General features: G+C 30.1%; 1 protein-coding gene across 4 annotated transcripts; it reads left to right on the top strand.

Moving 5' to 3' along the window:
• The first annotated feature begins 11,616 nt into the window (after window positions 1–11,616).
• On the top strand, window positions 11,617–69,340 carry LOC111685049 (transcription factor hamlet). 4 transcript variants are annotated; one of them, XM_046956380.1, is made up of 9 exons: window positions 11,617–11,796; window positions 12,481–13,131; window positions 43,680–44,191; window positions 49,816–49,953; window positions 50,014–50,173; window positions 59,642–59,792; window positions 63,460–63,616; window positions 66,823–67,815; window positions 67,907–69,340. In XM_046956380.1, exons 2-9 carry the CDS (start codon window positions 13,083–13,085, stop codon window positions 69,056–69,058), a joined length of 3,312 nt encoding a protein of 1,103 aa, XP_046812336.1. In that variant the 5' UTR covers window positions 11,617–11,796; window positions 12,481–13,082; the 3' UTR covers window positions 69,059–69,340. The 4 variants fall into 4 exon arrangements, with proteins under 4 accessions (XP_046812336.1, XP_046812335.1, XP_023303051.2 ...); XM_046956379.1 differs by having other exon boundaries at window positions 11,617–12,116; XM_023447283.2 differs by having other exon boundaries at window positions 11,617–13,131.
• Window positions 69,341–72,089: the final 2,749 nt, after the last annotated feature.

Raw genomic sequence — 72,089 nt, 5'->3', positions numbered from 1 at the left:
AGGGCAACTGTCCACCACCTGGTAATCTTGTTTTTCCCGGGGACCCACAAATTGGAAATAAACAAATATGGTAAATTACAATGTTAATGTTCTCGTCCAAGTTCTAAACAGCCCAGAACTGGGGCAAGTGTTGATCTGCTCGCGGGTCTTGTAACGTCGTCATCTACGGTGCCTGGTACAGAAGGGGAAGTTAAAGAAGGGACTTTATGAAATCAGTGAACCCTATGACATTCCAAAGAAAACATAGGATTCTCTCTCAATATCATAGGCAAAGAGAGACAGATGTCTTAAGGAGTTGACAACTGAGCTCTCCGTCTTCTAACAAGTAGTCGAAGCCAAGTTATACATCACTTATAAAAACCTAAAATCAGAATCTTGGGAGTAAGGATGACAAAGCCAATGAAGACAAACACGTTGGAAAAACCAACAATCATGATAAGGGGGTGGGGAAGGTCTTAAAAGAAGTCCAGAAAGAGAGGAAAAATAAGCCGGAATGGAGCCTCCAAGTATGCTAAGAAAAGGCTTTGGGACAAACTCTGCTATGCAGTATATGACACCGGAAATCCACAAGGAAAAACTGAATAGATCTGCAGGTTGGACCATGTAATCGTTTCAACGAGCAATCAACCAATTGAGAGTTCGAAGCCAAGTCATACCTCCCTCATGGAAAACTCAAGTCAGAAATCTGGGAGTAAGAACGACAATGTCAACGAAAACAAACATTTTGGCAAAAACCACCTCGAAGGGGAGGGGTGACTCAAAAGAGATCCAGAAATCGAGGAAAGAAGAAGCTAGACATTAAAAAAAGAGCCGCCAAATATGCCAGAAGACATTAAGACGATCTCTGCTATGCACTATATGATGTCGGTAATCCGAAAGGAAAAACTGAAAAGACCTGCAAGTTGGTGCATGTCATTGTTTCAAAATACAAAAGACATCAATGTGCTGGCGTTCTTAAGAACTTGGTGGAGCAAAGGTGGGACTAAAAAAGAAGATGGTGCTTTTAAAGACCTTTGTTTGTACAAAAGGAGATGGCTAATGAGCGCATCTCATTCCTCTGCCAGCAAAATGCTAAGCTGGCAGTGAAAAACTGGAAAGGTAACTTACTCTACTTGTAATATGGTATTGACCACAACTCTTTGCCTATTTTGCCAAGAACAAATGTAGAACTTATTTCATCTCTAAAGCTTTCATGGGAAAATACCGATTGTAAGCCTCGACTAGGATTTTGGAATACTAAGTTTTATCTGATTTAATACTGATCGTCTTTTATAAGTTCCCAATTAGGGAGTTTTCGTTGAAACTTCCAAAACTTGTGTTTTCCATTTTATTTATTTTTTTTAGTGAGTATCATCAAGTTCTTGGTCAATTGCCAGCGTTATTGGATAGTATAGTTTAGACAGTGAACACTTTCTTTCTCGGAAGTAAGTCTGTATATCTTGTTAACGCCGTTTTTAAAGAAACACTATTACAACACTAATTGAAATATTCAAAGAAATTGTGTGATCTGATCGACTTATAGCATTCATTTTTCTGAATTAAACTTAAAACTTTCAAGATATATTTTCCATTTTATCTATTTATAGGAAAATGGCGATTAAAAGCCCCGACAAGGACTCTTGAATACCTAGTTTTATCTGATTTGTTTAATTAGGAAGCTTTTTGTTTTTCTGAATTACACTTGAAACTTTCGTTTTTTTTGAATACGTGTGAATGTGTGAACACTTTCCTTTGCGGGAGTAAGTCCGTATGTCTTGTTAGCCCTGGTATTATAGATATTATATCCCACAGAAACACTAATAGAAATATTTAAAGAATTTGTGTCCAGAAAACTGAATTTCTGAATATCGTTCGGTAATATTAGTTTTATTTGATCTGATCGGCTAATATTAGCTTTCAATTAGGGAACTTTCGTTTTTCTGAATTAAAATTAAAACTTTCAAGACTTATTTTTTTCGTTTTATCTATTTATTTATTGGATGCCCCGACAAGGTCTCTCGAATACGTACATTTATGTGATCTGATTTTATACCAATCGGCTAATATTAGCTTTCAATTAGGGAGATTTCGTTCTTCTAAATTACACTTGAAACTTTACTTTTTTTGAATATTTGATTGTATAGTTTAGACAGTTAATGTGTGAACTTTTTCTTTCTCGGAAGTAAGTCCGTATATCTTGTTAAATTTGTTATTATAGATATTATATCCCTTATTAACACTGATTGAAATAGTCAAAGAAATTGTGTCCAGAAAAGTGAGTTTCTGAACATCGTTTGGTAATATTTCCTTGTTCAAGTACCAAATGTCTTTTTCATCAACATTTTTACTTTAAAGCATAATATTCCCTATAGGGGCCTAGGTGTATATCTCCCGATCTGTTGTAATAGTAAACATGTCATGTTTAATTAAACTTTTATCTCAAATGTTTTATTTTGATTTTGATGTTTAGAGCATTTTAGAATTTAGATAATTATGGCAAAAATGTTAGATTTTTCCTTTATATAAAGAAGTTTTATTTCTGATTTAATTTATGGATCCCCATGTTCATTTGTATGTCTTTTTACTTTAAGGATAAGACCAACAAAGACCGCTTTGTATTGGTCAAAAAAAAAAAAACTTATAGAAATTCCAACTATTTGTTATTATCTGCTCAAATTGAACTCAAACATGGAGAAAACACTAAAGCAGACTTTGGCCCCCTTTTTACAGATGAACGTCAGACCGACCGACCACACACAGCAACAGCACAAATACAATTTTATAAAAACTTTATAAAAGATAATAAAAATGACCAAACCTGAAACTCTAGGTTGAGGTGAGCAGGGGAGGGGGGTTGCTTGAGTAGAAAAAGTTTAAAAGATGATATAGAATGCCACGCCCTATTAACAAACACACAGATATTGTGGAGACACAAATAGCGTACTACTCACACACACACACCTTTATAAACAAGATACAAATATCTATATATTTATTACTCATCCGCTTAGATTTGCAAAATAATTATATACGTTTTGCTTGCGTTTTGTTTTTGTTTTTTTGTTTCATTTAAATTCGAGATAAGAATCAAGGCGAAAAAGTTTTTATGATTTATGTGATTAGCGACAAATTATTGATTTTTAACCGTCGGTGTTTTTTTCTTCTTATTTTTTTATTTGTATTTTGTTGGAAATTTTAAATTTCTACACGCACTTGTGATAATACAACTTTGCTGGAAACTAATGCCATTATTTTGAGACTTTGAAACAAACAATTTAATAAAATTCAAGGACTTTTGGCAATGGCGACGGCCTTGTATTGGTACGTTTCTATGTGAGTATAGGTATATGTATTTGTTTATATGTAAATACAATATTTGCCTAGCTCTTCTAAGGCTTTAGACCTCAACACTTTTTTTTACCAAACTTCGTGGTTAATCGTTGCCGTCGTCAGACACTCGTCTTAAATAAGTTTTGTTTAGGTTTTTCTTTATTCTACTCTATGGTGGGTTAACATCGCTCGTATCGGTCGTTCTTCGTTTGCCCTCTTAACACACTTCATTAGTTTATTATTTCACACATTGAGGGAAAAATAAAAAATAAATAATAATAGAAAATTTAAGCGAACGAAGTTTGAAAATATAACATGAACAAGAAAAATCTTTTCTGAAACAACAAGGTTCCACATACGAACGAACTAACGAACGTATATAAATTTCGCCAACACTTGATTACGCGGCAAAATAAATCTGCAAACACAATAACAGCAGACAGACATTGTTGCCAGCGACCTTTGGGAAACAGCAAAAAAGTTTCAGCAAAAACATTTGTTATGAATTCGCTTTAAAGGCGAAAAAAATCTTTATTATAAAATGAGAAATTAAAAAGAGAGAACTAAAAATGTAACCATTTTTTGTATAACTCAAGCTCCGCCTATTGGGGAGTTCAGCGCGCATGCTTGAGTAACAAAGCAACAAATTGTACTACTCACTCACTCACTAACTAACTAACAAACTGACAATTTGGATACCCATACATACTATCTACAACCCCAATAACAAAGGTTTGCTAGTGTAAAACTGTATCTGTGTGTACAGTGTATTTGAGTAGATAATTGGGGAGAGATAAGAATATAAAGATTACAACATTACATGTGTATGTGTGTACACTAATGTAAGTATTGCCCGCCAGTCACGAAACACTCTGTTAAATGTTGTACATACGGTTTATATCTTTTTCTCGACTTCTTTCTCTTCTCCAAATCTATAGCGAAAAAAGTAACATTCATTAAGTATTCCTTTACAGTTTTCAAAAGAGAGCATCATATACATACAACAACATATCAGCAGCATACGTACATACATACATACATTCATTTATAAATTTCCACTTTATAGGGGTTGTGGGCGTCCCCCTTTTTTCTCTATTCTCTAGTATTGTAATACAATTCTGTTTTTATCATTTTATTTGATAATAACTGAAATCTGTAATCTTTATACAACATTTCGCGTTTCTATAGAATTATATATTTCATGCGTTTAAATACGAGATGTCTGTAGTATTGCAACAATATCCTTCAGATCAGGCAGGGGAAATTTAGTATATTAGCACTTTTTTAGTACTTTTTTAAAAATATTGTGGTACCTTTCAACTCTTTTGAAATTAAATTCTTTTAATAGCTCCTCCATAGTCAATAGCCATAGTCAACAGTCCATAGTCTAGTATATAGTCTAGTCTTTAGTCTAGTTTATTTTACAGTATCGTCTTTAGTCTAATCTATTGTCTAGTCTATAGTCTAGCCAGCAGTATAGTCTATATTCTATAGTCTAGTTTATAGCCTAGCCTATATTATAGTCCATGGTCTAGTTTATAGTCTAATGTATAGTCTAAAATCTATAATCTGATTTACAGTTATTCTATAGTCTAGAATATAGTGTAGTCTAGTTCATGGTTATTATTCCATTCAATAGTGTAGTCGATTGTGAAGTCTATAGTCTAATTTTTTCTATAGTCTAGTGTATAGTGTAGTCTATAGTTTAGCCTATAGAATAGTCTGTAGTCTAGTGTAGTGTATAGTGTAGTCTAGTGTATAGTGTAGTCTATAGTCTAGAATATAGTCTAGTGTATAGTGTAGTCTAAAGTTAAGCCTAGTGTCTAGTCTATAGTCTAGTCTACAGTCTTGTCTATAGTCTAGTCTATAGTCTAATCTATAGCCTGGTCTAGAGTATAGTCTATTTTTTTTTCTATAATCTAGTCTATAGTCAATGGTATAGTCTGGTTTCTATTCTAGTCTATAGTCTACATTCTAGTCAGTAGTCTTGTCTGTAGTCGATTCGATCGTCTAGACTATAGTCCGGTCTTTAGTATTGTCGATAATCTAGTCTATAGTCTAGTCTATAGTTTAGTCTATAGTCTAGTCTATAGTCTAGTCTATAGTTTAGTCCAGTCTTTATTCTAGTTTATAGTCTAGTCTATAGTCTAGTCTGTAGTTTAGTCTATAATCTAGTCTATTGTCTAGTCTGTAGTGTAGTCTATAGTGTAGTCTATAGTTAAGTCTATAGTTTAGTCTAGTCTGTAGTCTAGTCTATAGTCTAGTCTATACTCTAGCCTACATTCTAGTATATAGTATAGACTATAGTCTGTTCTTTAGTATAGTCTATTTTTTTCTATAATCTAGTCTATAGTCAAAGTTTGGTCTCTGTGCTAGTCTATAGTCTACATTGTAGTCAATAGTCTTGTCTATAGTCGACTCGATCGTCTAGTCTATAGTCTGGTCTTTAGTCTTGTCTATAATTTTGTCTATAGTACAGTCTATAGTCTAGTGTATTGTCTAGTTTATAGTTTAGTGTATTGTCTAGTTTATATTCTACTCTACAGTCTAGTCTGTAGTGTAGTCTATAGTCTAGTCTGTAGTGTAGTCTATAGTCTAGTCTGTAGTGTAGTCTATAGTCTAGTCTATAGGTAGTCTATAGTTTAGTCTATAATCTAGCCTATAGTATAACTATAGTCGAATGTTTAGTTTAGTCTTTACTCTAGTCTATAGTCTATTTAATGGTCTAGTATGTAATCTAGTCTTTAGTCTAGTCTAGTTTATAGTGTAGTCTGAAGTCCAGTGTATAGTGTGGACGTTAGTGAAGTATATAGTCTAGTTTATTTTATAGTCTACAGGCCTTTCTATAGTCTAGTCATTACTCAAGTATATAGTCAAGTCTGTAGTCTGTTCTATAGTCTAGACTTAAGTCTAGTCTATAGTCTAGTTTATAGTCAGGTCTATCTTCTTTTTTATAGTCTATTCTGTAGTCTAGTCTATAGTACTATTGTTGTTAAGTTAGTACTATTTTAAAATTTTAAGTTTGCCATGCCTGCTCCAGACCCCCATTAGCTTTTCATATCCCTCTCTGCCTCTCTCTCTCTCAATGTGTTAAGTTACTGTGTTTTGCTTTTAATGTATTACTTGTATTGCAATTTTTTTTATTTTTTTATAACTTTTTTTATTTTCAACGTTCCCCTTACCTATTAGAATCGTGTTTGTTTGCTAACGCACCTTTTTTGCCTCTGCCTTTATGTATCTTACTCGTCCTTTTGCAACTGTTTTTCTGTTCTAAAAAAGAAATCTCACTTTATTATGGATAAAAGTTAATTTTGGGGTTTTTACCAAAAAAAAAAAAAAAAAATGAAATAAATAAAATATAAACGAATCTCCAGATTATTTATTTATATTTTCTAAATGGCTTTATTTATGTTAACAATGGCTGTCGTTGATTGTAAATTGTATGTTTGTTAAATAGATATACGACAACAGAAGAAGTATGAAAAATAATCTTGTTTAAATGCAAGGATATTTGGAGATTTTAATAAAGAAAATTTATTTAAGATTTTACTAAAAGGGGTTATGAAGTTCATTTATTTCCAACCTTATCCTTGCTTCTTTATCTGATCGCAGGTGAGACTTTCCGAAACCACTGAGGAAGCTTAACCTCTAAAACTGAAACTGTATTCTGATTGACTTCAGTTCTGGTACAATAAAGATTCACACCGAATCCGACAAATGAATGTCGAGAGTTGTACGTGAGTACATGACATGATACCCTACCCCTCGGTGGTCTTTTAAATCCACTGGGTAGACTTAACAACGGTATACCATCGCCCCATTATCCCCTGTGGGGTATCTGTTGTTTCGGCAACAGCACCGAAATCATCCCGAAATATTGACTTTACCTTACATCAGTCTTTTAACCGCCACTTAATCTTCCCGCGAATTTGGGTTTAAACCACAGCCACTACGTGGATTCCGAGGGAACCTCAACCAACTGACGAGCCAGGACATAGTCCTGCGGGCAACTGGTCACCCGTAGTTCCAGATTTTACTGTGCTCTGGTCTGACCTCTTTCAATTTATGCAAGGACTAAGCCAGGCAGTAAACTGTAACAAATTTTTTTAGTCCCGGTCAGACTAGAGGTATTGGCCATCTCTTTATACCTCGGGATTGCAATAACACCAAGTTGGAGGCTTCACCAAGGTAACATGCCCCCGGGGGGAACTGAATCCGACAATGAAACCTTCAACTGCTATAGGAAACCTTCAATTGCGAACAAAGACTTAAGAAGCACACTTGATAACAACTCAATCCCTTCGCTTAGCCTCGCAGTAACTCCTCTGATGTGTATCTGTTGTCTTTTTCACCACCAGCACCAAACTTATCCAGGTGCATAAATTTCCCTATGTATTTGTCTTTGAACCAGTATGCTCTTACCGCGAATTTGAAATCTCTCCAATAACCGATACTAGACAAAGTCTTCAACTGTACACTGCGGGTTGCCAGTTCCCGGGATAGCAGATTTGTAAAGTTCTGTGGTACTACCCCAGGTCAAAACATGCCAAAGAAATATTGACAGGATCAGTTTATTGTTTTACTTTTTGCATTCTCTTCCCACGATTTTGATATCTCCCCAATAACCGAAACTAGTCTTTAACATTGCCCTATTTAATGCCGGTTTTCGGGGCACCAGATATGTAAAGTTGTGTGGTTCTACCCCAGATCGAATCATTCCAAAAATACATCGATGCGACCAGTTTATTGTTTCACTTTTTGCCCTGATTACAATCACACCAAGAGGGGGGAATTTAATCAAGTTCCAAAATTGAAGAAAGTTTGTTCTCTTTAATGATTTTTATATACTCGATCCATTTTATATAGATTTTATATTTTTTCGAAATATAAATGTACAAGTATGCGTGTGTATGTTAGTAAATATCGTATTTTTGCGTTTATGTTTTTTCTTTACACATAAATACGCACTTAAAATCCTATAAATTGCTTGTTATATTCCATTCATGTGGAACAATCTGTTGGTGGCGGCCATAATTATCCAATGCAGTCTGATAGACGCAGCAAATTAGCACAATATCTAAACTAAGTCACTAATGCTACAACAGCAACAACAACAACAAACAATCAAATAAAAACAATAATGTATATGGAAAAAATAGTACAAATGGACTTGAGACGATTACTGGTGACCCACTTACACTTAAATAGATATACTATATGAAATACATACACACACACTTACCCTTATAAAACTATGAAGATTATGATGATGAACTAAATATGAAAAATACATGAATATTAAAACAATAAAAAAATGATATTTAATGAAAAAAGCAAAAAAAAAAAAAAGCAAAACGTAAATTAAAAACGAAAACAACTAAAGAATATATGTAAATTACAAATAGAAATAGCATCGACGCGATATTAAAGGAAGTGCTCTATCTCTGAACTGTAATAGTAAAATAATGGAATATAAAATGCAATAAAATTGTAGAAGAAATTTGTAGTTTTTAAATTTTTTTCTTAGTGAGCGTAACGCCATTAATAATGATTCCAAAAATAAATTAATCTACATATATAATTATAAAATTTGTATTTCATTAATACTGATGAACATAATTACTTACATATTCCAAGCAAAAATATACACTGAAAAGTATGGTATTAAATTGTTACAATTTACAAAGACAATAACATTTTAAGTCATTAGTTTAACATGGTAATGACATTGGAAGCAAGTACATATTTACCACGATTGCTTAGAAGTAAGGAGTGTGAAAAGTACTTGCTACGCTCTTATAAGGAGTTAAGTTAAATTGGTTTTTGAAGAAAAAAAAAAATGAATTTTATATGATTGAAAATATAGGATTTCTTGTAAAAAAAAAACAGTTCAAAAGACCTCTGGCTACTTCAACATAATATACATGATATATATGATAATGAATTCTTATTATACTCGGATCCCCCATTCAGAAAAATAGTTATTTAAATTTTCTAGTTATTTAAATTTTTGTTAATTTTATCTCACTGTGTAATTGTATAAAATTTCGATTAATTGGATTGAATGTATTACCAATCAAAACTCAACTATGTGATCGTGCGATATATGTATGAGAGACTATGAATAATTGCATAGATAAAACTGATTCGACAAAGTTAGATAGTCCAGAGATTCTGGACTGTACATTGATATTATGGGTCAGTTCGCACACGTAGAACTGTGAAAATCTAAGAAGATATTTGCAGGAGTTCATATACAGCAGCTTTGAACGAGACGCCATCAATACCGTGGTTTTCATCAATGTCGTTCTTGGAGGGCATTAGGTCCATATAAGAAAGTTGTGCTCTGGCTCTGAGATCAGAATGAAGCAACGGGATCAACGCCCGTATTAGCCCGTTCCCACGACAATTGGATATCCGCTCCAGACCTACTTGAACGGCCAAAGATGGAAGAACATCCAGTTACAACCAACCTGTTACAACAACGCCTATTGGCCGCGCATAGACCGTGATGGCCCCAATATATGTTCAGCATGTTGACAGGGACCAGCCCACCCTACTAAACTTAACCCAATTGATTTATGAATTAAACCTATTGAAGTAGCTCAACTTCTTGGCTTGGACTTAAATACAGAACTCCCGGATTAAAAATTGTATAGTTTAAGCTGTTAGAACAACAACCCATATGAATGTCGAGAGTTTTACGTGAGTGGGTGGCATGAAGCCACACCCCACGGTGGGTAGACTTGAAAACGGTCTACCATCGCCCCTTTATCCTTCAATGATAAACGCAGGTGCCAATTTTTGTGCATTGGTTTTGACTGGTCCATGTACAAGTACTTTCCTGAAGTACTCGAACTATCTAATCTCTGACGGATTGGATGGCCTCTGTTGATTCGGAACAGCACCTAGAAACGTAACCGGTGGACCGAAGTACGAATCCATCAAAAAAGCCGACATTGTTCTTACTTACAAGGCCACACAGTGGTAATTCTGAGTATACTCTGAACATATCTAGACAAGGAAGGAAAATTCAATTGTATCATCTGTATATGATACCTTTCATCCGTCATTATACAATCCAGCACACATCTCATTCATACGACACATTCATAAGAGAAAAACATACGACACATTCATTATAGGTAGTCGAGTGGGGTGAGGCCCGTCGTACCTCACATTCATCCCATACTATATACAATTAATACCAACTCATTTCCAACGCTTAGTCTCACAGTCACTTCTCTGTGGGGTATCTGTTGTTTCGGCAACATCACCGAACTTATCCCGTAATATTGACTTTACCTTACATCAGTCTTTTTACCGTCACTTACTTTTCCCGCGAATTTGGGTTTAAACCACAACTACTACGTGGATCCCGTAGGAATATTAACCAACTGATTAGCCAGGACTTAGTCCTGCGGGAAACTGGCCACCCGTTGTACCAGATTATGCGGTGCTCTGGTCTGACCTCTTTTCAATCTATGCTAAGGACTAAGCCAAACAGTAGACTGTAACCAATTTTTTACTTCCGGCCAGACTAGAGGTATTGGCCACCTCTTTACACCCCGGGAGGCTTCACCAAGGTAACATGCCCCCGGGGGGTGGCACTCCCATATGAATTAAATAAGATAAATCGTTTATCTGAGAAACTCTTAGAGCTAAAAATTAAAAAAATTTTGCACAAATAAAGTTTGACATCCCAGCAAACATTTGACTAATGAAACTTTATACAAAAAAATTTATATATTTTGGAAAGTGTTAGAGCAAAAATTGTGAACTTCTTATTTATATATATTTTGGGGTATCGCTAGTAATTTATTCTAAAACTTGAAGCAAGTATTAAAACTTTGGGTGTTTCATTTAGCGTTTTTTCCCCAAGGCCCCCCTTTGTTGTGGTTGTGATATTAAGGAATTCTGATAAAACAAAAACACACAATTTGAAAGTTTAGTTTTGTGTTCTTTTTGAAAGATGATAAGACATTGTCGGTTGCTGTCTCAAAAAAAAATTAAAGAAATATGCACGATTTTGTTACAACTAATGTTTTTATACAATAAAACACACACATCATATTTAAATATATAAAAATGATTTTAAATTTAATAAAGATAAAAGAAAGAGAGGAACAAAAAAAAGAGCAAAAAATTTTCAAAACGGATGACGATTAAACTACAAATTGAAAAAAAATTTAAATGTAAAATAATATAAAAAAAACTTACTCAATCTAGAGAAACAATTGAAAATAATGAATATTCTGCTGTTTGTATATTAAAAGTTAAAAATGAAATAAAAACAAAAAAGAAAAATAGATCGTACACATTTGAAAAAGATTCAAATTAAAAGTAATATTTTTTTTAGAAAAAGATTATTAAACGCGAGCAGCAAACGGTTAAAAAAGAACGCTTGTATTCATATTTGAGTTCAAAATTTTGAAAGTCCTGTGACTTTTGCTTACACAACAAGAGGATAATTAAGCAACAGATAAAGTAAAGTGGTTTTTTATACAAAAAAAAGTGTGAGTGTTGTGCTGGTGTTGTATGTATGTTGTATGACCCTATCATAGTTATTTGCGTGACTTAATTTCCATAATATTAACATTTTATGCTGTAGCCAACAAGCGACAACTTGCTAAGGTGCTAGGTCAGCAAAATCTAACAACTACATACAACAATAAAGTGGTAAAAGAGAAAAACCAAAAAAAGAAAACAAAGAAAAGCAGCAAAAAACAAAAATGAACAAACTAAAAAAAAAACTATTAAAACTATCTAAATAACTAATAATAAAGAGTCAAGCGTTAGGTCAGTCAGTAAGTAAGTCAGTCCATAGCTAAACGTGTGCCACAGTAAATAAAAATCATTGTCCTTATTCCAAATTATCCTACAGTTCAGGCATCCAAAACAACAAAACCAAACAACCCCCACTAATAGTAATAATTGTGGTTAACTTCGTTTTAGAATCTAAGTGAAGTTTTTTTTTTTGCTGAGCCTAAGCACTAGTAGTTGCCCATGGTGTTGGTGTTGTTGTTGTAGTTGTTGCTGGTGGTTTCCACCTGCTTTTTTGTTGTTGTTGTTGTTGTTGCTGCATTAGAAAAATTACCAACAACAACAACAACAGTAACTAAAACTTTATAATACAACAAACAAATAAACAATACTTTGGTGCTTTTTCAGAAGAACAGACGACGACTGTGTTTTTGCTCTAGCCGCCAAGGAAATGTCTCGTCAGTCGCGTCTACAGAGTTTTAACGAAAACAGCTATTCATGATTGTCGTAAATACTATAAACAAATATACAAACAAATTCAGAAACGAAAAAAACGTCTTCTAGTCCAAAAAAACAGTATAAACGCGTCCTACGAAGAAACTTTTTTTACATAAAAAAACAGAAACTTACAACAAAAAAAATATTTTTAAAAATATAAAACAAAACAAGAACAACAACCCTAACTCTAAGAAAAACATTTCGTTTAAATTTAAATTTAATTTACAACAAAAAAATCATTTTTAATTTAAAGTAGAAAAAAGAAAATGCTAAACCAATAGTGCCTTTTAAAAAACCACAAAATAAATTTTCAAGGTGTTCCCAAGAAAAACTTATACAAAACATAAAAAAAATTAAACCTGTTGTTGGGTCTTATTATAAAAACATAAATAGCAAAAAAAGAGTTTTTTTTTTAAATTGACCCATATTCTTTTAACACAAAATTGCAGACAAAACTATAATTAATACATATGGATTCACAAAACTGATGTTTATCAACTTATTTGAATTAAATGCTGCAGATGATGAGGTCTAAACTTTTACCCAGAAAATTAAATCAATGTGAGTGAGTGTTTTTCTTTTCTTTTTATTATAATGAAAATATTTTCAATATTTTTTTTAATTACAAAAAGTTTTGTTATTGTTTTTTTTTCAAACAATAATTGAACTTAAACTGTGTAATAAGCGTGTAACAGTTGTTTAAACACATGATTAACTTTTAGAATATACATTTTGCTACTCTCCACCAATTTAGTTTAGCGGGGTTTCTAACGATGTATGTAACACATGATGTATGTAACTAATCGGCTTTAGACCGTCCGAAATCAATTAAGCGATGTGTGTTAATCTGTTCATCCATCTCTTTTCGCTCTTTTCTAGACTATAGACTAGATTATAGACTAGACTTTAGACTAGACTATAGACTAGACTGGACTATAGACTAGACTATAGACCAGACTATAGACTAGACTATAGACTAGACTATAGACTAGACTTTAGACTAGACTATAGACTAGACTATAGACTAGACTATAGACTAGACTATAGACTAGACTATAGACTAGACTATAGACTAGACTATAGACTAGACTATAGACTAGACTATAGACTAGACTATACTTTAGACTAGACTTTAGATTAGACTATAGATTAGACTATAAACTAGACTATAGACTAGACTATAGATTAGACTATAGACTATAGAGTGTAGCCTAGTCTATAGTCTAGACTATACACTAGAAGATACATTATATAATAGACAATATACTGGAATGTAGACTGTACCATAGACTATATTTGACTATAAATGATACTATAAATAAGAATACATACTAGTCTAGAGACTAGACTGTCCTAAACTCGTCTATAGAATATACTATGGACTAGACTACAGACTAAACTATATATTGAACTATAGAGTGTACTATAAATTCGACTATTGACTACACTATAAGCTAGGCTATGGATAAGACAATAGACAATACTATGGACGAGAATTTATACTAGACCATACTATAGACTAGACAACACTATAGACTTTAGATTATGCTATAGACTAGAGTATAGACAAGACGTTAAACTTGAATATATAGAAAACATTAGAAATAGAATATAAATATTAGATAGATTATAGTATAGAGTAGACTAAAATTAGTTACACAATATACTATATTATAGGCTAGACTAGACTATAAACAATACTATAGACTACATTACACTATGGGATAGACTTTAGATTAGACTATAGACTAGAGTATAGACAAGACGGTCAAACGCAAAGATGTAGATAATTTTTGTACAAATATTCTATTTTGTGTAGTGTCTTTCGTAGCCATACATACATATTCTTAATATCATCCAGATGTTTATAGGTTAGCATAACTTTTACAACATACGATTTGATGGTGGACTTGTAAGTTTCGGTATAGCGGAATATAACACGTTTACTTGTTCGACATAAAAAAGAACTAAAAAACTTAATTTTCCCTGCCTAATAATATAAACTTAACAACTTGTCTTTATTGCTATTTTCAGGTTCACACAGCTTTTAAACACATACATTACAAGGTAAGTTTAAGCCACCATTTCATATATTACTCTTTATAATTCTCATTCAGTTAATAATATTTCATTCATAAATTACATAATTGTATATTTAGGAGAATTTCGATTGATAATTGTTATATAATATATTTTAATATGATATATAAAAAAAAAGATTTTTAAAAAGTTGTTAATAGAGTTTATATGCGGTTAACTTAAATATATATTAAAAACTTTTTGTGGTTAATACCGCTTAATACCACATATTGCGGTTTAAAATCGCAAAAAAAAATATACAGCTTCTTATTTTATTCTCGTCCAGATGGTACAGTCTTCTTTTTATATATTTTATATTTAAGATTTTTATCACCTTTCGTATTATTATGTGGCTAATGTGGTGATCTCAACTTTTTGCTTAGAGTTTTATTATGATTAATATTAAATTTTAAATAAACACGTGTTATTAGAGAAATGCAAAAATGCATGCATTTGCTATAGGGATTCGTCATAATTTAAAATTGTTGATCCGTTGAGATTTTTAACATGTTTATAAATAATTTTTTTTTTATTGAAATGCAAATTATTTTAAACGCGAATTTTTCGCATATTTTTAAGTCGTTACCAACTAATTAATACATTATGAGCACAAGGATCAATCTTATGTTTTATAGAAAATTATGAAGTCAATTAAAAAAAAAAAAACAGTACTGTTGAGTCTATAGTGGAGTGTAATGTCTAAAATCTAGTCTAATGTATAGTCTACGATCTTATATATTGTCCCGTCTGTGTAGATGTAAACACTTTGTTCATAATTTTTCTTTTTAAGGTCAATATTTAAATCAATATGTTCCAAAGTCTTATTGTCTGGCCTATAGTCTAGTCTCTAATCTTGTATAAAGTATAGTATGTAGTCTGTAGCCTAGCCTATAGCCCTGTCTATGGTCTAGTATATAATCAAGTATATAGTCTAGGGTATAGCCTGTAGTATAGTCTAATCTATAGTCTAGCCTGTAGTAAATTCTAGTCTATAGTCTAGTCTATAGACTAGTCTATAGTCTAGTCAATAGCCCTATCTTTAGTCTAGTCTATAGTCTAGTCAATAGTCTAGTCAATAGTCTAGTCTAGTCTATAGTATAGTCAATAGTCTAGTCTATAGTCTAGCCAATAATCTAGTCTATAGTCTAGTCTATAGTCTAGTCTATAGTCTAGTCTATAGTCTAGTCTATAGTCTAGTCTATAGTCTAGTCTATAGTCTAGTCTATAGTCTAGTCTATAGTCTAGTCTAATCTATAGTCTAGTCTATAGTCTAGTCTATAGTCTAGTCTATAGTCTAATCTATAGTCTAGTCTAAAGTATAGTCTATAGTCTAGTCTATAGTCTAGTCTATAGTCTAGTCTATAGTCTAGTCTATAGTCTAGTCTATAGTCTAGTCTTAATTTTCTACAGAAAATTTCAATTGTCCATTCCTGATACATAGATAACTTACCATTAGTTATGTTGTTGTACTTGTCTCCTTATTTCACAGCTGAAACACAATAATGACTTTTTTCTCACATTTTTCTTACAATTATACAATTTCGTCTTTTAATGATTGTAATGTAATAACAACATTTTAGTGATTTACTAATCCAAATATACCCCTCTTACATTTTCACATCACTCTCTTTCGTGTTTGGCAGCTTACGAATGGCCCTGGAAACCAATAAACAACGACTGCCTTCTTACAATTGTCTTCACAAATTTGGCAAATTGCACTTTTTTCACAAATTTTTAAAACTTTTTTCATAAATATTTTTATATACCGATATGATTCAACACTTGTTTAATATTATGCAACAAAAAATTTTTCATTTTTAACAATTAATTAACGTTTTAACTTAATTTAAACAGCAACATTATTACCAAACAACCGAACTCGATAGAAATATTAAGAAAACTAATAAAATGTAACAATAACAACAAAGAGCATCTATCCATCACTTGTTGTTATTGTTTTTAGACATTTGCTCTTTAAATGGAGTTCTTATAATAACAACAATAATAACAATGACAATTTCAATAACCATTTGTTGCTTTAGTTATTCGTCTTCTTCTTTAGAGTTCGGTTGTTTAGTGTTAAAAGTCCTATTTCAATTAAACAAAAGCCCTAAATAATTGTTAATATTTAAATATTTATGTTGCAAATTGTTTATAACTAACGTTATGAGAAAATGTTTATAAAAAAGTGTTAAATTATTAGTTAAAAAATTGTGTTTGCAATTTGCCAAAAATCCAATGCAATTTTGTTAGGCCGAGCGCCGGTCGGTGGTTTTCTTTTGTTGGGCTATTCGTTAAGTGATGAGAAAATGTTTAGCAAAAGGGGTAATGGGAGAGTTTGGAAAGATAAAAATAGTTTGAAAAGAAGCATGAAAAGAGAAGGTGTGAAAAACGGTTAAAAATAGAGTTTGTGGGTATGTGTGTAAATATGTATGCATGTGTTGCAAAATAGAAATATTGTTTTTCTACATTTCCAAGGAAATACTTATGGTAGAATATCGTTATTTGAACAACAAAAGAAAAAGGTGAGTGATTTGCAATCATAATTAGTACAATTTTTTTTTGTTTCTCTATTATAATTATTTATTTCTTCTTAAATACAATTTAATTATAAAAAGTCTGAAGAACAATCTAAAGTCTAGTCTAGTCTTGATTATAACACAGTCTATAAAGCCTTGACTATGAAACAGTCTACAGTCTTGACTTTAGAACAGTCAAATGTATTGACTATAAATCATTCTATTGACTTGACTATAGAACAGTCTATAGTCTTGACTATAGAACAGTCTATAGTCTTAACTATAGAACAGTGTATAGTCTTGACTATAGAACAGTCTATAGTCTTAATTATATAAAGTCTAAAGTCTTTACTATAGAACAGTATAAAGTCTTGACTATAGAACAGTTTAAAGTCTTAACTAAAGAACAGTCTGTAGTCTTGACTAAAGAACAGTCTATAGTCTTGACTATAGAACAGTCTATAGTCTTGACTATAGAACAGTCTATAGTCTTGACTATAGAACAGTCTAAAGTCTTGACTATATAACAGTGTATAGTCTTGACTATAGAACAGTGTATAGTCTTGACTATAGAACAGTGTATAGTCTTGACTATAGAACAGTCTATAGTCTTGACTATAAGACAGTCTATAGTCTTGACTACAGAACTGTCTATAGTCTTGACTATAGTCTAAAGTTTTGACTATAGAAAAGTCTAAAGTCTTGACTATAGAACAGTCTATAGTCTTGACTATAGAACAGTCTATAGAACAGTCTATAGAACGGTCTATAGTCTTGACTATAGAACAGTCTATAGTCTTGACTATAGAACAGTCTAAAGTCTTGACTATAGAACAGTCTATAGTCTTGACTATAGAACAGTGTATAGTCTTGACTATAGAACAGTCTATAGTCTTGACTATAGAACAGTCTATAGTCTTGACTATAGAACAATATAGTCTTGACTATACAGTCTTGAATATAGAATAGTTTGTAGTTTTGACTATAAATTAGTCTATAGTCTTTACTATAGAACAGTCTATGGTCTTGACTATAGAACAGTCTATAATAATGACTATAGTATAGTCTATAGTTATGACTATAGTATAGTCTATAGTCATGACTATAGTCTATAGTTTTGATTATAGAAAAGTCTATAGTCTTGATTATTGAACAGTTTGTAGTCTTGGCTATAGAACACTCTATAGTCTTTACTATAGCACTCTCTAGTCTTGAATATATAATAGTCTATAATCTAGACTATAAGAGTCTATAGCCTTGACTGGAACGAGGTTTTTGGCTAACTTTAAACGATATTTCAAAAATCGGTAATGATGCAGATATTCTGTGCCCCGATTTGTTCCTTCAGCAATGAATACTTGTGGTTAAAGAGGGGATTTTGTTTCTTGTTTTCTGAGAAATCTTTGTAAAGCCCAAAATTCTATAGTGATAACTAAATTATGACTCAAACCTTTAACTGATAACTAGTTAAATAAAAACGTACTACAAACTATAGAACATGATGTTATGCCAACATGATTCTGATTAATCTGCACAGAAGAACTAATTATATGTACATACATATATATAAATAAGAATGTATAAACTTCATTTGTATATAACATTGAGTTAGTTATGGTGACATTGAAAATATAAATATATTTATAAATATTACACACAACCAAACTGTATGTTGATCGCCACAAAAATTCTAAATTTCAAATTGTTTATAGATGCTATTTGTTGGGTCGGTCGGTAGTCGGTTTGTTGGTTGATTGATTGTACAATCCCAACAGAATTGGCGAGTTGGTTGATGTTGATAAGAAAATTGTTTGCTAAATAATGGTTTTAGTTTATAATTAACTAAAAACACATACACACACACACTCAATAACAACTTCATTTTAACAAATGCTAAAGATGTGATAAAAGTAGCTGAACAATAGAGAAGAAAAAAATAAGAAAACGAATCATTTCTGAAGCCAGTTTCTGCTGCTAGAAATGTGGTGATTTATTTACGAGGTTTTTCTAACTCTTATCAAAGAAAATATTTAAATTTAGAAAAATAAAATTAAAATTAATTATCTTAAACAAAAGTATTTACGAATAGAGTTTTGAAATGTTTTTTTTTTTGAAATAAAAACACAAAGTTTACTTTACTTTATCCAATTCAAAGACAAATTTCTTTATTCTTCCTCCTCCTCCCCTAAACAGAATAATAAATTTTTATAACTGTAATTGATAAATTGTTCCCAAAAAAAAAAAAACGAAACAATAAATAACCATAAAATTAGGCAGTTATTATCTTTTGGAAACAAAAAAAAAACTAAGTGTAAAATATCTTAACAAATGCCAATAACCAATAAACACATCAAAAGTATTTCAAATGTCATAAATGTGTCGTGCTCTCTACGATTTTCCAGTTCATGCTTTTTCTATTAATTTTTAAAAGTTTAACTTAATGTTCAAATGTACGTGTGATAAACATCTAAAGACACTTGTTTAACAATTTGTTTATAATTTTTTTGTTATTGTCAAATAACTGATAATCGAAATCTATCAACATGCGATTGTAATGATTAGCTTTATTGTCAGTTAAAAGTCTAAAAGTTATTTGGTAAAGATACATATATACATACATATATAGATATTTTGTTTAAAGGCGACATTCCCCCTTCAGCTTTTTTGTTTTATTTACTTAACACTTTTTTGATAACTTAATTATAAATAACATAATTAAAGACCTGTTAACCTTAATTTTAATTAATTGCAGAAGAAAAGCTATAAATAGTTGAAAATTTATTGCTTAATAAAAAAGTTCATATATAATATTCTAAAGAAAAGCTTTTTTGTTAAAAGTAACTTTTAGGACAGCGTAGTTACAGAAATGAAAACTTTTTTAGGATTATATATACTTTTGAGATAATAAAGAGCTTTTTGTGGTAAAAAGCTATTTGTCATTCAAAAAATTTATATTAAAAAAATTGTGCTAAAAGTTTTTGCAACAATATTTTCGTTTAAACATAAAAAGCTCTTAAAATATTCTCTAGTCTTGACTATGGAACAGTCTATAGTCTTGACTATAGAACAATCTATAGTCTTGACTAAAGAACAGTCTATAGTCTTGACTACAGAACAGTCTAAAGTATTCTATAGATAGTCTATAGTCTTGACTATAGAATAGTCTGTAGTATTGACTATAGAATAGTCTATAGTCTTGACTATAGTATGGTCTATAGTTATGACAATAGTATAGTCTATAGTCATGACTATAGTATAGTCTATAGTCATGAATATAATCTATAGTCTTGACTATATAACGGTCTATAGTCTTGACTATAGAACAGTCTATAGTCTTGACTATAAAACAGTCTACAGTCTTGACTATAGAACAGTTTATAGTCTTGACTATAGAACAGTCTATAGTCTTGACTATAGAACAGTCTATAGTCTTGACTATAGAACAGTCTATAGTCTTGACTATAGAACAGTCTATAGTCTGGACTATAGAACAGTCTATAGTCTGGACTATAGAACAGTCTATAGTCTTGACTATAGAACAGTCTATAGTCTTGACTATAGAATAGTCTATAGTCTTGACTATAGAACAGTCTATAGTCTTGACTATAGAACAGTCTATAGTCTGGACTATAGAACAGTCTATAGTCTGGACTGTAGAACAGTCTATAGTCTGGACTATAGAACAGTCTATAGTCTGGACTATAGAACAGTCTATAGTCTGGACTATAGAACAGTCTACAGTCTTGACTATAGAACAGTCTATAGTCTGGACTATAGAACAGTCTATAGCTTTATAGCGCAAAAGTATTCTTTGTTTTCTTGGATAAACTTTTTGATAAAACACTATGTGCTTAAAAATATGTAAAAAAAAAAATGTTTTTGTGATAAAAGCCTTATATGCAATTTTCTTATGATGAAAGCTTTTTAAAAAGTTTTTTCTGATAAAAGTTTTTTATGAAATGTTCTTGTGATAAAAGCTTTATAACGCAAAACTCAATTTTTGTGATCAAAACTTTTGTGCAAAAATTTTAAGAAACATGTTTCTATGCTAAAAGCTTTTTTGTTAAAATCTTCTGTGATAAAAGCTTTATATATTTATAATCATTTTTCTTATGATAAACTTTTGTGCTATGAAAGCATAAATTATTGTGTTTTTTTATAAAAGCTATTTCGATAAAAGCTTTAAATCGAGTTTTATAAGATAAAAATTAAAAAAAGAAAAAAATTTAAAATATTTCTTTTTGTAATAAAATCAATTTATAAATTTATCTTGTAACAAAAGCTTTTCATGCGAAAAATCATTTTTTTGTACCGAAAGCTTAACATTTTTATTGTGTTAGAAGATTTTGTGATAAAATAAGCCTTTTTGTGGTAAATGTTTTTGAAACATCCGTTTTTTATGTTAAAAGTTTTTGAAAAAAGCTTTTTGTGATAAAAAATGGATAATAAGCTTTGTGATAAAAGCTTTTGTTTTTAATTATTTTTTTTTTCAAAAAAAAAAAAAATTACTAAAAAGTGAATGTTATTTTATTTCTCTAAAAAAGCTTTTATTAATGAAAAACTTTCTGTAACAAAAGTTTGCTAGTAAAACGTTTTTTGTGATGAAAGCTTTTTATGAGAAAACTTGTATTAAAAGTATAAACTAAAAATTAATGGAAAGCTGTTAAAATTTTTCTGTAAGCTTTTTACATAAATTTTATTTCTTTACAAAAATTTATGTCAGTGAAAAGCAAGCTTTTTTTATAAAAGTTGCTATGGTAAAACTTTTTAGAAAAAAAAGCTTTCTTGAGAAAATTATTTTGGGATATTTAATAATATAAATAAAAAGCTAATTTTGTTGTATAATACTTTTTAAAGAAAATATATTATGAAAGCTTTTGATAAAACGTTTTTTGTGATAAAAGCTTTTGATAAAAAACTTATTTTAAAAACATTTTTAGGAGCATTATTATGGGAAAAAATCATTAAACTTATTCTGAAAAAGCAATTTTGAAAAAAGCTTTTTTTTGTGATAATTTTTTTTTAATTGATTGATGGTAAGATTTGGATAAAAAGCTTTTTGGGATGACAGCATTTCTTATAATACAATTTTCTTTAAAAGTGCTTAAAAGTCTTAAAAGCTTTTCCTAATCAATCTTAGTAAGATAAAAAAGCTCTCTTTAAAAAAAGTTGTTATGTAAGAAACATTTGTTAGTAATAAAGTTTTCTTTTTGCAAAAAACATATTTTTTTCAAATTTCAAAGTTCTTTACCTTTGATAAACGTGCCCACAGTACCCTCTTAATAAAACCCCATATCTCTTCTTTTTTTTAAATTGTCCACTAAATTTTCAATTTTGAAAAAAAAAACACTAATAATTATGTATGTTAACACGATTTTCTATTACTTATCTATTAGCAATATAATCAAAAAATATTATAAAAAATGTTTTTTTTTTTCTTAATTTTTATTTTCTTGAATAAATTTATGACACCTTCGTTGGTTATTGCCTTATCAAATAGAAAATATTATTGTATTATTATACTTATGTGCGTGTGTGTGTGTATTAATTTTGAAAAATATTTTATAACGCACTGTAAATAAGCCAAAAGTGAAAAATAAAGAAGAAATAAATAAATAAAAATCGATTGACGATAAAATATCTTGTCTTGATGGAAAATGATAGCTGCTTCATTTGTACTCATATGTATATGAAGTTATACTACTATCAACCATGACCATGTCCATAGGTGTTTATTTGAACATTAGGGTGGTTGCTATAAAGGTTTAGAAAATTTAAGAAATTTGTTCGTTTATTTAACGAGCAGCAATTGAAAAAAGGATTATGTCTTCATATTCGTCAACATATTTCTTCTCTTCAAGAAATGTTCTTCAATTTCTTCGATTTTTTTTTTTATTTTTTCTTTAAGTACCACCCTAATATAGAATATACTAATAATTATAACTTGCACTAGTATTTTGTACTCGTACAAGTATGTTTGCTCAATATTTATTCTTGTGTTTTATGATCCATTATAAAGTTAACGAAAGTGAATTTATTTGTTTGTTAAGACAAGTATATCTTAGATTGGACAGGTAATAATAATATTTTTGTGTGTATCAATTAGTCAGGTGTTGTCATTGAACAAAAAAAAGACGATTTTTTTTTTAAATAAAAATTCTTGTGAAAAGTTGAAAAAAAAACAATATTTCAAATTAAAACGACAATAAGCAGGAAATCGTTAATCGGTGCTAAACGAATAATACCAAAAAAAAGTGTTTTTAAGTTTTTCGATCTATAGCTAAAAGAGATCCATATATTGTTGCGATGTACGAACATTTCTTGATTTCTCACACAAATACAACACGAACTATGAGCAGATAATCGGCGGGTTTCTTACTACTCAGTTAAACTAGGCTTAAAATTTAGGCAAACTTTAAGTTCAGTTAACTGTGTTAGTAAGTAAGTTAGTTAGTTAGTTAGTTAGTTAGTAAGTTAGTCAGTTAGTTAGTTAGTAAGTTAGTTAGTTACTTAGTTAGTTAGTTGGTTAGTTGATTAGTTATTTATTTAGTTAGTTACTTAGTTAGTTACTTAGTTAGTTGGTTAGTTAGTTAGTTAGTTAGTTAGTTAGTTAGTTAGTTAGTTAGTCAGTTAGTTAGTTAGTTAGTTAGTTAGTTAGCTAGTTGGTTAGTTAGTTAGTTAGTTAGTTAGTTAGTTAGTTAGTTAGTTAGTTATTTAGTTAGTTAGTTAGTTAGTTATTTAGTTGGTTAGTTGGTTAGTTAGTTATTTAGTTCTTTAGTTATTTAGTTATTTAGTTATTTAGTTATTTAGTTATTTAGTTATTTAGTTATTTAGTTATTTAGTTATTTAGTTATTTAGTTATTTAGTTATTTAGTTATTTAGTTATTTAGTTATTTAGTTATTTAGTTATTTAGTTATTTAGTTATTTAGTTATTTAGTTATTTAGTTATTTAGTTATTTAGTTATTTAGTTATTTAGTTATTTAGTTATTTAGTTATTTAGTTATTTAGTTATTTAGTTATTTAGTTAGTTAGTTAGTTAGTTAGTTAGTTGGTTAGTTAGTTAGTTACTTAGTTAGTTGGTTAGTTAGTTATTTAGTTAGTTAGTTAGTTAGTTAGTTAGTTAGTTAGTTAGCTAGTTAGTTAGTTAGTTAGTTAGTTAGTTAGTTAGTTATTTAGTTAGTTAGTTATTTAGTTAGTTAGTTAGTTAGTTAGTTAGTTAGTTAGTTAGTTAGTTAGTTAGTTAGTTAGTTATTTAGTTAGTTAGTTATCGCTAGTCACCCGACTATCCCATTAGAGACAGTCAAACATTGCTCTGATAAACGAACACAAAGATGCAATACGATATAACATAACACTTAGGGTTATAGCTAGTCATCCGACTATCCCATTAGACTACGAAGAGATAGTCAGAAATCAAGTACAAAGTAGTCAATACTAGGAAATTATTTGAGATTACTTAAACTGAGTAAAGTAATGACTGTTTTCGCTATCGGTTACAAAACTGAAATGACATCGTCTTTACCGACGGTGATTTGCTTCACAAATCATAGATTCCTACTGTTCTTTCTCTCTCTCTCTCTCTCTCTCTGTGATATGATTCCTTTTAGTACATAATTTACGACATTGACTTAATTCGTTCTGGGCTGCAAAACATGATCGGAGTACGGAGTGCATAATTTGCCCTAAAGGTGTAGGGTGGATGCCGAATAGTCTCTCTATGATATGCTTCTCTTATGAAAAGGGTAGCCCAAATTGTCTTGATTCGTTTTTGGCCTCAAAATATGAGATGTACATTTAGCGAGGGGTACAGATTTTGCCAGATAGTGTACGTCCAATATCATTTCGCAAACATAATATTGACCTTTGACCTCTTGTCAAAAAAAAACCGTTCTCCAGGCTTGAAAGCATAATATTTCAACAATTAGAACGAAGTGGTTTGGAAGTTTTGTCTAATAAACCTTATAGTTTAGACCTTGTCCCGTCCGACTATTATTTGCTGCGATCAGAGCACAATTCTCCCTCTCTCTGCGACACGCTTACAACAGAGTAGTCAAACTTAGCTTGATTTATTTTCAGCCTCAAAAAATGTTAAGTACTTTTGGTGAGGGATCCATATAAGTCATTACATTTAACCTCTAACACAGTTCACTAGATTAGAAAGCGCAATACTCCGTCATTTAGAAAAAAGTAGTTCAGACCTTGTCCTATTTGTTTTGATCAATATAGAACACTCTCTATATGATATGTTTCACTCGGAGAAGTATACTTTTTGTCAGAAAGATAACTCCCAACATATTTCGTAAATAGGTATTCATCATGTTGACCTTTGACCTCTTACAGACCAAGTATTAGATACTTCAAAATGTTAAAAGTAAATTCTTTATTTCTTTAAAAACTGATTTTCTTTTCGCCGTAATTATTCCATTATTTTGGATTAGTCGAACATGCCAAATTATCGCAGATTTTTAAATATATATACTTATATATAATAATTTGTATAAATCCCCGAAAAACAACTTCAATAAGTACAAAATTTTAAGAATAGATAACAACTACTCAAGTTTAATGTCTTTCCAGAAAACACTTGAAAATCAACTGAAAATAATATTGACTCAAGTATAAACAAATTTTGACAAAAAAAAAAAAGAGATACGACAGACAAAACGTTAGTCCATTCTATTCTATAGACTATAGTTTGCTTAGATCTCAGTCGATTTGTATTTGTTTTGCATTGATACTACTGCTGACTGATATGTACATATGTGAGGGTATTGAAGGTGGGCAGTTAAGTGTTGAGTTTTGTCTTTCCCAACAAATGAGTTTATGAGTGTGTGTGTGTTTAGAAAATGTACGCTGATGGGTGTTTGTTGGGGTGGTAGAGAAGAGATAGCACACATTCATTTTTGGGGAGCAAAAGCGTGCTTGTATTTGTCTTGTAGCAAAGAATTGTGGGGCCACAATAGTGAAGATACTCACACTCATTAAATACTATTCTTTTTTCACAGACAAATCCGGTTGTCGAATTCTAACGGACAAGAAGTTAATTAAATATGAAATAGAAAATAAACCACACAAAAAAATATATATATATATATACGTTTAATAAAAGTGATATGAAAGAAAAAAAGATATAGAAACAAAAAAAAAGTAATTTTTAGCGACGGCAAAAAGAGATTTGAATTAAGAAAATTAAAAAAATTTAAAAATTTGAAAATTTTAATTCTTAAATAAAAATTAAATTGTTTAAAAAAGATATGCATGAAAAGGTGCTATAAATGATATGATAAAGGTGTTATTACGTATAATAGTTATTTAAGTTACACGAAACCAAGGATATACAAACAAACTCTCTTCAAGACACGAGCCATACAACTTCCGGTATGTAGTTTTAATTGAAAAGTAAATTTATCTATTACGGTTAGAAATATTTACAGCTTGTTTTGTAAAGTTATTGCTTTTCAAGTAAAGAGCTGCCATATTATTTAAAATCAATCGATTTAATAAAAATATTATTATATGAGTGTAAAATCCTGTTTCCTGAAAAGGCGCTAAGGTCTAGTGAACGATCGGGCCATTTATGATCAACAAGTCCAGTGTAGAGCTTTTATCACTTATTTGCAAAATAGGGAGAAAGTCAATCATCACACCATAGATTACGAAGAGCTAGTAAAGTAGCTGGTACAAAGGAGTCAATAAAAGAAAATTAACATTTGCCTTTAATTCTTCAAACTGTTTACTTTCTAGATAGATATATAGATAGATTGATAGATAGATAGATAGATAGATAGATAGATAGATAGATAGATAGATAGATAGATAGATAGATAGATAGATAGATAGATAGATAGATAGATAGATAGATAGATAGATAGATAGATAGATAGATAGATAGATAGATAGATAGATAGATAGATAGATAGATAGATAGATAGATAGATAGATAGATAGATAGATAGATAGATAGATAGATAGATAGATAGATAGATAGATAGATGAATAGACAGATAAAATAAAGTAATATAAATCACCGATTTGAAAGCGTAATAGGGTTGCCTAACTGGCCTTGTAGTTCAGTCCTTGTCCGACCAACTCCTATTTAATTTGATCAATACGAAACTCGCTCTCTGTAATACACATCAATTTGAAACAAAGTGTTCTAAAAACTCACTTTGGCCCAAGATTAAGTTTGTTCGATTTCCTCAATCTGGCAATATTGTTAGATGCAATTTAATGTCAATACTATAACACTGCCAAAACTATTGAATTGTCAATCAAACACACAGTGAAGAATACGAAAACACAAACGCCTTATGACATTTGGGCAAATGCAACATCAACATCAAACAAAGCAGCAAACACTCTCCTTTTACTCATTCATTCACTTCATTCACTCATCTACTATTGTTTTGTTAGGAGAGCATATTGTTATTCTCCATGCTCGATGAGAATCAAATGATCTTGCAGCCTCTGTCAAGGGCACTTCCTCTAGTTGCGCCTCCAAAAAAAAAAATAATAAATAAAAAAAAAAAAATATTACATGCAAAATTAAAGCGCATATAATATACGTGAAAAAAGTATTCAATTTCACTATTCCTTTCAATTGCAATGCATATAGCTGTGATTGTGTTTTTATAAAGTGGGTAGTTCTTAAAGAAATGTGTTTAGATCATATGGATTTGAGGTCATTCAAATAATAAGTAATTTTTGATAGAAAACGAAATTTATAAAGATGTTTTAAGAACGTGCTAAACATATTGCATTAAATTGGTTTATATGGCAGAAAAGTTGAATAAACTGATCTCAACTGAATGCGTAATCTTACAGCTGCATCCGTAAATTATTCACTACAAGTATTCGTTAAATTACATAAATATATATTGAGAAATTTAGCGCGAGCTATAGCGGTATTGAAATAAGTAAAAAAACAAGTTATATTTACGTTAATCCAGCATTGATGCATCATAAAGCCTTTAATACACTATTAGAATCCATTTTGATTAAGCTCTCTTTTACACATGCATAAGCTCACATATAAACACAAATGCTCTCGCGAAGCCTGATCTTGATCATTAATCAATACATTTTAGTTTAGTAGTTCAACTCTTGGAAACTCTTTCAAATAAATTGATAGATAGATAGATAAATAGATAGATAGATAGATAGATAGATAGATAGATAGATAGATAGATAGATAGATAGATAGATAGATAGATAGATAGATAGATAGAAAGATAGAAAGATAGAAATATAGATAGATAGATAGATAGATAGATAGATAGATAGATAGATAGATAGATAGATAGATAGATAGATAGATAGATAGATAGATAGATAGATAGATAGATAGATAAATAGATATAAAGAAAGATAGATAGGTAGATTTGATTTCCATAAGAATAAAATCCACGATATCCGATCTGACACATTACAACACTAACTACTATGGCGCTGATATGTTTATCTTGGTTTCCGGTTAAAAATTTGGTGTACATTGTGAAATTTTTTGACACTATTTTCAACAATTTTTCTATAAACTTCAAGGTGAATATTAAGAATTACACACTTTCAATAAAAACAAATATTAAAAATTTCAAGAAGTATAGTCTCAAACAGCAATGAAGATGACTCATTTAAAGCGCTACCTATTAATTACACATTTATTATAATTTTTAACAGTTATTAAATATATTTAACGGTATTTAAACAAAATCAAACAAAAATTAATAAATTCATTAAAAAGGCGTACTACGACTAGAAGACAATGGAAAGAAGTAATGAAAACCCTTTTTTTTAACTGGTATACAATTGACTTTTTAACAACAAAGTCAATGATGCTAAATGACAAATTTATTAGTTTTTTATTCGAACAATACTTTAATACAAAAAAAAAAAATAGATACAACCATAAACCATTACAAATTTGAATAGAAGCGCAAAAGGCAAAAACACAATTTATGCATGAGAAATACATGCATATGTATGAATGTATGTATGTATGTTCAAGCTGATTTCAAAGAGTCTAAGCAGGGTGCCAATAAATCCTTTTATTAGGTGACTAACAATGAAAGGGCGAAAAAAAAGAGTTGCATTTAGAATATTCAAATATGTACACACATACATACATATGTATAAGGGTTAGCCAAATGATAGATAACAAATAAATTAACCGTATAGAAGAGAAGACACACAGACAAACATTTGTTTTAACTGAATGAATTTATGATGTTGATGATGATGATGATGTTTAACATACAAATGTGTTAATTTTACACTATTAGCACCCTTTCGAACCCCAACAATAGCAAAAGAAAAAAACACACCCTTATGAAAATCTTTGAAAATTTAAAAAAAAAAATATGAATTTTTATTTTATGAAATATGAAATGAAAGTGATTGAGGCAATAGAATTGATCCTTTTAGCAATGGAACAGTTTTTCGCAGGGAAAGTAAATTTGTGTTTTTTTTTTGCAAGAAATATAATTATATGATTCATAACAGTTCGATCACATTTCAATACTTTTACCAATCGTCAATAGTTTTTATTCTCAATTTAATGTCATGACCTTAAGTTAAGATTTTGGTGGCAAAAATCGTATTGATCTTAGAAACTTCATGTTCCATAAAGAAAAGAAATTTAAGACAAGCTGCGCAGTAGGTTTTCTTTTTCTGTATTATTATTGTTATTAATTTGACTTTGACTTTATATCAACACGGTGTCTGCTTAAAGTCTGCTTTCAGCTTTAAACACAATAAACCAAAGAAGAAAAAAAAAGAAATTCCTTTACTCGACTTGATTTTTTGTCATTAACAAAACTCCTCTATAATTAACTCGGTTGGAAATGATTTCAAATCCTTCAAAATATATGTATGTCTCTGCAAATATACATACAAACATATATATAAAACAATTCCTACATACAATTGTTCTTAAGAATACATTTGTATATGTACATGTGTATTAAATAATTCATCAACCAGGACATGATTTCTCAGCGTAAGCAACGGTAAACATACTACAAACTGTGTACCAACAAAACAGTATTTCTTTTCTTTATTTTCTTCCCAATATTACGGTCACTAGTCCTTGCAAGCGAAAAAAATTCTATGCTTTTTTTTTTCTTAAAAAAAGTTCCCCCTTCAAGTCAAAAAACTTTAAACTAAACAAGAAACAAAAATCATTCAAAACGATCTTATTGTGAGAGCATAACGATCAAGGATATCTTTTGTTATTCATCAAAAAGCGGAAGTTGCAGTCTAGAAATATGTAATGAGTTTGTATGAATATCTTTACGTTCTTTTGTATTATTTGATTTAAAGATGTAAAATTGAAGCTCAAGTGTTCTGTATTGAAAAATAACTGACATCTGACTTTTAAAACAACTTTAGGTTTTCTTTTCATATTTTTGTTTTTTTGTATTTTCAACGGTAAATCTTGATTTTATCTCACGATAAATAAACTGACAGAAATGTACATAATTATAGAGAAAATAAGAGTACTCCTACTCTTTTTATATGAGAAAAAGGATCTTTGCAAATAAGTTTATATCAGACATGGATAATTCAGTATTTTGTTGCTGTAGAATAGTCTATAGACTACAGTCTACTCTATAGTCCTGTCTATAATCTTGTCTATAATCTTGTCTATAATGTTGTCTATAGAATAGTCTATTGTCTAGTCTATAGTGTAGTATATAATCTAGCCTATAGTCTAGTCTATAGTCTACTTCATAGTCTAGTCTATAGTCTAGTTCATAGTCTATAGTCTAGTCTATAGTCTAGTCTATAGTCTAGTCTATAGTCTAGTCTATAGTCTAGTCTATAGTCTAGTCTATAGTCTAGTCTATAGTCTAGTCTATAGTCTAGTCTATAGTCTAGTCTATAGTCTAGTCTATAGTCTAGTCTATAGTCTAGTCTATACTCTAGTCTAGTCTATACTCTAGTCTAGTCTATACTCTAGTCTATAGTCTAGTCTATAGTCTAGTCTATACTCTAGTCTAGTCTATACTCTAGTCTAGTCTATACTCTAGTCCATAGTTTGGACTTTTTTATAATCTGTAGTCTAGTATTTTATCTAGTCTTGTCTATAGTCTACTCTTGTATAGTCTATACTCTAGTCTTTTATCTAGTCCATAGTCTTATCTATAATCTAGTCTATAGTCTTGTCTATAGTCTACTCTTTAGTGTAGGTATAGTCGTGTCTAAGTGTAGTCTATTGTCTAGTCCTGTATTTACTCTATAGTTTAGTCTATGGTTCATAATCTAGTCTATAGTCCAATCTATAGTCCAGCTTACACTCTATCCTATTGTCAATTCCTTAGTATAGTCTACAGTTTAGTATATTGTTTGTAGAATCATCTCCACACTAGTTCAATAGAATGCCTACTAATTCTGAAACAATTAGACTTTCCCTAAGCCTTTGATCGTATATGAAATTGTAAGCCAGGATCATCAATATTATTGTTAGTAATGTCATCCCAAGATGTTTTCAAATATAATCAACTCAAAAAGTTTTTACATATTTTTTTTTAAAGATCACGTGTCATATGTATCTGAACTTTAATATTTAACTGCTTGGTTTTTTCTTCTTATCAAAGTTTTTCTTTCTTGATAAATAAAACCAAAAGAAGAATACATTAAAATTGTATTGGCAACATTTAAAAAAAACATATCTATATGATGCGCAGTCTCCTTGCGGGTACAATTGGAAAAAAATGGCAAAAGCATAACCACCTATACTCCCTACTTTTCTTATCCGCATACAAATGAGAGATACATTGAACCCGCATCTTTAAAAATACTTACTTCTTTGACGACGATATCTTTTACACCCACCACCACCAGCAGTAGTAGTAGAAGCGATAGTATATAGTAGGAGTAGTATCTACTGCATCAGCAATGTTTTATCACTTTATATTCTGCTACTTTTTGTTCTGTTCTGTTTTTGAGACGTAAAACCCCACAAAACCAAAACCTACAAAAAAAAACTAAAACAATCTACGTAATCAAAAGCCAGGCTAGTCAGCCATCCAACCATCCATTCAGCCAGCCAGTCATACAGGCAGTCGTTCAGGCAAAACGCACCATACCTAAAAAGCCATAATATCGGTCGACCACAAATGAACGAGGGTTTTTGTACAACAACAGCAACAACAATCTTCGTAGTAGTATTTGCTTTTGGTGTCACAACATTATTCTATTGTTGTTGTTGTTTTTATTTTTATTTATTTTGCCTCGCGAGTTGTTTTAACAGAATACAACAGCGTTATAATGTTGTAGATACAAATATATATTCTACATACTCCAGATACATGTTTATTAGGGTGGTCCTGTTAATATGAAGAAAAAATGAGGTGCTAATGTTCCTACTGGAAATGGATAATTTCTCGGAAAGTTTGTCTTGGGGTAAATATGCAATGAGCTAGATCGAAGGTTAAAAATGGTTACTGGTGACCAACTAACTAACTAACTAACTAACTTACTAACTAACTAACTAACTAACTAACTAACTAACTAACTAACTAACTAACTAACTAACTAACTAACTAACTAACTAACTAACTAACTAACTAACTAACTAACTAAATAACTAATCTATCTATCTATCTATCTATCTATCTATCTATCTATCTATCTATCTATCTATCTATCTATCTATCTATCTATCTATCTATCTATCTATCTATCTATCTATCCATCTATCTATCTGTCTAACTACGTTACCAAACCTCGTTATCAAAATGACCTTTTTATCCTTTGAGCCTGGTTACCAAATATTGACATCATGACAGAAATATCAAACACTTTCTTTTTAAGAGCCAACCTAATGTTCGTACCTATGTATGTTTAAGATACTCTATACTTCATGCTTGAACTTATCTGGTGTTTGTGTGTATTTTTCGTATGTTTCTGGTGTTGGTTTTGCTGCTGCTTCCATTTGTTCAAATCGAAAGGTAGAAAAGAAGAGATGAGATCCAAATGTATAAACTCGCATATGAGAATTAAATAAAGGCAGGCAGAACGAGATGCCAGATACAATGAGTAGGTATGTTAAAGTAGATAGATAGATGATGATGACGATGATAGTACAATCATACAGACACAATTGTGAGATACATTTGGGTTCTGAAACAAATACAACGACACACACAGATACTCAATTTTATATAATACACTAATACACATATACACTTCTGTATAGACAATGAAATTCTGTTTGAGTTGGTATTTGTATTTTTCATATTGAATGAGCAGAATTTTTATGCAACATCCAGCTAACCATTCATCCATCCATTCATCCACATCCATATCCCTAGTCAGACTCCCATGTATGTATGTCTGTTTACTCTTATTGTTTGTGTTCAGTATTTTTGTTGTTTCTACTCACAACAACGTCGCATCAAAATTGTTGTTTGTGCCACAGATGGCTGGTTTTCTGTTGAATGAATGTGAGTGTATTCAGGTCCTTAATATGTACAAAATTCTGTTTATCTTTGTATTTGTGTATCTCTTTTGTTAATAAAATTTTGTAGATATACAACACATACATACATATGTATGTGTACTTAGCTAGAGAAGGACAAGACCGCCCAAATATTATCCTGTAATTATGATGCTCCTCCCAGTTTTTTTGTTTGTTTGTCTTTATGTACATCTCTATATATATACACTCGAAATCATACATACATTTTTGACTATACATATATGTATGTATCTTTGTTTATACAATTATTATATAATTGTATTCTCATGACTGTTATATTTTGCTTGTATCTATAAAATACACATAAAAGCATTTCGTATATCTCTATATGTGGTAAAAAAGTTATACAATTCACTGAAATTTTTAAAGATAAAACTTAAAAAGTTTTTAAGAAATTTTTGTAAAATTTTTACAATTAACAAGAGCATTTTGTGGGTTTTTTAGCTTTCAACGAATCTTTTGAATTCATATTTTATTTACTCGCGATATCTTTGACAAGCTTTTCCAATAAATCATCGGTGAGTGTGCTAGAAAGTAGCAATTTTCCACAATTATTCGATGGAATGTTTTTTATATGAGGAGAGCATTAACCACTATACCTAGGCCGCCAATTTTGTTCTAGAACTAGAACTGAACTAGAACTGAACTAGAACTGAACTAGAACTGAACTAGAAGTGAACTAGAACTGAACTAGAACTGAACTAGAACTGAACTAGAACTGAACTAGAACTGAACTAGAACTGAACTAGAACTGAACTAGAACTGAACTAGAACTGAACTAGAACTGAACTAGAACTGAACTAGAACTGAACTAGAACTGAACTAGAACTGAACTAGAACTGAACTAGAACTGAACTAGAACTGAACTAGAACTGAACTAGAACTGAACTAGAACTGAACTAGAACTGAACTAGAACTGAACTAGAACTGAACTAGAACTGAACTAGAACTGAACTAGAACTAAACTACAACTGAACTAGAATTTAACTAGAACTATAGACTTATTCCGGAATTTTGATTATACCCCACGATTATAATAGATCAAATATGCTCATTTTTGTTTTATATCAAAAAAAATAGAAGTTATCTTAAAGAATCGTATCAGTTATGTAAACTGAACTAGAACTATTGCCTTTTTCTGGAATTTTGATCATGTTTGCAGATTTTTGTTTTATGTCTAATAAATTACAAGTTATCTTAAAGAATCAAATTCGTTGTATGATAATGAATACACTTCTCAGATCTAAAGGTTAAAAAAAATTCAATTTTCCTGGGAAAAGTTTTTGAAACGTTCATGATTTCATTGGAAAAATGATGTTTCCTTGATGATGCAATTATACAATAAAGTGAAATTTTTCGGTTTCTTAAAAAATTGCCTAAACTTATCATTATTTCACAAGAAAAATAAAAAATTGCAATATTAAAATGAAACTGTTTTTCTTCAAAATTAAAATTCAAAAAGATAAATTTATTATAAAAAGAACCAAGTTCGGTATTCACACTTAATTGGTTAAACGACGGCCATTTTTTTCAACAGACATTCTTCGAACTTAAATGAAATAAAATAGAATACCAATAAGAAACGGATGACTGAATGAATGAGTGTAGTCTAACCTCAGGCTACTTGAATACAACGACCACGATGATGATTTTTCAACTCATACCGCTCAAACTCTAAGGGAGTTTGAGAGAAAAAGAGCTGTGAGTTGTATTAGTTTTCATTGGAGTGGGTATGTAAATGATATAAGTTGGAATGTGTTTGCATGTATAAATATTTAAGAGAGATGAGTGGTGACTCAAAAAAAAAAAAGTTTTTATAAATTTGAAAAGTATTATATGGGTTTTATTAGATTTGGTTTCGTTTAGTGCGCTACAAAACGATAAACTTTTCTTTAGGATTTATTTTATGTTTTTTTTTGGTTTTATAAATTCAGATGCTTACTGTGGTTTCAATTTCTTGACTGTGTTTAACAACAATTACAAAAAAAAAAAGAATAAAAAACGCCTTCGTGTATATGTTTTCCAGTGTACATATATATGCATATGCTTGTATGTATTAATGTTGTTAAAGATATGGGGTTTTTTGTATGTAAACCTAGATAACAACAAATACTCCTTAGGGGTCTTCGTTTCGTCGTAATGTGACATTGATTTGAGAGCAAAAAAAAGCAACATTTAAAAAAAGCACAAAAAGACGGCGCATAACTATGTGTGCTATGTGGTAAAAAAAATAAAAGAAAAATCCCAAATACACCCAGTCAACAATGTCTGGCTGAGGTTTACTTGTTCAACAGATCTGGGAAATTGAAGTTTTGAAAAGTACTTTTATTGTTTAAAACACTTGTTACTTTTTTTTCTTTATCTGATCTCTGTTTGATTTGGTATACTATATGGACTAGAGACAAGTCTGTGGACTAGACTATTGACTTGTCTATGAACTATTTTATGGACTGTAGTCTAGTCTCTGGACAAGTCTATTGACTAGTTTGTAGACTAGTCTGTGGACCATATACTAGTCTGTGGACTATGTACAAGTTTCTGGGCAAGTCCATGGGCAAGTCTATTGACTAGTTTGTAGACTAGTCTGTGGACCATATACTAGTCTATGGGCAAGTCTATTGACTGGTCTGTGAACAATTCTATGGAATAGAATAGTCTTTGGACCACATACTAGTCAGTGGACCATGTACTACGCTATGGACAAGTCTATTTACTAAATTAATCTGTGAACCATATGCTAGTCTGTGGTGCATGTACTAGTCTCTGGACTAGTCCATGGACAAGTCTATTGATTAATCTATTAACAAATATGTTGACTAGACTAGTCTGTGGACCATATACTAGTCTCTGGACTAGCCTATTGACTATTCTATGGACTAGTCTATAGACTACTTTATAGACAGGTTTATTAACTTGTCTATAAATTATTGATACCTCAATGAACTAGTCTATGAATTAGGCTATTGACTTGTCTATTGACCAGTCTATAGGTGAGTCTATGGTCTAATCTATTGAGTAGTATATTGACTAGTTCATGGACTAGTATACGGGTTAGACTAGTAAATAGTCTGCTGTTTAGTCTATTGACTAGTCTATCGGTTTATGAACAAGTCCATGGACTATTCGATGTACTAGTCTATTGACAAGTCCATTAACAAGTCTATTGACTAGTCTATTGACAAGTTTATTGACTAGTCTGTTGACTAGTCTATGGACTTATCTATTGACTATTCTATACTGGTGTAAGGACTAGTCTATTGACTTGTCTTTTGATTATTGATACTTCTATGGACTAGACTATTGAATAGTCTATGGACTAAGCTATTGACTAGTCTGTTGACTGGTCTATGAACTAGTATGTTGTTTAGTCAACGGACTAATGTACTAACTAGTTTCTTGACTTGTCAATGAACTAATTAATGTATTAGGCAGTGAACTACTAGTCTATTGACTTGAAGATGAACTAGGCTATTGACTAGTCTATGTAATTTAGTTCATTGATTAGTCTATTGAATAGTTAATGTTTAGTCTATGGTGGACTATGAACTGTCTAGTGGCTAGTCTATGGACTAGTTTTTTGAGCAATTACCTTCTTTATGTACTAGTTTATGTATTAGTCTGTGGACAACTCTACGGAACAGTTTATTGGCAAAACTATGGATTAGTCTATGGATAATTCCATTGAATATTATATTTGTCCAATTCACAATCAATGTTGTATCATTGTAGTGTTGTATGTCATAAAAATTTTGCAAATTAATGTTTTTTGAGACAAAAAACAAATCAATAATAGAAAAAAATACGACATACTACGATACAACCGTACAACACCAATTGTGAATTGGAAAATTTATTAGTTTATGAACAAGTCTATTGGCTATCGTATGAACTAGTCTATGGAAAGGTTTATTGACTAATTTATAGTCTATTGAGTAATTTATTAACTTGTATGTGTTAGTCTATATTGACTTGATTATATACTATTCTATAGAAATCTCTTTAGACTGCATTTTAGACTAGCCTAAGAGCTGCATATAGATTATGAATTAGTCTTCTAAATATTCTATAGTGTGATCAAAGCACTAGTCTTTTATCATGTTTCTGATCTATGTCTACTAACGGATTTAGGGACTAATGTATGTACTGATCTATGGTCAATTTGGCAAATGTTTAAAATATTATAAAAAGTACTAAATATAACAAAATTTTATAGAAAAACACTTTCCATTCCTGTTTACACAAAAAAATGCTGAAAGAATACTAAGAAAAAGTTATAAAAATATTTCTGAGGTTTTGAACTGAGACGTTAGTTTAAACGGGATGGTTGGTTGGCTAAAGTGGGGTTTTTCAATATATATTCTGTTGGTTTATGTTTGTTTTTGTTGTTTTTTTTGCCTTTAAGGTTGGGGAAATTGAAACAGACGAATGTGTCTTTTTAGGTTTCAGACTAAGGACTGAACAGCTATGCAGCTACTGCTGATGGAGGTTTGTGTTAGTTTGTTTTAAACTTCTTAGCAAATAAACTAAACGGCGGTTAAAGAAACGAATGATTTTATAAAACAAAATACGTGTTGATTGTTGTATCTTTTTATGTAGAAAACTATCTCCAACTAAGTTTTTTTTAAGGCGAAATTAATAAAATAATTCCAATTAGAATAGAATATTAGTTTGCAACATTAAAATGTTAAATTTACTCAAAATGTGTGAAAAAGAAAAACAACCCCTACTGAGAGTGTTGTAGATTGAGTAAAACTGTGTTTATCAACATCATTATCATCATCATCATCATTATTATTATTATCCTTATTTTAATGTAAAGAGTACAAGTTATCATGTCTGTGTGAGTGTATGTATGTTTTTTGAATATCTGTGTGAGTAGGAATAACGATACATCGTCCTGCAAATCTACCCTCTTAAACAGTTGTTGAGTTGTTGTTGTGTTGTTGTTGTTGCTGCTGTTGATAATTGTATAGCTGAGGTTGTATATAGATGTTGAGGATGATACTTATAGGTTGATGCTCGCTCTACTAGCATTTACCCATCATCATCTATGACTATGGCTCTGGCTACAACCACCACCATCATCACCAACCAAACTTTATTATTGTTGTTGTTGTTTGGTTATGCCATCTAACCATTCTGATGTGAGTGTTTTGTTTTGTTTGAAATTCAATCTCAATGTTTGTTTATTTGTTAGAAGAGATTCATCTCTTTACAGATACACGACTACGACGACGACAACAACAACAACACAAAACGGTCACAATTGAATATATAGTATATGTACAAACATACAATCATACACTCACATACAACATCCTCAAACATCACAGCACAACACAACAACATCATCTTCTTAAATATTAAACCAACACACACAGTTCATTCTCTGTCACGACGTCATCACGTCAAATACGCGACATACTACGCATACGTTCGTGTATCCTATAGATGGATAATGTGATTGTGATATTTTACTAGTAGATTTCATAATTTCTTTTTGTTGTTGTTATTACTACTGTTATTTCAAAAAAAAAAAAAAAAAAACGAAAGACATCATCATCATCGACGTCATATTTATTATATATTTTATTTCATTTTGGATACAATTTTTTTTTTTAAATGTGAAATATATATAATTTCTTCCGTTTCTGTTACTGTGTGTTTCTGAGCGGTGGTTTTCTAATTCAGTATTTAATTGTAAAGAGTTTACGCAACGAGTTGTTACGCTTCCGTTTTGAAAAAATAATTGAAAGCAAAAAAGAAAAAAACCCAACAAAATTTTAAAAATTGATAAAAATTTATACAAAAAAATACAAAAAATTATTTCCAAAAATTAAAAAAAAAACTAGTGTTTAAAAGCAATTTATAAAAATTATATTGAAATACTAAAATATTTAAAAAAAAGTGTAACAAAAGTGCCAAAGATTAAAAAAACCTTAAAAAAGGATTTAAAACTTCTAACAAAAAATCAACAAAAATTTAAGGAAAATTTTTTTCAAAAATTATTAAAACTGTGGAATAATTCTTAAACAAAATGATATTTGATCGTTATGCTGCCTCAGGTAGGTTTTGGATTTTAAAAGTGTTAAATGTAAACTTTAAGACCCATTAACAACCCTTCCTCCCCCTCGCTTTTAAAAGGGTTTCTAAGCCGTCGCTAAGTTAGTGCAAAACATATTTAAATAGGAGCAAAAGCCGTCGGAAATAAAATGGCAACATAAACCCAGATTACAGGGACCGTTTAGATATTTTTTGGGAATTTTTTGTAAAAAAAAAATAAATTAAAAAAAATAAAAAAAATGTTCCAGCAAAAAAGTACTTATTTTGTTAATTTCTTTAAAAAATGTTCAAATTTTTAAAACGTACTTTTTTTGTTAATTTTTTAATAAAAGTTTTTTATTAGAAAATATTTAAAATAGCTTATTTGTTTCTCCATGTAAATTTTCGTTACCTGGGGATTTATAACAAAAAAAGTACTATTTTTTAAAAAAAAAGTTAATTTTTCCATAACTTTCACAAATTATTTGCAATTTTTTTAAATCCTTTAAATAGCTTAAAGAGATTTTTGTTCTTCAAAATAGAGTAAATTCTAAAAAGGTTTTTTTTTATAATGTTTCAAACTTCTAAGAAAAAGGTACTTTTTTTTATCAATTTCCCTTGTTGATAATCCTTAAACCCCAAATATATAAAATCAAGTAATTTTTCTTGTTAAAACAAAGTTTTTTAGTAAAAATTGTCCAACAAACTACTTCCAACCTAAAGCTGTATCAAATCGGGATTTTTAACAAAAAAGTACTTTTTTCTTAAAAAAAATTTAGTTTTTCTAAATGTTGAACAAACTTTAATAGAAAGTTGTTTTAAATAATAGCTTTTCTAAAAGGACCTCAAAATAGATTTACATTCCTTACAATTCAATAAATTTTAAAAAGGTACTTTTTAAAATGTTTAAAACTTCTAAGCAAAAGGTACTTTTTGAAAATTTCCTATTCGTTAGCCGCAAAATATATAAAATCATGTGGTTTGTCTTGTTAAAATAAAGTTTTTTTTAGTAAAAATGTTGTAACAAAATACTTCTCAACTAAATCGTTGTCAAATCGGGATTTTTAACCAAAAAGTACTTTTTTAAAAAGTTAATTTTTTCATAATTTTAAAAAATTTTTCAAAAACAAATTTTTTGCAATAAATAAAAGCTTTTTTTAAAAGGACCTCAAAATTGTTGAAACAGATTTTCCAAAATTAGATAAACTCCAAAAAGGTACTTTTTAAGATGTTCTAGACTACTATGGAAAAAAGTACTTTTTTAAAAAATTTCCTTTATTGATGTTAATTAAAGCCAAAACATATAAAATCATGAGGTTTGTCTCGTTAAAACAAAGTGTTTTAGTAAAAATGTTATAACAAAATACTTCTCAACTAAATCGGTGAAAAATCGGGATTTTTAAACAAAAAGTACTTTTCATAATTTTTACATAATTTTAACAACTTATTAAAACAAAAAAATAGGAAGTTCTGTTTTTGCAGAAACACTTAACGAGGGCTAAAGATGAAACAGAAAAACTTTCAGTTATTAATTTCCTTAAAAACACCTCTTAGTAAAATCCATGAAAAACAAAAAAAGTACTTTTTTTAAAAAAGTTCTTCTTTCAAAATGTTGTTTTCAGTTTGTTTAAACTTTTGCTAAAAAGTAAAAATTCACAATTCTGTTAACAACTTAAATCTTTTGAAATGCAGATTTACTTTTAATTATAAAAAAGTACTTTTTTGTACACAGCTTCAGTTAACCAACCGCTCTAAAAAGGGTACCAAAGGACCTTAAAATGTTAGCTGTTTAAGTCATTTTTGATTTTAGAAATTGGTACATTTATTGGAAATTTGGACACGAAGCCCTACTTACAACCAAATTTGTGTAAATAATTTGGTACTTTACCTATAAAAGAAAACATTACGCAACTTTAACGCTCAACAAATGGTACTTTTCTTGGAGCCAACATAACATTTAACCAATTCACAATCAATGTCGTATCATTGTATGTCATACAAATTATTCAAATTACCCTGTTTTTTAAACAAAAACTAATTAATAATAAAAAAATTTTACAACATACCACAATACAACCATCATACAACACTGATTATGAATTGAACAATTAAAAAGTAAACAACATTTAAACAAATAGATAATAGTTAATAGTTAAACAATAACAAAATATCAACTTAATTATCTTAATAAAACAATCTGACACTAAACAGAAAACTGAAAATTGGCATTATCAGGTGATGTCCATCAAATGTTTTGAAAGTTTTTTTTTTTTCTTTTTGGTTCTTTTAACAACTATCTTCATATGACAACTAGATTTCAATAGTTTAGAAAATACGCAATAAGTACTACAACAAAAAAACAACCAAAAAAAGTACATACTTGATTGACAGTTATTGAGAGATGACAGACATAAGACAAGTTATAACATAGACATTTAATCGTTAATAGCAAATCGCTTATAGATAGTTTATTATCATTTTGAAGGGGTGACTAAAGTTTAAGGGGAATAGAAAATAACTTTCATTTAAAACAAAACTGTCACAACTCAAAATAAAATAATTTTTAAAAAAGAAAAGTTTTTTTAAGGAAAGTTTTCTTTCTTATTTGCTGACCACACACATCTACATTTACATAACTAAATCATTTTAAATAATTTGGCGCTTAATTTTTTTTCCTTTTCCTGTTTATCTTAAAGATTATTTATTTAGTGTTTTTATACAATTCGTTAAGCGAGCAAATATCGCATCTTTACCTTACTCGTTAGTGGTTCACCGCTTTTATCGTGTTTTTATTTACTTTAACAAGTGTGAATATTGTTGTTTTGAAAAAATTTAACAATTTGTTAAAGAGATAAAAACTAAAACACTCTTACAAAGAACTAATTACAACTCCCTTCTTTGTCAGGTACTTGATGTATATAGGGCAAACATGTATAAATATTGATAAAGGACTTGTGCTGTTTCTTAAGAAGATACGGCGCTAGATATCACACGTTATAGGTTATATGTAAAGGAATAGATTTAGGTTTATGATGATGACGATGGTTAATCGGTTTGATTAAAAACGAAAAGTTCTTCTTTTATTCTTTTTAGACTTTCGAAGTTTTCTAATGATGTAAAGAAGTAATTTGAAGGACAGTTGGCTTTCGTTAAGTTAGTTATAGGTTGTAGGCGCGATAGAGGCCTAGATGTCTTTCTTCGGATTTAATGTATATGCTTCCTCCTTCCTAACTAACTATCTATCTATCTATCTATCTATCTATCTATCTATCTATCTATCTATCTATCTATCTATCTATCTATCTATCTATCTATCTATATATCTATATTTCTATCTATCTATCTATCTATCTATCTATCTATCTATCTATCTATCTATCTATCTATCTATCTATCTATCTATCTATCTATCTATCTATCTATCTATCTATCTATCTATCTATCTATCTATCTATCTATCTATCTATCTATCTATATATCTATCTATCTTAGATATTTCCAGAGTCATTATATAGTTCACAGTTTTTGGCGATATGTCTGTCCTTCTGTGTAAAAATTTTACAATTTTTATTTTGAATTTCGTTTAAATTTTTTAGTGAATGGTTTTAAAAATTTAAAATTTTGATAGAAAACTAAATTTTTAAATAATTTTGTTATTGTTAATGTGTTTTTGGGAAAAGCATTGGTTATAATATATATTTTTTGTTTTACTATAAAGTTTTAAGTGATTGTATTAATGTCCGTCATTCTGCTTATTTTATAAGCTAAAATATGATAAAAACTTAGTTAAAACTACTTTACAACAAAATTCTCTAAGAAACAGAAAAATCTATTTGATATAGAAATTGGACTTAGTAAATGTTTGTGCCATTATGTTATTACTGCTCCCTAAAAGAGCATTAATTTAAATTTTATTATTTATCTGTAGTTTATAGAAAATATTTTGTTAATTTTATTAAAATTTCATTTTTTTCAACTCACTTTCAGGCAGCACAGTTGACGACTACGAATTCGGTGGTGCATTCAAACAATATCCCAATAATTTGGCCTCACCCGATTCTACAAATACTTTACTACGATTAACTACAAATACCAATAACGATATTAACAGTTATCATCATAATACACATCATCAACAACAACAGCAGCAGCAACAACAGCAACACCATCATCATTCTCGTCTTAACGGTTATAGTCAAAGTAATTCACCAAATCGTTCATTGGGCGGTCTTATTGATTCTACAACATTTACGAATACCTTAGCTCATCCACCAGCCCATATGGAACATTTATTTAGTAGTAAACTACAAGCTGAAAGGCTTCTACTCGAACTGACAAGTTTTCAAGAGTCTATCTGTGATTTAAAGCCAAATGAGAATGGTATTGCTTCGGGAGGTAGTGCTGCCAGTGGTGTTATAGCTAAACAACATTTAAGAAGAGGCACACGTTTTGGTCCATTTGCCATGACGGAGACGACAGAGAAATCTAATGCTTGGGATGTAAGTAAAATTTGGCAATTTTTGCTAGGTCCCTCTAATCAAAGTGACATTTTTATGCAATTTTAATCCTTTCACATCTGTTTTTTTTTGCGTTTTATGTAGTTTTTTTCCCTTAAAATGTTTGCTATATTTTGCTTTAGATCAAATTTCGCAATTATTAAGACATTTTCATTAAAATCTAAACAGATTTTATTTTTGTGTAACTTAATCCTGTTACAGCATTAAACCCAAAATAATATTCATAACGTTCAAATTTAAGCCAGACACATATTCACATATTCACACAACAGCTAAATTGTCACCGAATTAGAAAGAAATCACCCAAAAATTAATTCTTTTTTGGGTGCAAAATTAAATGCTTGGAAAGTTATTTAATTAAACTAAAAAAAATTTCCCCCTAGAAAACTGTTAAAACTCTTCAAATTGACTGACAAATCAATTAGACAATTAAAAACAGGCAAAAAAAATTAGCACACACACAGACGCAAATGTGTTCGATATGCAGAATTTAACTGCCCCGTTAAAGGATAATACCCTAAATAACCAAAAATGAAAAAAAGGGCTCATCACTTACCCTACAAATGAACACAACCAGAGCTAATTTTCAATACACAAATACTCAGGCACACAAACGATCTACACGATCGTTTGTGTGCGAAAAGAGAGAAGAGTAGAGCATAAGAATAACACGGAAGCAAATAAGCGCAAATCCACAAAGTATTTCCTAAATGAGGCTTAAATTCGGTCTATAGATAATTCCAATTAGGGGCTTGTCACACTCTATGATGTTAAAATAACAACAACAAAAATAGCACCTTTATCATTTGCAATATCTATGAAACACACAACAAAAAAGATTGACAGACAATCCAATCAATTTTTTTTGGGTAAAGAAAATAGTAAATTGAGTACAAGATCAGCAGCTACTCAGGTAGCATTTATACATACATCCATACATATATTGGCAATATTTATGAAACACTCGAAATTTTATATCTATTTTTGTTTTTATTTTGTATCTTATATCTTTCAATAATTTTCACAGTTTTTAAGTGTTTGCACTGTGAAACATCTATAAAATAAACATTTTGCAAAACTAAATCTATGAAATATATGAATTGTTGTCTTGTCTTGTCTAGTATGTCAGGAATTATGATTTCATATACATTTCATATTCCAAACACTCTTTCTTTGGCAAAGGTGCAAAAATGTATTTAAATCTTTAAACACAAAAAAACAAAACAAGCAACCAAATAAAGTCTCAGTTGACATTAGTAAATGTGTTAGATTTTATTTTTGCTTTACAAAAAAAAAAACAGGAAACAAATGTATATCACTTTTAATCCTCATATTCAGATGTGATTATAGATGATCCTAACTTATTTAGGGATGTTTCTTAGTTCTTTATTATAATAATAAAAAAATTCTCATATTTTAACTTAAAAAAAATCAAAAAAATTTAGCAAAAAATAACCTCAAAAAATACCACTTAAATTAAAGCAGTTTTTAAGGCTGTAATATAGAAAACTCTTTAAAAGATAGCTTAGAAAGCTATTAAGTTGTTTATGAGTAACAAACACAGCCTCAGATTACGAAGCGAGAACTTTCTTTCTCTTTGCCCACACCTCTCATATACATGGTTTCATACTAGCTTAACAAAATAACTTGAAGCTTTAAACGATACAGATCAGAGATAGGTGAAGAGTTTAGCTTTTGAGCTTTCTTGTTTTTACCGCAAATAAATCGTTTCGTGCTCTAGACTATAGGCTAGTCTATAGTCTAGATCTATAGTCTAGGCTAGTCTATAGTCTAGTCTATAGTACAGTCTATAGTCTAGTATATAGTCTAGTCTATAGTCTAGTCTATAGTACAGTCTATAGTCTAGTATATAGTCTAGTCTATAGTCTAGTCTATAGTCTAGTCTATAGTCTAGTCTATAGTCTAGTCTATAGTCTAGTCTATAGTCTAGTCTATAGTTTAGTCTATAGTCTAGTCTACAGTCTAATCTATAGCCTAGTCTATTGTCTAGTCTAATGTCTAGTTTATAGTTTAGTCTATAGTCCAGATTATAGTCTAGTCTATAGTCTAATATATGGTCTAGTGTATAATGTATAGTCTAGCGTATAGTATATTCCGTCATCTAGTCCCGAGCCTACAGTATAGGCTATTCTTTAGTGTAGTTTATATTCTAGACTATATAGTCTAGCGTATAGTCTATTCCGTAATCTAGTCCAGAGCCTACTGTACAGGCTACTCAATGGTGTAGTCTATATTCTAGACAATAGATTAGTATAAAGTTTAGTATATAGTCTCGTCTATAGTCTAGTCTATAGGTTAGTCTATAGTCTTGTATTTAATTTAGTTTATAGATTTGTCTATAGTCTTGTCTATAAACTAGTCTATAGTTAAGTCTATATTCTATTCAATGGACTAGAGTTTAGTTTAGTCTATAGTTTAATATTTAATATATTATATAGTCTAGTCGAGTGTTAGCATATGGCTAATACTCTGCTAAAAATCCTTGACTCTATTTAGTATAAAATAATAAGTATATTCGTTAAAATTTAAAGTTTTTCTTCACAAAATCCTAAGTTAAAGTGTATACATGTGTCACATAAGATACTTCAAATTCATAAAACCATTTAAAATATTTGTATTTTAAACGCACGCACACACACTTGCACACTAATACTTGAAGTTCTTTTATAAGGCAGTTGTTGAAAAATTAAAAATAAACTTTTTTTTCGTTTTTGCAAAATTTATTTTAAATGAACAACTTATTTTAATAATTTCTTTAAACAATATAATTTTTGGAGCGTGTTGCATGTTGCATATTCACTTATGTATGTATGTATGTACACATAAGCCACTTAATAAAAAAAACGTTTATACATACAACAACAACAGCTGGATATTTTGAAAAAAAGGACTCTTATATTTCAAAAAAAAAAAAAAGAGAAATAAAAATATCATTTAAATAACCGACGTTTTTCCAAATGACTTGCTAGACAAGAGCATCTACATAAATAATAAACTCTTGTAGAGGAAAGAAGAAAAGAAGTGAAGAGGCTACCATGTGCAGAAATATTGTATATGTATGCGTGTATGTGTAAAAAAAGCACAACTTTAACTGGCCATTGAAGTCTACAAATACGATTTATAAAATATTTATATATATATATGTACCAATACATACATGTGTATGTATGTAGATATATAGAAAGGGAGTAAGGATATAAGTATGTAGGATGAAAAGTAAAGAGTTTCTGTTTTTTATATTTATGTAAAGGACTGAAGAGTTGTTTTTGTTAAAAAAAAAATAATTCAAAAATTATAAACGTTTTTTTTTATAATTTTTTACACAAACTTACTACCACTACTACTACAACTAGTACTACCCTTTACACTCTAGTTAATGTAAAATAAGGCGAGACGTCTTTTATCATCAACAATTATTAAATAAAAAAAAAGAAAAACAAATGAAATATATTGTAAAAGTGATGCTTTACCAACTGCTGGCTGAGTTAAAAAGGATTTTGAAAGTGATTATGAATTATAGAAAACAAACCCAGCAGTAGTTGAAAATTACACACACAAACAATTGCAGAATTTGCCTTAAAATAAATTAACAAAAATTTCCTTAAAAAAAAGGATTTCTTAGTAATATGTAAGGATTTTTGGGAAAAAAATAACTGTTAATAAATTTGTAAAAATTAATTAGTTTAGGTTATGCCTGGTTGAGTTTTTTCTTTTAACTATTTCTTTCTTTTTCCTTAAATTTATACTCTAGGGGAAAGTATCATCTTGTCTTGTGTTGTCTTGTCTATTTCTTTAGTAGACTCTATGACGTCTTTCTTGGTTTTGTGCGCTCGATTGCACACATACAAGTGTTTTATACTTACTTTTAGCTTCTGTAGTAAGTATGTCTGTTAGTAGTTAGGGGTAGTGGCTACTGTTTAGTATCTTCTTTAGGGTACTTTTCTTGTCTTTGCGGTTTTCCTTTTCTTTTTTTTTTAATTAGTCATGTTATTGTCTTGTCGTAGGGTTGACCGAACTTATGACAATTGTCTGTCACGCTCAATTCATTTATTATTAAAAGGCTCAGTGTTTAAGGATCTTAGACGTATGTTAAGCAGAATAGTATATTTTTACCCACTAGCTGCCTTGTTCATAACAATTTATCAAAAGTTTATAGAACAAAATTTGTATGAAAAGTTGTCTTATAAGCTATAAGGCCTTAAGGTACATAAGAGAAGTTTTAGTTAAAAAAGGGGCCAAATACACGAAACCCAGATTGACTGAATTTTGTAAGTCTATTGATCCATAGACTGTATTCTAGGGTCATATTTAGGACGATCATTAAGAATATTGGAAGTATCATTGATACTGTTATGAAACCAAGTTTTGTCGATTTTTGTACATAGATACAAAATTATGAGCTTAAAAGCCCTTTTCGGGGAGTATGGTTGTATAAGGAAGACAATTGGATTTTTGTTCTAAAACGACACGAGTCATATTCGGCCAAAGTATTGTCAACTCAACGACAGTTGTAGCAACCGAAAGTTTTTTTCCCCAGGCAAAAACTATCGGCCACATACGAACTATTACGACAAAAACAGCATCAACCGATATTTGTACAGAGATACAATAAAATTATGAGCTTAAAAGCTCTTTTCGGGGGAGTATGGTTGTATAAGGACTTAACGAAGAAATACTGTAGAGTCTTTAGTGTTCCCACTAAATCCCAATGGATCTTTGTTCCAAAAGGACTAGAGTCATACTTGGCCAAGATTGTCAACTCAACGATAGCTGTAGCAAACGAAAATTGTTTTTCTCTAGAAGAACTGTTACAACAACAACATCATCCGATTTTTGTACAGAGATACAATAAAATTATGAGCTTTAAAGTCCTTTTCGAAGAGTATAGTTTATAAGGACTTAACGAAGAAATACTGCTTAGCTGATCTTAGCTCCGAAACCACCCGAGTCATACTTGGCCAAAGACTGACAACTTTCAAATCAAGCGAAAGCTTTTTCTCCAGGAAAGAACTATCGACCAAAGACGAGCTATTACAACAACAACGTCAAACGATTTTAACCATTTCAATAGACTTCTTCCTTGGATCAAAACTATGAGTCTAATTTGATCAAATTATCTTTTAAACTACGATCCGTTTTGTGAGCAGAAGGTTTACAAAGACACACAGACTAACGGAGGGATGGACGGAAGGACGGACATAGCTAAATCGACTCATTAAGTGATTTTGAAGCAATTGGTAAACAAACATCACTACAAACGCCTAATACCTTACTCACTGCAGCATTGTAGAGTATAACTAGTTTACAGTAAACAATTAGCTAAATTTAACATTTTACTGTTAACTGTATCATGTTAAAGTAAAGACACAAACCTTAACATCATGTTAAAGACCACGTTTGACTACTAAACGTTAGATGGCAGCAAAAATTTAAGAAAAAATATTCAAAAATTCACTTAAATCAAAAGAAAATTCTTTAAAAATAACTCTTTATTAAAAATTTCTTTTTGTTTTTGTTTAATTTAAAAAACTTGTGTTTTAATAAGATTTTTTCTCAATTTATTCCTTTTTACTTTTTTTTTCAAGATCTTACCCATCTCTCATATACGCAGCCTATTAGAACCCTCACCTGAAGTTAAGCTGTTATTAAAGAAAATTCGCATTTCTAACAATTTGGAAGGTGAAAAAGAGGCTAATTTTAATAATTTTTATGTGGCGGGTTGTGTAAGTAGTTGTTTTTGTTATTTTTTTCTTAAATTTAATAATTTTTTTTTTAAATTTCAGCTTTGGTATGAATCAAATCGTGATATAGAAGCGGGTGAAGAAATAATAATCGATGGTCGACCGAAAACTCTTTATGATCAACATGATTTATTGGCAAATGGTGAAATGCATAATGGTTCCTCAATACATAGCAGTGATGATAGAAGTGAACGTGATAATGGTAAGTAAAAGACATAATTTTTTTCAAAATATATATAAAATAATCAAGGATATTTAAGGATAAAAATAATTTTATAAATAATTATTTTAAATTTAATTTTTAACTATTTTCCCACCCTTTTTCTTTTGTGGCAAAATGGAAAACAGCATTATACCATATGTCATTTAGTCAAGGTTGTTATATATATTCTTCTAACTTTGCACTCATATACTGAAATACTGTATATCGTTTGATGAAGTGTCTGCAATCACCTGAGCATGACTTCTTTTGAATAAAACCAAGTTTATGCCAACAAGAAAATACGTTACAAAACTGTTTTGTAAAGTGAAAAGGTGTTTCGTTGGGTTGAGAAAATTTTGTTTAAACTAAAACACCCTCTCGATTTATTAGACTTTGGGAAATTTTCTTTAAAAAACGGTTACTATAGAATAGTAAGCAAATCCTTTTAGATAGTAACTACAAGAATTAGAACAACTGCTTAAAGAGATTAGGAATTTGTCAGATGGCCTATACTTTAGGTCATTATGATTTGGTTCAAAAGATGTTAAAGCAACTCGATCTACATATAATTTTCATATTATAATTACAATTATTTGTTATGTGTTATTAAGCACTTAACAATCACTTAGTTATTACTTGTCATTAAAGTAAAGTAAAAGTAATTCGCCTCTCTTAACCCTTTCACGCACAAACCTAAGCCATTGGACTTTTTATGGATATGACTTCACCACACACTTTATTAATCATTCTTGATGAAAAATCGAAAAAATGTTTTCGAAGGATATCGCATAATGTTATCCTTTTTAGCATGTAATGACATCAAATTCTTAAAAATTCCATTTACTGTAGCTGTGAACTCAAAATAATGCTCGAAATTGAGAAAAATGTAAAAAAAAACTCGGGACACCGATGTCCCGTATACGTGAAAGAGTTAAGCCTGAGCATATTTCTGAAATCCCCTCATATAACGTTGCCATCTAAATCTTCAGTTATTGTAATATTCTGAATCTTTATAACTCTTATTCTATTGTTGGTCTATCTGTCTGTCTGTCTTTTAACCTATGCGTCGTTGTACTGAAAAAATATTTCTGAAGGCCCCTTATATATCTTTAGCATATAAATCTTCAGTTGTTTTAATATTTTAAATCCTTATTTGTCCGTCTCTATGTCTTTCAGTATGTGCGTATGTGTATTGAAAACATATTTCTGAAGGCCCCTTATATATCTTTGGCATCTAAAACTTTAGTTATTCTAACAAAGTTACTTGCGATATACCTATGCCGAATCCGACTTTTAATCTCTCCGTATATTTGTTAAAAACACTTATCTGAAACCGCCACATATATTTTTGATCTGTCAGTCCCTTTATGCCTCTAACTATCTGTTCAGACCCAGATATCTTTGGTATCTAAATCTTCAGTATTTTAATCAAACTAACTTTCAAGATATATATTCTGAATCCTTTTAAATCGTTTTAGTTAAATCCATCTGTCTGTCAGCCTGACATTTTGTCTGTCTATCCGTATGTTTGTTGCAAACAATTCTCTGAAGAACCCAGATATTTTTGTCATCTAGCAATTCAATCAAAGTTATTTTCGATCTATAAATAATCTGAATCTTTATAGATCGCTTAAGCGTCTGTCTGTATGATATTCTAACAAAGTTACTTTCGAAAAGTTAAATCAGCAAAATCTAAATCCACTGAAAAATATATTAACCCCTTTCAGTTTCAATAGGTTGAAAATATGCAAATTTGTTTTTTTTTTTTTGAACTCAATTAAAACTCAACTACTTAATCACATGTTTATGTTAAGTATCAAACACTTATATTTTCATTAAATCCCAGACTTTTTCAATTTAGAAAAACATTAAAAAAATAATTTTGTATAAAAACATTTTAAGCTACAGGATTTTAAACATTGCCACGAGTGTTTATTAAAAAAAACGAAAACAATTTCAAAAGTATTTATAATTTTAATCCTTAATTGTGTTAAAAACGAAGCAACACTAACCAACATGAAAACAACATTAACAACTACTAGTTTAACGCCTTGATCTGCAGTTAAGATCAGTAAGCAGGAAATTTTTGCTTAAATCCTACAAACAAACTAAATTACAAAGGCCTAACATAACTACAACAACAACAAGCAAAAAAAAACATTTATAATACATATTTTTATACGGGAGGATTAGGATTGAACATGACATGTAATAATAAAGTTTTTATTTTTCAAGTCATAAAATTTTGTATTATTAAGTTGGAGGTGCTGTGCTGTGTTGTGCTGATGCTCCTGCTGCTGTTGTTGTTGATGATGAGCTGATATTGAGTTTTTTCCCTTTTTTAATGGTATTGCTATATTTAAAAGGTATTAACCAAACATTTTTAATAACAAATGAAAACATGTGTGTTTGTTGGTTGTTCGAATGATTGCATTGTAGGCTGCTGTGGTTGTACTATTATGAATCAAACACACAACCAACACATTTTTATACAATTAATGAAAAATGTATCCTTTTTTACTTAAATCAAACACATTTACACTCTTATGTACATATGTACATACACATGTATATACATATGTGTTTGCAGTCATGTCCTAATTCACACTTTTGTTGTAAGCTATATAGCGTATGTTTAGCTGCAGCATGTGCCTTTTTAATTGTTTTTTTTTTTGTTAGTGATTTGTTGACAAAAGGGGTGCTGAGCCCTTATAATCTGTTTGACAAACATTATATCAATTTAATGTCATATTTTCATGGGATTGCACGGACAGACAGACACACACCAACAACAGCAACAAAAAACAAGCATTTTGAATATATGATATGATATCGCGTAAAAGTATCATTGATCATTTGAAGTTGGTGGAGGGTTTTTTTATTGTTAATATTATTATTAAGACAGCATCGTTTGCATGCATGTCTGTATGATTAGGTAATTTCTAGTCAACAAAAAAAGCCCTTATAAAACTAAACTCACACTGCAGCGATTCATTATGAAATTATAGTTTATTGTCTATCATTAGTTGTTTGTGTGTGTGTTTGGGTGACAATTTTAAACGCGTGCCTTATACAAAGTCACGCATTTATCTCTATTAACACATCTTGTTGTCTTTAAAAGCCTGCAGCAGCAGCAGCAGTAAAACACCAACATTTTGAGTTGTCATTAAAACAACAACAAAAAAGGAATAAAATCGAAAATTTGTGTTTGTTTCCCAGTTGTTTCCACTAATTGTTTTATGCCAAACTACAGCTACTACTACAACTACTGTTACAGACTTTTGTGGTTTACTCTCTACTCTAGTTTTTCCTTAAAAGTTAAACTTTACACTCGAACTGAAGTTTACATTCACAGCAGATATATAACAGAAAAAAAAGAGTCCAGCTGTGTTGATTCCCACATTTATGACTGTGTGGCGTCAAGATCAAACATTAAAATGCTGAAGTTGAGGTACGTGTCTTACAATCTTATAATCTTGTTTGCGTAATGTGTTTTTTTTTTTGGTTTATTTTTATAACATTTGAACAACATTCATACAATATATGTATATGTACATATTCCTCAATTGTAGGAAATTGATCTTTATCTAGTAACAATTGCTGTTGTTGTTTTTTTGGTGTAATGGAAACTTTTAGTTCCAAACTCTTCAATAGGTAATGTTAAAAACCAAAAAAAATCTCTGGAGTTCTTAATATTTGAACCTCTCTAGTGTCCTTTAATTTTGAGTTAAACTTATTTTTTAACTTTATTGCGAAAGCTAAACTTTTGCTTGATTCATTTACCAAATTTTTTATCCATCGGATTAGTATTCTTAAAGTTATAAAGTTTTTTGTGAAAATGACCTCTAAGAAGGCTGAAAAGGTCAACAGATCAATAAAATCTGAAAAAAGTAAAAAAAAACAGCGACCAATGTTTTCATATGTTAAAGGATTTATTTGAATCCCATAACATACTTTTCCTATTACATCAGGTTTTTGAGCCTATGCAGTCCTAAAGTTAGAATTTTCTTCTCTTTGGTCCCGACGCAGCTTTCTTTGATGAAGATTGCTGTACATTAAGATTCTCTCAGACCAAAGTTTTCATATCTTAAAGGATTAATTTGAATCCGACAACAGACATCTGTTCTGTGCATTAAGATTCACCCAGACCAGAGACCAAAGTTTTCATATCTAAAAGGATTAATTTGAATCCTTTAACAGACTTCACTTATTCACATGTTTGGCGTTTCTTCTCTTTGGTCCCTTAGTGGCCTTTTTTGATCAAGATGGATGTGTGTCCAGACTCTCCCAAACGGTGATTGTATTCGATCCAGTGCTGCTCTGATTAGGTTCCGTTTTAGTCTTGGCTAACCTGATCTCTAAAACAGTAGAAATTTAGCATGGATTCGTAGTTGTGTATGTGGTAGGTATGCTTGCGCTTTTCCCTGGTGATCAGAGTAGCAGCATCCTGAGAGTATAGCGATCTGATATACCGAATAATGCATTTGTAGCCTGCTAACCATTTCCGTTCGTCCTGTTCTATCACCCTTGGCTGAGGCTGCCTTTAAAACGATCATGGTCCTCCAGATTCTGTCCATTTGTTTACGACTTTTACGGCTCAGGAAACAACATGCAAGCGTCCTCCTCAACTGTCTCAAAAAGGTCAAATACTTTTAGACCTGAGCGGCTATTGCAGCCCCGGTGGACTCAGACCTGTGGCTTCAACCTGAGATTTTAGCTCCATCAAACAAGGACATAACGGCGTCTTTATTCTTTTTTTAGGTTTGATAATTTATACCTCTACCACAGGTATGAAAAAGGACTCTAATGTTCATCTGAAGTCATACACAGATCAGGATGCTGCTCCATATAAGTCAGACGCATCCTCCATTTTGTTTTCAATCAAGAACATTCGGACTGACAGAACGAGATTGACCGTCATTTGGCCCAAGTTTCCACACAGAAAATGACTTGAATGTAAGGTATGTAAAAAGGACTCTAATACTCCTCTGAAGTCACACGCAGACTAGGACTGGGAAGCATACTGGATTTTGTTACAATCATTCGGACCGTCAGAACCAGATTGACCGTTCTCGCCATATAAAATCCCCTACAAAAAATGACTTGAATGTCAAAATTCTTTTACAAACACTAAGACTACGATCCTAAATCCTTGTGTAGGGTAACATATAATATCATCATTGCCAACTAAACATTCTTACTCGTTTTTCATTTAGTTTTTCTCATATTCTTATTGATTAATTAAGACAACAAAATCTGCAAAAAAACTTTATTTCTAAATTATATAGTATTTCTGATTAAACACACCTCACGCCAACCAAAAAAAAGGTGGTAAAAAAACATCATTAACCAGTCCATCGTCAGTCATCATCATCATCAATTTCCACAAATACTCGGATGAAAACAACAAAGATTTGATCATCAATCATGTTTTAATGCAGAAAACGAAAAAAAGTCAAATCAACTAAACCATATAACTACTGTTCAGTTTTGATTCTTTTTCTCACTGCAAATTGATGACAAAACAATATGTGGCACATGTCATTCGAAAGAAAAAACATCAAATTGAATTTTTATCATTTTTTCTAGAATATAGAGAAAAACTAAGAATTTTTTGTTTTTTTTTTTTTTGAGATTTTTGCACAGAGAAAGATCATTTTTTAGAATTTGCTTTTTCTCATCAATTGATTGATAGAAATGATGTCATTTTTCATTTATAGAAAAAAATCATTAAATATCTAGAGAGTATTTAGTTTGTTAAGCTGTCAAAATTGACAGGACTTTGAAAAAAGGGTTAAACTTTAGTTATAGCAAACATAAAGTAACTGTTAATAGTTTTTAATAGATTTAATTACATTTCTATTTGATTTGATTAATAATGTTGTAAAGTAACAGTTAATCGTTTTAATTACATATTTGATTGAAATGATTAATACTATTGCATAGCAATGGTATTTTAAGTTCAACATTGATAAGCTATCAATATTGACAGGGTTTATTAAAGAAAGTTTTAAACTAGAGCTATTTAAGGTTAAAACGAAGTCTTTTTGGCTCTTTTGGACTGTTCGCGCGCAGTAAACTTTATCACGCTAACCAGAGCTAGAGGAAGAAGTAAGGAAAGCTTTTTATGTGTTTTAATGAAGTTTTTGTTTGAATCGATTAAAAAGTTTGTAAAGTAAATGGTTCTTTAAGTGTTAGTAGCTCAAGCTGTCAAAATTGCCGAAATTTCATAAAGAAAGCTTTAGATTAGAGCTTTTTAAAGTAGTGAACGACTTTAAAAGTTTTTAATCGTTTTAATGAAATTTTTGTTAGAATTGATTAAAATGTTTGTAATAAACTAAAGAGTTATAGAGTAAAGTGCTAGTAGGTCAAGCTTTCAAGAATAGTAGAGTTTAAATATGGGCTTTTAAAGCATAAAAAAGCGTTTAAAGAATTTTAATTGTTTTAATGAAATTATTGTTTGAATTGATTAAAAATTTTGTAAAAAAAGGGTCTTTAATAAAGAAAGCTTTAGACTAGAGCCTTGATTAACGAATTGATGAATTTATTAACGATTTTGCAAAGTAAACAGTTTTAAAGTAGAGTGTTAGGAGACCAAGCTGTTAAGATTGTCAGAGTTTAAATAAGAAAGAGTTTAACAAACGCCCTTTAAAGCAGAAGAAAGCTTTTAAAAGGTTTTTAATCGTTTTAATGAAATTATTGTTTAAATTGATTAAAAATTTCGTAAAGTAAACAGTTTTAATTGTTTTAATGAAACTATTGTTTGAATTAATTAAAAATGTTGTAAAAAAAGGGTCTTTAATAAAGAAAGCTTTAAACTAAAGCCTTAAAAATTGCCAAGATTTAATAAAGAAAGCTTTAGACTAGAGCCTTGATTAACGAATTGATGAATTGATTAACGATTTTGTAATGTAAACAGTTTTAAAGTAGAGTGTTAGTATGCCAAACTGTCAAGATTGACAGATTTTAAATAAGAAAGAGTTTAACTAAGGTCTTGCAAAGCAGAAGAAAGCTTTTTAAAGTTTTTAAAGGTTTTTAATCGTTTTAATGAAATTATTGTTTAAATTGATTAAAAATGCTGCAAAGTAATGTTGTTTTAAGTGGAATGTTAAAGTGGAAGAAAGAGTTTAATTAAACTAAAGTTATTGAAAGCTTAAAAATGCTTTTAAAAGTTTTTTTTTATAATTTAAATGAAATTATTAATTGAATTGATTAACAATTGTCGTAAAATAAGGTTCTTTTCAAGAAGCTGTCCAACGTTTTTAAAATGTTGTTAGAAAACTTTATTTAAACTGATTTAATGAAATTATTAATTAAATTGATTACAAATGTTGTAAACTAAAGGGTTTTACGATAAATTTTGTTTTTATTTAAAAAAAAATTGTGTGAAAAGTAACGGTTTTTTTTAATTTAAATTCCTTGTTTTATTTATTTCAAAAATTTATTCAAAAATTTTGTTTAAATTGCGTGGGAATTTCGAACAGGTGACTACATTATACCCTCCTCCTAAGGCTAAAAAATTACCACCCAATTTAATGTCATCATGTTTTCTTGACTTTTTGAACCCTCTTTTCTTTTTTTTTCGTTATTATTGGGTTGGCAAGTTAAATAAAATAATTAGTGTTGGTGAAAAATAGTTCATTAGAAAAATCCTTATTTAACCTAAGACTTGATCAAATACCCTTTTGCCAACAGTTGGGTGAAAAAAGTCAAGTGGCTAAAAACAACCACCAGCAGAGTTACTCATGACCATCTGGGCCAAGTTAGGTTTGTAGTATAAAATAAGTTAAAAGTAAAAAAAAAACAGGGTAAAAATCACTCCAGCGTGGCCAGGAAAATCTTTGCGACATCTAGTGTATAACATCCCCTAAAGTGGTGTGCACTATGGTACCTGCTTTTGAAGGCAAAAAAAAAAAAAACAAAAAACGATTTGACTTTTTGTTTTATATTAAGAAAATAAATTTGGTGGTCAATTTGATTTCTTTAAAACGCATATGCAAACATCTAAGTATTCAAAACTAAATTATGCTAACAACACACACTTACACTTAAACATAAACATTGTGCTTCTTTTTAAACTACAGGTCCTTTGAGGTTTATTAAAATTCTACTTTAACTGCTCAGGTGTTTGTCTATATTTTAGGGGTGTTATGGGTAAATATTATTGAAAATTAAGTTAAGAGTTGAGGGGGTGTTTTTTTTCCACATACACACATACATACGTTAACTATAAAGACCAATTATCTATTCAGTTTTATTTATATGAATATGTTTACGTGTTTAGTGAATAAAAAAAATAATAAATTTTTTTTAATACAAAATATAGACAATGAGTGTTGTTTCTAGTTATTAACATACAAATGAAATTGTATATGAAAACAAGTCCTTGTGTTTTGTTTTTAAAACAAGCTTCACATAAAGGACACTTGACGCTCAAAAGGATTCAGTGGTCAAACACTTGTTCAACGGAAACGGAAGAGTTCGGTTGAGTTCGTCCTAAAGTTCTTCTTGATATTAAAAAAAAAACAACAAAAACCTTTGTGCCTTAAAGAATTTCTGGAAAATTTATAACAAAATTCTATAATTAATAAAAAAAGTAATTAAAAAAATTAAAAAAAAATTAAAAAATTTTTAATAAATTTTTCAAAATTTTCAAAAAAATTTTTCAAAATTTTAATAAAAATTAAAAAAATAATAAAATTAAAAAAAAAAATTTTTAATAAAATTTTAAAAAATTTTTAATAAAATTAAAAAAAAATTAATAAAATTTTAAACAATTTTTAATAAAATTTTAAAAATTTAAAAAAATGTTTAACAAAATTTAAAAAAATATTTCATTTTATTTAAAAAATCAAACAAAAAAATGAAATAAATTTAAAATTTATTTTAAATTTTAATTAAAAGTGAAGTGTTTTATTTAATCTCATTATTTAAAAGCTAATTTGCCAAATAGATTAACTGCAGTTTTTGGAACATAATAATCTTTAAATTCTTTATTTATTCTCAACAGTTTTCATTTAAATAAGGAAATACCTTAAAGTGTTTTATTTCTAATTGAAATTTTTAATAAGTTTATATTCAAAAAAGGTTAACTCTAAATATGTATATAAAACTAAAGATGTTTAACTTACAATTAACTCTTAATTAAGTTTTAATAAAATAAAAATTAAAAAAAAATGTTCCATTTTTGCAAGTGTTGTGTTAAGTACGCTGCTAAATGTTTATATTCAAAAGTAGCTAACTTCCTAAATCAATATAAACAAAGTTACTTAATAAATTGCGATTTCGAAGACTATTCTTTCATTGAAGAATTAAACTATTAAGCAAATCTGGTTTAAACTTTCAATTTTAATCATTTATGGAGTTAAACTATTTGGCAAATTACATGATATTCGCTTAATTTAATATTTTATTTCAAAACTTTAAAATTTTAAATAATCTTGAATTTTTCTTTCTTTCTACTTTCAGCCTCATTTTATGGTTCGAATCTAAATCGTGAAGAGGATTATAAAAACAAAGACAAATCATCGGATCAAATAAAAAGTGAACTAAGTGATGATGAAAACGGTTTTGATATACGCTGTGAAGTTTGCGATAAAGTGTTTACAGAACTAGAAGGGTAAGTACACAAGATATAAAAATAAAAATGATTTTTAAGTCCTTAATTAAATGACATAGTGTCCTAAGTTCCTATAACATTCAAATAGTTTTGAAAGCTAAATTACACTCTATACATTTCTACACTTTTTGTTAAAACAAAAAAGCCCCAAAATTATACGATTTTTGTTGAAAACCCTTAAACCCTTATTCCTAAGGATATAAATCGATTATTAAAGCTTTATAACGCAAGGCGGCCTTATTGCCGCTAAAACAAAAAAACAATCGATTTAATTTCTTTCTCTTTAAGCTAAATCCCTTAGGGAGTAATCAAAACGCCTTAGAAACCAAACCAACCCCCTCCCCTTCAGTTCCTTTAACTAGCTTTAGGTGATAATTACTATGTTTAAGGTGTTTAATGATTTAGTTTTATTAATTTGTCATTTACTCATCAAAACACCCGCGATTAAACAAATTAAATAAATGATTAAGTGTTTTATTGTTTACGAAAAGGAAAGCGAAAAAAGAAATTCCAAAAAATAAAAGGAAGTAAAGAATACAATTAAAAGGGTTAAAGAAGAAAAAGTATAAAGACAAAATCCAACCAAAAAAGAAATAATTAAAATCTAAATAAAATTATTAAAGGGGACAATAAAAAATCTAATAAAATATTATTAAAGAGGTCAAGAGGTTCAAGATTTTTCAAAAATATCAAAAAAAAAAACAAATTTTAGCAATTTTTTGCTTTCAGGTCAAAGTTCAAATTTTTAAAAAATTAACAAATTTCCACTAAATAATACGAATTATTTGGAATTTTAGTAAAGAATTACTTATTGAAACTTTAAATAAAGAAAACCTTTATTAAAATCAAATTTTAACCATTTTTTGCCTTAAGGTCAAAGTTAAAATTTTAGAAAAAAATTTCCGCTAAATAACACGAATATTTGTAAAGAATTACTTATTGAAACCTAAAATGTAGAAAAATGTTAATTAAAACAAATTTTACACATTTTTTGCCTTAAGGTCAAAGTTCAAATTTTAGAAAAAATTGACAAATTTCTACTAAATAAACAAATTATTTGTTAAATTTTTGGAATTGGAATTTTTTACGAATGTGAATAAAGAAAGATTAATTAAAACCTAAAATATATAAAAAGTGTATAAAAAGCCTAATTTTACTGATTTTATGACTAAAGGTCAAAGTTCAAATTTTGCAAAATTTTGTATTTTACACAAAAATATAACAAATTTTAAAACAAGTTTCAAAAATTTTATAAAAAAAAAACAAAATTTTCATATTTAAACAAAACTAAATAATAATAAACTGATTTTAGTCATAAGGTTAAAGTTCAAAATTATTAAAATTTTTCAGAAAAACCTAGAATTTAAAAAAAAATAAATTTTTTAATTCTAAGTCTAAAAAATTTTCTCAAAATTTTTAACGAAATCTAAAACTTTTAAATCTCTGCTAAATTTTTTCGTTTTTCTTTCACCAATAAATATTAAGTGTTAACTATTTTTTAAAAAAAATTCTGCAAATATTTACTCTAAAAATGTTGGTTACCAATTTCGCAAAACTAAATATTTGATGACTTATTTTGTTTCGTAAATAATTTCCATTAGAATATTTAAATTAACATTAGAGTTGTATAGAATTAAGTATAAACAAAGTAAAAAAAGACTTAGTAAGTGTGTAACAGTCGTTGTTAGGATTTGTCAGGTGAGTGCTATAGTTAAACTCAATATAATACAGTTAATGGACAATTTTGATTTTTCAACAACACGCAATTGACAAATCACAAAAATCATCATCATCATCATCATAAAAGTCACTTGAAAATGAAAAACAACTAGACAGGCAACCTTATAAACACTAAACAACTCCACTGTTAGGACAAGTGCTTCACAAAAAGGGAAGTGGGCTAAGCATACAACATGAAGTGTTATTTGTTTTTAACTTTCTAATCGAAACGTTTTTTCATAAATAAGCATTTCAATCAATAGGTTTTAGTTTTAAAATGATTTGACCTTTTGACATTCCTATATATTTATAGGAAAACAAATTCATCTGATTATGTGGTGAAATGTATATTAAACACAAGCTGCTGTTTTATACAACAAGAATTTTTTGTAGTCTCTATATTGGGTCAAAGGTCAAACCTCTCCATAATAACACTACTTTACTAAACAATTGACAAAAGTCAAAATGTTTTTTATTTTCATAAATTTGGTGAAATTATCAAATCACTTTTAGAGAAATCTAACACATTTAATGACTGCTGACAAAACGCTGACAATGTCAATAGACATTTAAAAAAATCATGAGAAGATCAATCACGGAGTCATAAGCTTTTTAATAATTAATATAATTCAATAATTCTGTTTTCTCTATAAAAGAGTTATAATGTTTAGACTTGTTTAAATGTAACACTTTTTAAGACTGCTGACAAAGCGCTGACAATGTCAATAGATATATAAAAAGGTCATGAGAAGTTTTACAATGGATTCATTAGCATTTCAATCAATAACATGGATCAACCTTCTTGTTTTTCAAATAACAGAGTTAACATTTTTTAGAATCTAAAACATTTTTAAACTGCTGACAAAACACTGACAATGTCAATAGATAGATATGAAAAGGTCAAATGTCAAAGTCATTTCATTCAATAACACAATTCAACAATGAAGTCATAAGCATTTTAATCAATAACATAGATCAACATTTCAGTTTTTTCAATGTTTCGACTTTTTTAAATCTAACACATTTTAAACCTGCTGACAAAACGCTGACAATGTCATTAGATGAATATGAAAAGGTCAATTGTCGAAGTCATTTCATTCATTAACACAGACTTACTTTTCTAAAAGATTAAGCTGTGCTGAATCCGAATCTGATATTAGAATTTCTTTGTCATATTCAACTTTTCCAAAATCGTGTAATATTGTTTGAAAACCTCTGATTTTTGAAGCGTTATTATAAAGCGAATTTAAATTGTTTTCTAAATTTTCTTTTACCACGTGATAGTTTAAGGTGGGGACTTTAAAATAAAGCTTTAAACTTTGTAATAACTTCTTACTTTTTCAAGATATTACAAAACAAAGTTTAAGCAAACAGTTATTGTGATGAGGATCTTCAAATATGGATTTAGCTGTGAGTTAAAACTTGTTTGCACTTGTTTAATGTTAAAATTTTCTTAATAAATAACTATGTAGCTTAGTTAAACTTCCCCTTTTTAGACTTAAGTGGAAAAAAGGACATGTGCCAAACGACACAACACGAACTGATGAAACCCTCTGATTTGTATTAGAAATTTTAAGCTAAAGCGAGTAAATAGAAAACAAAACCCCTTTCTAAAAAAGAATGACATGACACACTTAGTTTTGTGGGATTTGGATGGGTCTGTTATCAGATTGTAAATGTGGGAGTTACACTAGCTAATGCAAATATAGAACGCCTGGTTTTTATTTTCACTAAATAAATAAAAAAGTTGAAATGGTTGGTAAAAGGAAAGAGGGAGGAGGTGTTGCTTTCCTTTGGAACTTTTCATGTCATAGAGATTTCAATCTGTAAATATTGAACTTCAATTTAACAACTAAATGAAATGTGAATTTTGACACATGTTGCTTAATATTTAGCTAATTATATTTATTATAAATATTTTTTTTTCTTTTTTTCTTTCTTCCTACAGACTTGACGATCATTTGGTGGGAGCTCATCATTTTCGTAAAGACGAATTTTTCTGTGAATTGTGTTCACAAAGATTCTGTCATCGGCCTTTACTGTTAAAACATAGAGCTTTGCAACACAACGAAATAAGAAAATATCCCTGTGAAAATTGTACCAAGGTAAGTTTTTGTATATGAAATTTAAAAAAAAACGGATATTTACTCTAACTGGTTTTGAAATATCAAGTTTTAAAATTGTTTGTTTTTTTTTAAATTTTTAATTTTTAATATTCATTACGAAATTTTGATGGATTATGGTTGTAGTCTTGTTTATTTCAAATCAATGTGAACATGTCACTTCAATCTATTTTTATAAATCTAAAAAGCTTCAATTGTTAATTTCAAAAAAAAAAAAAAAAGTAAATGGATTATCACACCACTTTACACCAAAACTCTTAAAACACCAAAAAAAAGTGTGAAGATTGATCAACTAAAAAACAAAATTATTATCAAATATATAATTGTTGAAGCAGCAGCAATAGTAAAAAAACTTTTGATTTCTAACAAACCACACACAACACCACAATAACCCAAAGGCCATTAAAATGAATATATTTGATACATTTTTTTTACTCTCTATCAACCAACCATCCATCCATCCATACACAACAAACAAAAGAATTAAATTAAATCTGGTTTAAAAAAACCCTCAACACACACACACACATACATACAAACAAAAAAAAAAACAAACAGTTAATAACAAGTTTAAGGAAAATATTCAGCAATTAGACATCATTTTCAGTACAAAAAAAAAGTAAAAGAAAAAAAAATTACTTTATATGTTCAGCGATACCAAATCAAATCAGTTACAGCAAAAAAAAAAGTAGTTTAAGTAAGAAAATATGTTTGTAACAAATTAAGGTGTGTTCCCTCTAAGTATATTGGTATGTTGCTTTTAAAAGATCGTTTTTTTTTCATACTCATGTAATTTATGACAATATTTTTTTTCTTTTTTACTGATCTCTGATGAGGCTTTGATTTCATCTCTAATGCCCATCATCATCATATTTTTTTTGATCTATTGAAAAGTAGGTTTTCTTTTTTTATGTGTATGTGTATTAATAACAAAGCTATTTAATGGATTTAGTTTAAAGCTGCTGGTTAAGTTTGCACTTAAAGTTAAGATCAATTGAAAAATTTTTCTTATATTATGTTCAATATCATTATTATTAAGCTTTAAGAATAGAAAGCTTTAAATGCATAAATTCTATGGAATTTTTAGAGATATAATAGGAGGGATTTGTAAAAGAGTACTACAATTTGAAAGGAGCTTTATATTTGCAGCAAAGATAGGCAACGAGCTTTCTTGCTCTCTCCCTCTCAAATATTTAAAGTTAAACTGAATTAGAGTTGACGTGGAAATGAACTAGAACTGAAGTAGAACTGAACTAGAACTCAACAAGAACTGAACTAGTAACTGTTAATGAACTAGAACTGAACCGGAACTGAATATAAGAAACTAAACTGTAACGGAACTAAAGAAGAACTAACACTGAACTAAAGTGAACTAAAACTGAACTTGAACTTAACTAGATTTGAACTAGAACTGAACTGGCCTAATACTGAACTAGAACTGAATTAGAACTGAACTAGAACTGAACTAGAACTGAACTAGAACTGAACTAGAACTGAATTCGAACTGAAACTGAACTAGAACGGAACTAGAACTAGAACTGAACTAGAACTGAACTAGAACTGAACTAGAACTGAACTAGAACTGAACTAGAACTGAACTAGAACTGAACTAGATCTGAACTAGAACTGAACTAGAACTGAAGTAGAACTGAACTAGAACTGAACTAGAACTGAACTAGAACTAGGACTGGACTGAACTAGAACTGAATTATAATTGAATTATAACTGAACTACAACTGAAAGCAAAAGTTCTAAAGTTATTACGAAATTTGGTTAGCAATGAAAGTAGTTTCAATACCTACCCTTCAGGGGGTTCCTAGCCATAGTTAAAAGTATTACGGCTCCTCTAAGTAATAGTTAAGGAAATTCTTTTTTACATTCTTAAAAAGAAAAACTAAAAATCTCTGCCACAACCTTCATTCCAAACAATGTCATCAACATTATGCTCATCAAGAGCAGAGCAGCAGCTTGAAGAACAACAACATTAAGCTGACAAGCAAAAAGCTTGCAAACACCCTCTCACAAGACAAATGAGTACTCCTTTGATTTTTTTAGATTTGCTTATAATTTTTTTTGCTTTTGGTAATAGTAGTCAAACAGCACGAGCTAAACAATAATTGTGTATTTTTTAATAGAGTTTTTTTTGTTGGATTTTGTTGGAATGAAAAGATATTGTAAAAATTTAAATGCTCAAGCAGAAAAATATGTATAGAAATTTTGAAAATCTTGAACATTATGACAGCATGATTAGGCAAACAAATAATAATAAAAAAATAGTGGAGAAATAAAAGATATATAAAGGAAAAAGAAGTCTTTAAGTAAGAGTGAATAGGTAGAAAACGAATTGAAAATACTGTAAATCAGTATTTAAATAAAAACAAACTGATGGATGAATGCAAAATGCGGGTTTAAACGAAATTTTAAAAAATTCGTTTTGGTTTTGGTTTTTTTGATTTTAAAGCTTTATGGTGTATGGTTGTAGTTATTAAAGTGCTCTCCAATCTTTAGTTTTATCAAACGACAATTGTTACAATTGATGGCCAAACGTAGTTGTTAAGTTAGAGTAGGTGTTTCAGCGTTTAGCTGACTGGTTGCTGGCTGCTAGCTTGATTGGTTGTTTAGCTGCTTGGATATTCTTCGGCCTAATCTGCTTTAAAGTGAGCTGATATTCAAATCGATTTATTTATTTTTTTTGTTTGCTTCTTCTACGAATTATTTTTATATTGAAATTAAACAATAAACTTTAATTGTGAATGTATGAGCGAGTTGTGGGTATGAGTTGGAGTTTGTTGTTGTATTGAAACCATTCAATAAACATCGCTTGTATGATTGATTAATTATAGTTTTCGTTATCGTTTTGTGTACTAAGCGAGCTTATGCGTAAGCGTTTGAAAAAAGAGGGATTTTTTTGGTAATATAATTATTTGTCCTCAAATGAGATTTTTTACACTCTAGCGTTTGAAATACAAAAAAAAGGTTTTTTTTCAGCTCTTCATTTTAAGGCTTGTCATTGTCTGTACAGTAGCTAGGCCTGTTATTATTGTGTTTGAAATAACTTGGCTTTAAACTTTAAGCCATTAATACTCAATAGATTGAAAGGAAAGAAAAAAATACAAACAAACAAACAAATCATACACATCAATCAAATTCTAATAAAAAAAATCTCTTCTTTTTCTGACCATTTGCAGGTATTTTGTGATCCATCGAATTTACAGCGACATATTCGTAACCACCACATTGGAGCCAGAAGTCACGCTTGCCCTGAGTGCGGTAAAACATTTGCTACCTCATCAGGTCTTAAGCAGCACACGCACATACACTCCTCCGTTAAACCGTTTCAGTGTGAGGTGTGTTTCAAAGCCTACACACAGTTCTCGAATTTGTGCCGACACAGGCGCATGCATGCCGATTGTCGCATGCAGATAAAGTGTAGCAAGTGTGGTCAAAGTTTTAGTACGGTCACTTCATTGTCGAAACATAAAAGATTTTGTGATTCTACCAACGTACCACCGGCGGGTGTTGGTTTACCACCCAGTTTACAGCATTCTTTGCATCATCAAGCTCAGCCTCAGACGCCCGCACAAAGTAGATCCGCTGCAACGGTGAACGGTGCTTTAAGCAACAATATGACTACACCACCGAATCCCTTTTTATTTTGGCGTTCCACCTTCTTTCCGGCATTTCCTCCGGCCGCTGCTGCTTTTGGTCTACAGGGTATGTTTCCTCAGGCGCCCGCTGCCACTCAAACTTCCAATTTTTCACCCATGTTCTCAAAACCAACTGTAGACTTTAAGCTACAACAGATTAGAACCCAACCTCCGGTTAATACCCTCAATCATAATAACAATCATAAAGTCAACACACTGCCTCTAAATTCTCCCAAAGAGGATTTGCCGGTAACAGCTAATCAGGAAGCATTTGGTTTGTACTTTAACAAATTTGAACTGGAGCAACAGAAAGTTAAGCTGGAAATGGAACAAAAAGTTAAACGTGAAAGAAACTCGGCAGATAGTTATCAAAGAAATAACAAGAGAAATGATACACAGCGTTATAACTCCGATGATGAGTCTTTGGAAACCAAGGAAAGAACTATTAAACATGAAACGAAAAAAGACACAGAGTTGAAATTGAAAAAAGAAGAAGATGAGGAGGCTGGTTTAAAGATAAATGATGATGATAAGGTAAGTTAGTTCAACACAAGAAATTCCCCTTCCACATCCCCCCCCCCCCAAAAAAAAAAAATGAAATTAATAATTTTTCTTTTCATTTTAGAAATCCATTGATATTGTCTCGGTTTCACCGCATCATGAGGCGGAAGCAAAAAGCTCTTATACAGAACTGCCTTTGGATTTAAGTGTTTCACGCAAAAGAAGCAGTATTGATTCAAATTTTAGTCAACAATCGTCGGAACAAAAGTCTACACGTGATAATGAACACAACTCCAGTTTAAATATAAGAGAAATCAGTCCTATTGCCCATGAGGAACTAAGCAATACCGATAGTTATGAGCAGGTGGCAAAAAAACCGCGAATTTTTAATTCCTCAGTTAATAGCAGTCGTACACCAACCGCCTCACCAGGACCCACACCTTCACCCTCACCACCCTGTAATGTCAGCAGCACTGCAGGAACACATGAAAATAATTCAGCCTCCTCTCTGCCCACTTGTCCCCGACCCCTACATCCCATGCTACTCGATGAAATCTATCGCACACATGCATTGGAATCCACTTTTCCACGTCCGTTCCCTTTTTTAGGACTAATGGGCGAACGGTCATCACTCGAGGCCAATGCATTACGCGCTAGAGAAGAACAATTTGTAGCAGAACCCATGTTTCATGAGGCCTTGAGAGGTCTGTCGGCGGGTGCTCTACAAGTGGCTCAATCGGGTAAACTAAAAGATCGTTATACTTGCAAATTTTGTGGCAAAGTTTTTCCCCGATCTGCCAATCTAACGAGGCACTTAAGAACCCATACCGGTGAACAGCCATATACCTGTAAATATTGTGATCGTGCTTTTAGCATTTCCTCTAATCTACAAAGACATGTACGCAATATACACAATAAGGAAAGACCTTTCAGATGTCATTTATGTGATCGTTGCTTTGGTCAACAAACTAATTTGGATAGACATCTCAAGAAACATGAATCGGATACTACAGGTTTGGGTTTAGCCATCAGCGATTCACCCAGTTCGAATGAGGCCGATCGTGAGGATTCCTATTTCGATGAAATACGTAATTTCATGGATCGTGTTACCTACAATGAGGATTTGTATACACCCTCTAGTATAGGCAATGCCGAGAATGATACCGACTATAATAACAGCGATAATGAACTATCGGTTTCTAGACCCTCATCGGCTGATTTAACTAATGAACAGCATAAAGTTTCAGAGGCTAATGAAATCTTAGAGGATGATTAATAAATTTATATTTAAACAACAACAAAAAAAACTAACTCAAAAATTTGTGAACAAAAAAAAAAAACAGTTTCATTGTTTCCTTTTTTTTCTCTCTCTCTCTCTCTCTCTTTGTAAAATGTACAGTTAATCTTAAATCCAAAAAAATAAAGATTTTTTTTCCCAAATATAAATCATATATAGTTGAACCACCATTGTTATAAGTATTCTAAATTTACCTAGTAATATTTTATAGTCACTTATGAAAAACATAAAATAATTATTAATTAATTGAAAACAAAAATAAACAAACAAATAATTAATTAAATATGTATTTATTTTTTGATTTATAACTTTATACTTTAAGTTTGTTTCTTATAAATTGTTTAGTTTTAATTAAATTAATAACTAATACGAATTTTTGCATAAGATCACTATTAATTAATTTTAGGTCTTTTTTTAATTATTAATATATTTTTTTTTATTTTATATATATACTTATTAATTTTGGATACATTCTTTTTTTCACCTTTTCAAATAAATACAAATTCTTAACTATTATAAATTAATATTCAAAAAAAAAAAAAATAAAAGTAAATAAATAAAAAAATAATCGAATTATATATTAAACAAACAATACTTATTTAATTATTTTGGTTTATTTTTATAAAAATGGTAAATATTAAGAATACAAATTGCCGTCGGTAAAACGTTTTATATGAACGACTCCAGATTTTGATTCTCTTTTTGAAAAATTTCGAAAATAATCGTGTTTTTGTGCAATTTTAACCTTTAAGGTTGTATGGCAGCTAAACGATATAATTAACCGATTTTAATCGATTTCAAAAGGCAAAAGAAGATTTTGCGCCAAATTTCATGAAATTATATTGAAAATTTCGACATGAAACGTGAGCACAAACTCTTCATGGACACACAGGCACAGAATGACGAGTATTTTACATGAACACCTGAATTGACGGCTTTACTTCACGGTGGTTTCATTCATCCACTGGGTAGATTTAAGAACAACCTACTACGCGCCCCTGAATCCTTCAATGAAGAACTCAAGTGGCAATTTTTGTATATTACTGAGCCGGTTTTAAAAAAAATTCACGCTCATCGTGTTTTTGCGTTAAAAAGGTGAATTTTAACCTTCTTGTCATTTTCAGTAAGGGGAGTACAGTTGTATATAGCTAAACGAAATAATGAACCGATTTTAATCGTTTTCAAAAAAGTAAAAGAAGATTATGCGCGAAGTTTCAGGAAATTATATTGAACATTTCAACCTAAAACATGAGCACAAGCTGTATATGGACACACAGACACAGAATGACTAGTGTTTTACATGAACACCTGTCTTGACGGCCTTATTTCCCGGTAGTCTTTTTCATTCAGTGGTTAGACTTAAGAAACGGTCTATCACGCGCCGCTAAAGCGTTAAAAGAAGAAATCAAGTGGTAATTTTTGTACATGGCTAAGCCGGTCCATGTACAAGCACTTTGCTGAAGTACTTGAGCCATCTAATCTTTAAGCATAGTAGCACCATTGCGGAATGACAGACTGCATAGGCTCAAGCCCAATGCAATCACTATTCTGAAGTCAATAGAAGTGTAGACAAACCCCAACATCAGGTGAAATCAATCTTCCGGATATACCGGATCTTATGATACCATGATAGATTAAATTGTTTAAAACGCAATTCCCATCATCTATTGTGCATTCCTTAACCTCTTTAAGCCTGAGCCACCACATTACTGAGATGGCCATGTTGTTTGAGCAACAGTACCTAAAGACATATCTACAAGTTCGAAATACCCAAGAAAATGGATCAGGATTCCTCCTTAATGAAGTGATCTATGTGACAACGGATGTAGAAAATTCCAAAGTCAACTGAACCCAATAATTAACCCTACAATTAGACGCATAGCATGAATCAATTTTCCCGATACAGATATGAAATGTCATTCGGGTTCTATGTTGCTTTGTACACAGACCTGTATACATAATGGGTTGTCCCATATCAACCCATTAGGTATAGAATGTATCAGATGGACACACACAGACTGGCGGACATGGATCAGAAATTGATTCTGAGCCGAATAGTATGCTTTAAGCCCTTGGCCCATTATGCGACAAATTGAATGAAAATTTCGACCTATAACGTGAGCACAAGCTTTACATGCAAACACACACAGACAGAAAAACGGACGGACATAGCTAAATCGCTTTTGTTATGTATACATTAAGGGCGCTACTAACATCAGCTAAAACGCAGAGAACTAAGTGGTCAAGTTAATTAGTTAGTCATTTAGATAGATAGTTAGTTAGTTCGACTTATTAATTTACTCCAACTATCCAATCTCTTGCCATAGTAGCCACGTTGGGGACAAACAGGTGTGATGAAGAAGCTCAATATATCCCGACATAATGTCGCCCAACTACACTACTATAGCAACAGCAGCTAAAGGAACGTAATTGGTTCGAAACATGGATCAAGACTTTATTTATGTGGTCTAAAATACCCACTGTGATAAGTGAAGGGCCAAGACATAGTCCTACGGGCAACTGGCCCGTAGACTTCTTTTCAATTCATCCAAGGTCAAGCTAAAGATTGAATTGTAGACAGTAGTTTATAGTCCCGGCAGACTAGAGGTATTGGTGGCACATTTTTACCGCGGGATTGCATTACACCATGATGTGACACTCATCATGGAAACAAGCCCCGGTGGGGACCATTGCACTAATGTCGGATTTAAACTGACAAACTTATTGTATAAAGAAGTCCTTACAAGGAGGCTAACAGATTTACATTTCTTTGTAATTCACTTACGCCGAAAAATATACACTTTTTGAAAATCACTTTTCTTTAGCTAAAAGCTGTGTAAGTTTTTCAACGAAATTAAGATTTATAAAACTAAACATTAAATATGAAAAAATAGATAATGCAACAACACATATACATATATAATTTAGCTAATTACAAATGTTTATTCAACCAACAACATATGAATGTGGGAGTAGTTTAGTCAAGAAAAATTGTTTGTGAAAAAATAAT

This window comes from Lucilia cuprina, chromosome 2 (genome assembly GCF_022045245.1).
Source record: "Lucilia cuprina isolate Lc7/37 chromosome 2, ASM2204524v1, whole genome shotgun sequence".
In the NCBI taxonomy this organism is placed as follows: Eukaryota; Metazoa; Arthropoda; class Insecta; order Diptera; family Calliphoridae; genus Lucilia; species Lucilia cuprina.
Note: the sequence above shows the minus strand (reverse complement) of the source record. Positions and strands in the feature narration are given on the sequence as shown.

Bases quoted from the DNA above. Each gene is read 5' to 3' on its own strand.
- LOC111685049 (XM_046956380.1), top strand. From the start codon at position 13,083: ATGCTGCAGATGATGAGGTCTAAACTTTTACCCAGAAAATTAAATCAA. The intron at 63,617-66,822 runs GTAAGTTTTTGT...GACCATTTGCAG, and splicing joins CCTGTGAAAATTGTACCAAG to GTATTTTGTGATCCATCGAA. The intron at 67,816-67,906 runs GTAAGTTAGTTC...TTTTCATTTTAG, and splicing joins AGATAAATGATGATGATAAG to AAATCCATTGATATTGTCTC.